This window comes from Stylophora pistillata, chromosome 3 (genome assembly GCF_964205215.1).
Source record: "Stylophora pistillata chromosome 3, jaStyPist1.2, whole genome shotgun sequence".
NCBI lineage: Eukaryota > Metazoa > Cnidaria > Anthozoa > Scleractinia > Pocilloporidae > Stylophora > Stylophora pistillata.
In genome coordinates this window covers 9,882,380-9,953,328 of record NC_142521.1, presented here as the reverse complement: position 1 = coordinate 9,953,328, position 70,949 = coordinate 9,882,380, and the positions used below count along the sequence as shown (strand labels likewise).

The window sequence follows — 70,949 nt, the reverse complement described above, 5'->3', positions numbered from 1 at the left end:
ACATGACCTCAGTTGAACGAGTTATCTCCTTCACCAAAATTGACCCTGAACCTGGATATAAGGTAGAGAGGCGTCCTCCGGAACACTGGCCGCATGAAGGGAGCATCACATTCAAAAATGTGTCATTGACCTACTACCCTGGCGGACCACAGGTACTGAAAAAGGTTAATTTTTGCATCAATGGAGGAGAAAAGATTGGTTTAGCTGGCCGCACGGGTGCAGGAAAGTCGTCTTTTGTGTCAGCTCTCATGCGCATGCCTGATGCTGTCGGTGAGATTATAATCGATAACATTCCAATAAAAGAGATAAACATTCAAGACGCCAGAAAATGTATTTCAGTTCTTGGTCAAAATCCTATTCTTTTTAGTGGATCATTGAGAAGAAATCTGGATGTGTTGAACCGCTATGAGGATGTGGATCTTTGGCGAGTTTTAGAGGAAGTGCAGCTGAAAGGTTTGGTAGAAAGCCTGGAAGGACAGTTGGGCTACGTGTTAATGGAAAATGGAACAAATATCAGTGTAGGAGAGCGGCAGTTAATTTGCTTGGCCCGTGTGTTGTTGCAGCGAAGCAAGATAATCGTATTGGACGAACCTACAGCGCACGTTGATCCAGACACAGAACAAACAATCTGGAATGTAGTGCGTGATAAACTGAAGGACAGTACAGCAATCACTATAGCTCACCGTTTGAATACTATCAAAGACTGCGACATAATTTTGGTGTTAAAAGATGGAGAGATCGATGAATTTGACAAATTTGACTCACTCATGAACAAGAAGGGAGGTATTTTCCAAGAAATGGCACGAGTTTCTAGCATGTGAACAACAAGATTTTATCCATAAATCGTACACGAACGAACACTCAACAATTTTTAGTCTAAAATTTGGGTTATCTCACATTGTCCAGAACGAGCATTTTAATTTGGTTTTGTTTTTAGTTGATTTTAGCGTTTTCATTATAATATCTTCACGACAAGAATCTCTAACGTACTCCGTAGAGCTCTTTCGGAATGAAGTATAGTTGACACAGAAGACATTTACAATCAAACTCCTCCATCGTACGACTTATAGCAGTCTAATATACAGCATTAGCACAGATATCTACTCATTTAATAAAGAGCTTTGGTGATAAAGGGAAACCCTCTCTGACATTTTTTTGTGTCGAAAAGTTTCCAGAGTATCAAGATTGACAAGCTGGAGATGTTTTACTTCTCTTCGTAGGTCAATAACGCTTGTCTGAGTAAGGTTAGGTCTAGTTGGCTACATGGACAATTTGTGCTCAGCTGAAGGCTCACGCCGGATCCCGTAACTGGAGGAGGCCATGCACTGGCTTTGCGTGCATGCCTCGTCCAGGTAAGAAGAAAGCACTCAAGGTTGATTTGGCGGCGATAGGTTGACGAACTAAGTCGAATCTCACATTGAAGACAAACACCACGACGTAGAGTTAAATGAGGTTATTCTTTAATGTGGTCCAACACGTAAAAACTGAAACAAGGATGCAATAACCAAGCTAAAAACCTAACTATAGCTTAATCGATTCAAGGCACGATAAGTGAAATCGTTAGCCGATCCGAATGATAAACATTATACAAGAAGAAATAAGTATATCGCGAAATTAGTGAATGTCGGTGACTGAACCGATGAATTAAGAAATAAAAGGAATTAAAATGACAAACAACGTTAGAGCGATTACAATAAGTAACTTTAAGGGCGTACCTCTATCCCGATCTTGGGGCGAAAACGTGCACGAAAAACCAAACAGAAACGATAAATCTACAAAAAATTTGGGTGCTATCGTTTTTTTATGGAGCACCATCGAAATATGAAAGCACGAGGTCCGCTTTACGCTTAATGCGCATGACTTGTGACGTGACCAAAAACTAAGTAATGCAAGGGTAACGCTACAGTTGAACTCACATTGAAAACCTCCATTAAAACAATCGATGCCTGATATTTTGAGACGCCTTGATTCTTCAAGAGAAGAGAGAACTATCGAAACGAGCAACAAATTATAGCTTACAATTATTAACTCATTGTGTGCTGTCATTCTAACTACACAAATTTTCGTGCGTCCATACATACATACATACATACATACATAAGCATACACACATACATAAGCTTTATTTATACACGGTATCAATTTCACATAAAATATGCTCTTCCATCGAGCCGTGTGCAAGTTAAATATACAAATAATAATTCATAAGCAATCTAGAACGAGCGCTATTTCTACTAATTAATACAACTCATGCTGATTCTAATATTCCAATACTATATACCAACAGTAGTGCTAAAACTAAATACTAATACTACAACTTTTCGTACAATAAGAGCTATTAAATCCTAAAATAAAAAGATCGTTAAAATTATAACAAAAAGCAATTGCTATGTCAGCAGGGATTCTTTGAAGACAGTAACAGTGGTCTGGGTTTTGCTAATAGTTGAGAGGCTATTCCATTGTGTAGCACCTCGATACTGCAGGCTACGTTTTCCGGCTTCAGAGAGTGGTCTGGGAGTAAAGAGATTATGAGCCGAGTCCCTCAAATTATAGGTATGGACCTGCGGCGTTGTTTGAAAAAGATTATGAAGGCGAGGTGGAAAGTGATTATTGACCACCTTATACATAGTAATTGCTAGCTGTTTCGTACGCCTTTTTTCAAGTGTATCCCAGCCAAAGTCATGTAATAAACTAGCAGATGGCGTCATATTATCAGAATTGGTTATTATACGAGCAGCTCTATTCTGCAGCTTCTGGAGTCTCTCAGATCGGCATTTTCTGATACAACCGCATACTGGGCTACAGTAGTCGAAAAATGGAACAACCAGGGAATTGTACATGTGAATTAAGGTGTCACGCGGCACTACGGCCCTGGCCCGCTTTATAATTGCCAGGCCGGCTGATACTTTTTAACAATCTGATCAATTTGAGAGTGCCACGTTAAAGTATCATCAATTTCGACTCCTAGATAGCTCTGGGTTCTCACTCTATCCACAGAATGTCCATTTATTCTTACATCAGGTTGATGATCTAGACGTGGGATCTTGTATTGAATAGAAATAATGGAATATTTAGTTTTCTTCACATTAAGACTAAGTTTATTTGCTTGGAGCCAAGACTGGATTTTTTTAGATCACTGTTCAGCTTTATTTGTAGATCAGTAGGATCATGAGCAATAAGGGTAAGACAAGTATCATCAGCATACAGTCTTGGTGTTGAGGATAGATTACTCGCGGGAAGATCATTTATATAAATCAAGAATAATAAAGGTCCCAGGATGGAACCTTTAGGGACACCACACACAGTTGAGCCATAATCAGAAAGAGAAGCATTAACATAAGTTATTTGCTTACGATCAGTCAGATACGATTGAAACCATTTTAAGCTTATAGAATCAACCCCATAGAAATTCAGCTTTTTAAGTAGTAATTCATGATCAACAGTATCGAAAGCTTTTTTAAGATGGAGAAAAAGAACTCCATTTAGTCAGCCATTATCCATATTAGAAAACCAATCATTGGTTATATCTAGAAGGGCAGTCAAAGTGGAATGACAAGGTCAAAAACCCAACTGAGCATCGGCAAGTAAATCATGCCTCATTAAAAGAACATACAACTGGTTGAAGACTACTCTCTCAATAAGTTTACTGACAATCAGCAAGACAGATATAGGTCTATAATTATTTGGATTAGTTTTGATATCATCCTTGTAAATAGGAGTGAGTCTGGCTACCTTCCAATCATCAGGAAAAATCATTTTTCCTGATGATTGTACCGGTAGTTAAAGATCTATTTGTGATGTAGGTCAAGGATGCAGAGACAATAGGTCCCGCCTCTCTTAATAGTTTAGCAGAAATACCATCAAGACCACTTGCCTTGTTCAGCGGTAACGATTGAATCAGTTTTAGTACGATATCGTTAGATGTTTTAGTTAGAGAAAAGACATGTGGCAGAGGAAGAAGATAGTCGGTAAACTTTGCGTCTGTGAGGGGAATCTCATTTGCTAAAACTGGCCCTACGCTACAGAAATGGTGGTTTAGCCCATTACTGATTCCATCAGGGGTAGTGTAGATGGTAGATGGTCCATGCCTTGTGTCACATTCTTTTGTGTTTATACAATTAGCATATTGTGTAAAATCATGAATTTAGCCAAATCCTATGCGTTAATTGAACTGAAGATTACAAAGGAACGAATACTGAGTAGTTCCGCTACAGTAGCATCCAGTTTAACCTTCAACCATGTGGTCAGGAACAAGCTGTTGTTATACCATTCTCTACGTAAATCAGTCTAGTATCAAACCATACTTTTTTGTGAATTTTGACAAGAGAACCTAATGACTTTTTCAAGAGCAAAAACTTGACCACAGTACTCAAAAGAAGTATGATTTGAAAATTATATAATCATCCGTAATGCCCTTCTATAGAGCTTACCTCAATCGGTTATTGATAGGCTCAGTATGTATAAAACTGCGCAGCTCGACTGGTTACTAGAACTCGAAGTTTAGAACATATGACACGAGTTCTTCGTAGACTATACTGGCTACCAGTCAGACAACGAATTACGTACAAAATACTGCTTCTTACTTACAAAGCACTAAATAGCATGGCGTCAATATATAATGCAGATCTCCTCTACTCCGACGAGGCAATACGATCTTCTTCAAATAATCTCCTTGTAACACCAAAGTCTAATCTCAAGTTTTACGGTGACAGATCTAGCTGATCTAGTTGCTGCGCCCAGGCTCTGGAACTCCCTAAACTGATGACATATGATCAATCCAATAACCTTGATGTTTTTAAAAATGAGATTAAAACACGACTTTTAAGAGAGGCTTTTATTTGTTAGTTGACTACCCTTTTTTTCTCTTTATTGTATATATTTACCTTAGTTGATCTTAGAGGGTCGATTGTATCTTGTTTTTGAAATTAAATTCTACGACTGTCATAGACGTTCTATAATAACTTAAATGTTCAAATTTTTTATTTTTAGAATTACGATTATTGTAAAGCGCCATTGAGCTCACAGAAATGGCGCTATATAAATTCTTGTATTATTTAGTATTATTATTATCTGAGAATGTGGATTTTGTAATTATCACCACTGCATAAATGATAAAAATGCTGTTAGCATAGAAACAATTCAGCAGAAAGTTTAGTCAAGTCTAAAAATTGGCGGAATGCTTTTTAACAGCAATCGATTTTCAAGTTGAAAACTTTTCAGTGAGTACAATTCAATCGTGACAAAAGTCAAGTTGAAAATACGATATTAAAAGATAACTCTCGGAAATGCTTTCAATTCCTTCCTTAGCCTAGATTCATACAAAAAGCATGTATAGAAAACATTGAAAAACGCATAATGAAATAAAAACTAGAAGTAATTTTAATTTTACCTCTTGCTGACGTTTTGCCATTTTTTCAAAGGTATTCGATAATGCTACATTTATCCGAGGAAAGGGCTCTTGCGTCGGGATCTGACACTTGAGAAATTCGCAGAGAGGTCCCCAGCCCTGCTTCACGTTGAAGATCAACAAGTTTTCCTTTCGAACGACAACTTTCACTCGTTCATTATGCTCGCGATACTTCTTCTTGAACAGAACAACTGATTTTGGGTTTAGGCTTCCAAAAGCTGCGGAATTCGTTGCATCCGCAAGTGCATAATATTTATGGTAGAGCCACTGCCTCTCCAGTATCCTTGTCGGAAACCAGCAGCCATTAAGGTTGTTCTCCACCTCTTGCTGTTTTGACCAACTCCTCACCCAAACATCTTCGTTGTCTCGAACTGTTAAAATGACTTTTGCATCTGGAAATACCTCAAGGATTTCTTGAAACCAAATCGCTGCTGGAAGGTCAGTCACTGCGTCAACATTGTTGTACATAGCGGAAAAGTCGGGTATCTTGCCCCTGTGAAGAATATTGAGCCACTCGTCTACATGAATGGTGCAGTGTTCCGACCAGTCGTACACGGCGAGGCCGAGAATCCGCAAAGCTGTCGCCATGGATGTGGTTCCTGTTTTACTCAGTCCTGCACAGATCACTTTCATGTTCATGAACGATTTTTACTTTGAAAAGACCGAAGTATAAGAAAAAACCACAACAGTCCTCCAAAAAATCTTTAACCACTGATCTTGGGGAGCTCGGATCAGTTTTAAAAAAGCTTTAAGTTATTAAAGATACTCCCCAACTAACAATAGATCAACATCTGGTGAAGTTTGGCATCCTATTACTACTTAGTCTCATAGACTAATTTCTACGACGTATTTGGCTTCGCCTCCATAAGAGGTAGCCGAAAAGAATAATGGCCACAAACACAAGTTCTGTCGCACTTCGCAATAAATTTGTTATAGATATATTGCTGAATGCTGATGACAATGATAGTGTTATTAGTAAGTGCAGTATTATTTATGTGTCCTTCAACGGAGACACTAGCTGCATTCTTCAGCTTCAAAATCTTCCCGGGAAATTGCAGTTATCAATTCAACTCATCTATGCAGAAAAGACTGCAAGATATGTTTTCAGTCAACTCTCGCCCCAAGGACACTAATATTTGCTATTATGGACGCTCTTTTGGTCTCGAGGTCGTCCGCGTAGGTGGAGTAGATAACTGTACTACCCCTTGTAGCCGCACCTGGTGTCTTCGTTGAGGGAAACACTGCTCTTACTGACAGTATGCTGAACATCACTATCATTATCATCACTTAAATAACCCATCATAGTCAACTTCACTATTGTTATTATTATCAATATCATTCCTATCGTTATTATCAACAGAAATGACGCTATTACTTAGTCTACTCGTCCTCCGAATATCTATGTCAAGTATTTTACGAAGTGCCTGCTACAAGCGTTGTTACGAAGTGCGACAGTTATTACAAACTGCGACAGAAGAAACCCGACAAATATGCAAATAAAATTGTAGGAAGATTTGAACACAACAAGATGAAATCCACAGGTACATCACTCGATCCTTAGTGATCTCGTTTCCTCCCAAGGCCTAAATTCCCAAACAAAGTGAGTATATGGTACAAACAAGAACGCAAAACGGCCGACCCGGCCGTTTTGCGTTCAAGTCTGAATCGGATTGAAATTTGCTGAAGGGCATACAAATAAAACATCAAGGAAAGAAAAGTTGTTAACTAAAAGGGTGATAATGAAAACGCAGGCAGAGGTTTCCACGGTATGAGTTTGGAAGGGAGTTAAGATATATTTTCAAGCTGTGTGTAGTCAAAAGGATCTTTAATCGGAATCCTCATTACACAGAAGTTGAAAAAGATACATAAGAAGCAGATGCTCCGTTGCTTCCCCACGCTCTCGTTGCTGTCGCTCTCTTAGTTTACCCGAAAAATTCGACCGCCAAGTATAAAAACTCCCCGCAGCACTGCGATGTCACCAACTGTTATATATAAGTTTATGGATTTGTTCGAGAATCTCGCTGTCAAAAAGATGTTCTCTCTTAACTCTCGAGCTCGTGAAACTCGTAGTCAGTCCATAAGACCGAAATGACTGACAAAAAAGAAGCTTACTTGTTCCGTCAAATCTTCTAAAAACAATAATAATAATAATAATGATTATAGTAGAAATTCTATTTTCCATAGGGTAAAATTTCATATCCTATGTCACAACTATTGTAGAAATATCGTGAAATAGCTACAAAAACAGGGTAAAAATCAGCTCGTAAACACTTAGACCAAATATATTTAAAAATAACTATGAAAAATACTTGGATTCATAATTCAGTTCACATTTTCAATGTTATCTTGTTTCTAGATTCTTTCTTATCGGTGGACATCTTGTACAAAAAAAGAACTTACTTACCTACCACTTGCACCTGAGGTAAATGTGTAAAATGCGTAGGAGAGCACTTATGCAGAATTCCAATGACAGATCCTATCTCTGCTGCTTCCTTTCCCCTTGATTTCCGAGAAGCAAAGACACGCTAAAAGCACCATCCTCATCGTGCTTATGTAAAAAGGGATCTTAGTATTCAAATGAACCATGTAACTCGATCGCGCGGTAAACGGGGGAAAGTATCAGTTCAAGACCTGTAGGATTATCGTTTATTATAAAACTGTAATACTCCGTAGAGTTCAAATAACGCCCAAGACGAGTACAAATATCACGCGGTATTTGTACTCCAGAGAACCGGTTAGATAAGTTTTCTCGCATCGTGTAATCGACGAATTGGATTGAAGTTACAAAAAAATTGGCAATCAATTTGACTTTTTTTCTGACGACGAAGAGTCGGAATGGCTAGTGAATACTGATCCCAGTTCATTAGATAAACCGAAGGAAAGTGGTTAAACGACAATGAAGTTTCATCATTTATTGAAGAAAATGGAAACAGCAACAAGATAACTCGCCAACTTCGTTCCCCTTCGCATATTTCTCTCACACACTCCCCGAACATAAAATCCGCGAAATTCGCCCGCGCTGAAATAAAAGTCTGGCGTATTGGATGATATATAACTTATTAGAATTAGACGTTCTGGTGTGTCGTATCGCATAGCATTTTTACTCGTTATTTTTACCCCCGTAGGGCTCGTCAAAATACGGCAGAACTCATAAAAATACCCGGCGACGATACTACACAACAAAACATCTAATAAGATATATTTATTCAGGTTCGCTCTATTTTCATTCAGCCAGTTTGCAAGGGTATATGTTACCAATCGGAAATTCCTTTGACGAGCGAGAAAATCAAAATCAAATCAATCCACATTTCCTAACAGCTGTCAAAGGACGATCAGTATTCAACTTTTCTAAGATAAAGAGGTGGTCAAATGAACTCAGAGCTCTTTGGTCGTCCATGTATGAACAGACTGCTACTAAACGAGTCAAAGTGTAAGACTATGCTGGTCACTGGGAACCGGCTGAAGGACAAAGTACCCTCTAATTCACTAAGCTTTTCTACTTCTAGTGGGAAAATACTCAAAGTTATTAGGAGCAGATATAGATACAGAACTTTCTTTTTCAAAGAAAGTTGATAGAATTTGTAAGAAATTAGCGCAAAGAACTGGTATATTGAACTCGATTAAGTCTTTTCTCCCTTTAACGCAAAGGATTCTCTATTACAATTCTTGTATAAGGCCACTTTTCATTTATGGCAGCGTTGTTTGGCAATCCAAAGAAACGAATGAATGTTTATTACGTCTTTTAGGTTTCCAAAAGGATTATACCACGCGCCTCTTCTGTTGTGCTTTTCAACAAAGTGAAATGGCAACCTTTTAGGCAGAAACTCGTATTAATAAATGTGCAATATTGTATGGGGGAATTGAACACGCAGTGCCAGAATAGCTTATGGAATCCTTGAAATTGAATAGCTCTCGGTATTCACGTAATACCAGGTTTGCAGTTTGAATTTTATTACGCCTACATACAAGAGAAAGACTGAAGGAGGAAGCTCGTTTGTAGTGTCTGCAATACAGGACTGGAACAATTTAAATTGTGAAATATGGAAGCAGCTGAGTGTAAAATGCTTTAAGCGCGCCTTGAGAAAGCAATTTCTACAAGATCAAGCTCACTTGCCTTACTTTTATCCACAATTTTTATTGAACTTTGTTATGTTTTTATTTATTTGTTCGATTTTTATTATAGAATTATCACCTGTCCATCGTTTATAGTTTTAATAATGTAATTCCATTCATATGTAGTAGAGGGCCACAAGTTTATTAGTTTTTAACTATTAAGTGCTACTCTCTTTAACTAAAGACTACTACTACTACTCCCAGCTACGTTAACTTGATTCCAGTTTGAATTTTATTACGCCTACATACAAGACAAAGACTGAAGGAGGAAGCTCGTTTGTAGTGTCTGCAATACAGGACTGGAACAATTTAAATTGTGAAATATGGAAGCAGCCGAGTGTAAAATGTTTTAAGCGCGCCTTGAGAAAGCAATTTCTACAAGATCAAGCTCACTTGCATTACTTTTATCCATAATTTTTATTGAACTTTATCATGTATCTATCTATTTGCTCGATTTTTATTATAGAATTATCACCTGTCCATCGTTTATAGTTTAATAATGTAATTTCCATTCATATGTAGTAGAGGGCCACAAGTTTACTAGTTTTTAATTATTAAGTACTACTCTCTTTAACTAAAGACTACTACTACTACTTCCAGTTACGTTAACTTGATTCCAAATCTGTAATCCGTCGATAACTTCGTGACCAGTTATGCTTTTTGCCCCTTTTTGACAAACCAGTGGCATACCGTCCATCGATCGCTAATAGGGACCTTAAGCAACCACGACGGCGACGGCAACGAGGACGTGGAAAAACAAGAGATCTAATTGGCAGAACAATAGCCCAGCACGTGCATTTCGGAACTTTGTACATTTCTTAGCCGTCCTATGCAAAACAACAACGTGAAATCGCCAAAATTCGCGTCGTCTGCGAACCGAAACCGCGACGGCAAATTGTTTTAGTTTCCATTTGGAACTCAACGCTGCTTTTATACGTCATGTTGAAGTTGAGCTGTGGCGTTGTATGAGACAGTAAGCTCATGCAGTCATTTTTAAAATTCTAACTAAGAGTAGAAATTCATTTTTTAATCGAAGTCTTCCTTGGCGTTGCCGTCCTGACTGCTTAAGATCCCTATTGATTTCATTCTTTATGAATAGGTCCACGATGCGTACATGTGCAATTTACGAGCTGTACGGGTCATTTATTGATTTGTTGCTAACTTCTAATGGCAGAACATTGTTGCGTTCAAATCCTGAAGAATCGATTAAAATTTTTACAAGAACGTGAACAACTTTTCAGGTTTGAAACTAAAACGATTTGATACTCTACTAAGTTTATGGCAGAAAGATGACAATCAGAACGGGAATCAACAAGTGACAACATATACCAGCCAGTAGCGTTCCTAAATATCTAGATTTGCTTCTAGAATCAATGAATTTTGTGAAGATATATGGAAGGACGCTGCCAGGTTACAGTGAACTCAGTCGTGTTATAATTGTTGGTGTATCCATCGGTTAAGACTTTTTGTTACTAACATCGAAATTTTTTCCAAGCTATTACTAACATCGGCAGTTTTTCCAATTTCTTAACTCGCATTGTGAATTTTCCAAACTTTTACTCAAGTCGGAATTGGTTTGTTTTCATTTTTTATTTAAGACCCATAGGATTATCTTTCATTCAGCTTCGCTCACGATTGTCCAGGTTCTTTACTTGATGTAAATTGATTTATGTATTTGTTTACGAAACCTTAATTCTCCAGAGAACGCGCTTATTAAGCCACATCTGAGGATATCTCTCTTCGCAGAACAATCATGAACTGCATACTTGAGAGGCTTGAGAAAGAAATATCGCGCCTACTCTTCCGTTTCGGACTCGTTCATTTTCAATCAATTTTATCATTCACATTTGTTGTATAATTACACCCACCTCTCCTTGTTTAAGTGCACATAGATAATTTCTACAGCATTCTTTGTTTTTCACCTGTTCTATCCTTTTAAGGAATGAGATCCGAACTTCTGGGCAAATATTAAAATATTTCCCCAGAAGTTCGGATCTTATTCCTTACAACGAAGACTTCGAAAGAGTGGAAAGACAGAACATATCTAATAATCTAAGGAAGTCTCGTTGGTGCCTGCTCGATATTCGACTTTGCTCGAGCCGACGCATTCCTTCTGGTTTCTCTGAGATGCGCTGAGCTAACTCATGATAAAATGGTTGTGGCTATTTTGCAAGCACCGGTTTGTTCTTTGATCCAAATCCCTCCGGAAGAGGCCTTAGTCGCTTTTCTAACGATATAGGTTGTGTGGATGAGGTGTTGCCCATATCATTTCTGTTTGCATTTCACGTGCATTTGCTGATTTTACCGTCATAGATGTGGTTCCTGTTTTACTTAGTCCTGCACAGATCACTTTCATGTTCATGAACGATTTTCACTTTGAAAAGAGGAAGTGTAAGAAAAAAAACCAATACAGTCCTCAGAATAATCTTGATCCACTTATGTTGGCGAGGTCAGGTCAGTCTTGAATAGGGTTATTTGCGCCCACGACGGCGTGTCAGAAGAGGGCGTTGATGATGCAATATAACGTGACATTAAGAATTTATTAAGGCAAGTGCTGCACTAAAGCTTGACTCAGGACAGTATAAACGAATTAATCTTGATCTTGTGAGATACGGTCGAATTCCGACTTGCAAACTGTGTGTTTTGATCGCTTTTGAGACATCTTATTGATCAAAATTTACTCGCAGCGTTCTCGCCTCATTTCCCACTGTTCTTACACGTAACAATAAACATTTTAGTCATTTTTGTATGTTCTTTTCCTTGAGGATTTATGTGTAATCCAGTCTTTAACATACTTTATCTTTTAAGAAGCATCTCGGCACTCCGCCCACTCACAATTCTAAACTGATTAAAACAAAAACTCTACGTATCTTAATTTTGGACTTGAAATGACCTATCAAGCATTAAACCTCGTATGTCAAAACAAACCGCTCAACCATTTCAAAGCATGCTCATTTTTAATATTCACAACAAATGGGGTTCCAAACGGAGCATTTTAGGATTGCGTCTACTCAAAGGAAAAACTGTTGCACGGAGATCTTTAAAAAATAGCTAGCTTTGGCACTTTATTTAGCAACGTTCACCTTACAAAGCCTCTCCAACACCATCTTTTTTATAATAATTAATCGCTCCTTAACAATTATTCGCTGTAGGCGAAGTGATTATTCAGTAATATTTATATCACTTTCGGCAAATAATTATTTCAGCATAATTGTTCAGGTGATTATCCGAGCTTTTAAACATTAATTTAATTTTTTTCTTTTGCTTCCGTAAATCGCTAATAATCTTTTGCTGAAAAGGAGCTAAATACTACACTGGCTCATTAGCCATATTTGGATAGCCGTCTGCAGAAATGCCACACCACTGTATTAGATTCGCTAGCAAACTCTCGTCCACGACTTGTCACTGTCTCTTACTAGATCCAAAGTTAATCTGTGCTGACAACACATTGATCTCGTAAAATGGTAACTCGTAGGGAAATCCAGCAAAAGGTACGGAACACCCAAAACATCACTCAAAGCTGAGAGGACTTCGCTAATTAAAGGGTCTCAGTGGGTTAACCGTTAACCGTAAAACTGTCAAAAAAAATTAGCCGTTAGGCGTAAAAATTGACAAATTCTAACCGTTAGTCCTTTTTTTTTAATTAAAAAAATTAACCAAAACAATTTTACTGATGACCACTGTGGAAAGATATTAACTATTAGCGGTAAATTTGGCCAACTTTTAACCGTTAGCCGTAAAAACCATCACCCAATTGAGACCCTCTAATTAGGAGTAAGGAAATTGTGGAAGGACATAGCAACAGACAGAGTTCATAAAATACACATGAAAAAATGGTTCTAAATTGCTAACTGCTTCCGACATTTTGTGGGAAAGACATTAATCTGAGTTATCAATTCAAATGTGTATAAAATATCATAAAACAAATGCTTGTAAAGGGAGAAGTTTAGTTAATCACAAATCTAGGTTTCCTTCTGGTGTTTTCCGCTGAAGTGTCAAGAGAATTTCCTTCTTTTCGCAGAGCTTCTTTGTGGAGTAATTCACCTGCAACGTTGCAAAATGTTTGGAATGTGAGACAGAGGGAAAGCTGCCCTCAGTCTTAAGTCCTAAGTGATCTGTTGAGTCATTTAACTCCCTTTAATTTAGCACAATGCAAATGGTTTAGTGTCGGAACATGAATACTCTAATGTTAAGGAGAGGCTGATCTGTTGTATTTTGTAATGACCGTTGCATTTTGTAACAACTGACCCACTTTGTAATTGAAGTGCCAAATTCTATGACAAACGTGGTAAAGGTAGTCGAGGGCGAGTAGACCCAATGAGAACCATTATCCGATTGTGCTTCGTAGAGTACAAACGAGGGGCGAGACGAGTCCAAATATGACGCGAAATTTGTACTCCAGAAATATCCGCGAAATTCGCCCGCGCTGAAATAACAGTCTGGCGTGTTAGATAATAAATCTCTTATTATATCACCAGAAATCGGGAACATTTGGAGCCCGTTACGAAATCTCAGCGGTATATCATATTACAGACAATTCGATATGGCGGCGGTGGAAGAGAAGTGAACACGTAACTTTCTATTTTCGTGAAACACACCAAAGAAAGGCCTGGTACATTATTATCCCAGAATGCCAAAGGAGACGTCAAAACAAGGAAAATGGCGGCCAAATTCTGAAGTTACAGGGACTTGTATCGTTCGTGTTCTTCCTTCCTAAAATTGGGGTATCTAAAAATGGCGTCTTGGACTTTTGAGCTCTGTGAAAGCACGAAGAGTCTCCCGGCTCAAGGAAAATTTGTGGGCCAACATATTCGACCGTGTACGAGCGATTTAGTTGAGCAAACGTCTGCAGAATGCATATCGAACCAAGCAGTTGCGAATCTTCACAAGGTTGTTCCCACGACAAAAGAATTGTAACACTTAGTCGAAGCAGATTTTAAGAGTTTGTATGGGAAAATTGAGTCAGAATTATGAGTTTCCTCTAATACCTAGGGAAATGGTAGGCTTGCATTTGAGCATTTTTTTTTACCCAGCGAAAGAATATCCCATTCTTAGGCAGCTATTCTAAAAAAAACAATATTTTCCCATACATTTTCTTATACTGTTTCGGCGCCATTTTGCTTATAACACGAGAACCGCTTCCGCCATATTGTCCCAAATTTCTGGCAATGGCACAGTCTCATTCACAAGGCATCAATCAACAAAATTGTCGGGCTTTTCCGATATTCTGATTGGTTGTCTAAATATTCGCATCTAAAGTTAGAGTAGCGAAAAATTTGCGTAGCGTGTTGCGTAAATGGACACCACGTAAAAAATATTTCAAATATCAAAATTTCCTGACATACTTTTGTTCGTCATCATTCCAAGAATGTTTTGGCGAAATTTCACGAAAATCGGTCAAATCTACATACCCTATAAATTCGCTCAAAGGGGGTGTATCCCTCTCAAAATCAAATGCGAGATTTTAGCTCCTAAAGGTTTGTAATCAACTAGCGCCACACCAGGAGATTATCTCGCCTCCTGAAATAGCAAACCAATGAGAAGACGAGGCCTCCTGGCGTCAATGACAGTGGATCAATATTTTGCTGGGAAAAGTATCGCGCAGCATTCACGTTTTTGTAGCTTACTGCCTCTAAAAGAGGCGTAAGCTACTATGCTGTCCTGTTGAGTGACTTTAACAATCGAATCTGAGTGAGGGTAACAATAGAATCTGAGCCCACAACGAACTCTGCCGATTTTGATCCGATTTTCCCCGATCTTAACTCCGTTTTGTATCTACAGACTTCTGTGAAGTTGTAGATACTACGCTATCCAGAGTGTAAGTCCGTCCGTATGTCTGTAACAATAGAAACCTTCTAGAATGCTTGGAACTCAGTGCGATCTTCTCCTATATATATCGTCCGATTTTCGTACTTCCCGTTGGCGATCGTGATCGCAGTTTTTTTGTCTCCTGCAGGTTTTGTGTCGCATTGCTATTTGCTCCGCAAATAAAATATTTGCCCCCTGAAGGAGTTTGTGTGTTGCATTGCGGCGATTATTTGCCCTGCGATTGATTTTTTACTAAAAAATCGAGATGAAAGATAAAGGTCGCTAAATATTTTCGAATGTGTGCAAATAGGCATGCGGATCAAACTTCAAAGTGAAGTATGCAAATTTCTCTTTGTGTGAAGAGATCACAGGTTTCATGGTTTCTCTTAAAAGGAAGCAAGACGAAAATGACCAAGAGAGAACAAGAGATATTTCGGGACGACAGTTTTATTCAAAACAGTTCCTGATTTACTGTTATAAACGAAAAACGTACGAATTTCTTACGTGTACAAAGCCCACGCGGTAAAATTCATCATGCGTAAATCGTTGTTTAGTTGACTTCAGGGCAAGAAATTATGTAGTGTTATGTTGAAAATTCTGAAAGTACTACGATTTGACGCAAAATCTTCAATTAACAATACTTTTTGAACACATAGTTAATCAAACGTAATATACCGGGCAATATAATCGTCAAATTGTCGGCGCTGGGCCCTGCTTGAAGTCGGGAAGTTCGGTTTCGGTTTACGGCCACCACAGGTGGCCCAAGCTCTGTTATAGGCTCTTTCACAGTGAATAATTAAAGAGTTTGTATAGTGGTTTAGTTGGACTTGCTTTTGAGCTCCGTAAATGTAAAGTTGTGTGAAATAATTAAAGAAATTAAGTCTACCTTCGTAGAGAGTAGTCTGTGTTGTTCTCCTCGCGATTTGAGGCCGTTTTGATGTGTTTCAGCTTGACGCCCTAAATTACCGTGCATAAAATACGGGAAGGTCGGAAACTTCTGTTGACACAGAAGAATTTCAAATTAATGGCCGTTCGGAATTCTCCTAATGCGTGGAAGGAACTTCTTGTGCAGCTGAGAGACCGTTAATGCGCAGTCAACCTGAAACCTAATCAAATCTCTCTCAACGGGTCCTCCCCATAGTCTTCTAATACCAACTCTTCACGCATACTAAGGTACCCTCGGTAAGAGGATATTTGTAAAACTCCATTGAAAACAGTGAAGATGTTTCTAGTCAAGTCGATGAGTTTACCCGTGGCACCCTAGTATGTGTGAAGAGTTGGTATTAGAAGACTAAGGGGAGGACCCGTTGACAGAGATTTGACTAGGTTCCAGGTTGCCCGCGCATTAACGGTGTCTCAGCTGCACAAGAAGTTCCTTCCACACATTCCAAACCAACTTTTGTGGGATTTTTTTCTGTGAACTTAAAGGGCAACTATTTGGCTTTCGTGCTGCCGAGTTTTGATTCGAGGGAAAGTATTTAAGTATAGTTTTCGAGCGATTTTGGCGAGCATGTGTCAACAGAAGTTTCCGACCTTCCCGTATTTTATGCACGGTAATTTAGGGCGTCAAGCTGAAACACATCAAAACGGCCTCAAATCGCGAGGAGAACAACACAGACTACTCTCTACGAAGGTAAGACTTTATTTCTTTGATTATTTCACACAACTTTATATTTACGGAGCTCAAAAGCAAGTCCAACTAAAGCACCTTACAAACTCTTTAATTATTCACTGTGAAAGAGCCTGTGACAGAGCTTGGGCTACCTGTGCGGCCACAGTTCGCATCGCTTTGGAGAATTGTGGTGTCGTTGACTCAAGAGCTTATTCTGTCACCTTTACGACCTTGGTATCCATTATTTTCCTGACGGAGTATTAGATAGCACTGCTACTTTATATAATGAGTTACACAAGGTCTAGCTTGATCGCAAAGGAACGAAAAATCCGACTTGAAAATTTTGAAGGTCGGCCGCGCGGACGCTCTCTTTTTTTCAAGTTTGATCATTTAGGGGCCGGCCATTTAATTTTTGAGGGGGGGGGTGGGTGATTTCTGGTCATCAAGAAATTTTTTTTCTAGCAATCTGCTATTTTTTCCGTTCTAAATGCCCTTTTTCTTCTGTTACATTTGGGCTGCATGCAATTTTTTTCTTCCAACAAACGCTTGCAGGAAGTTTTTTTCAAAATCTCCCATCCCCCCCTCAAGAGTTAAATGGTCGGTCAGTTAGTATGAACGCATAGAATGATGGCCTTCTAGTACCCCCTGACGCCATCAAAATATTTGTAAATGACGGATTCTTATTGGTTCGTTGAACTCCTAATCCTAACCATGAGGGAAGGTTGGGAAAGGGAGGTAGGGGCGGTTACGGGTGGTTCAGGTGTCAATGTGTTAGCATATTATAATAATATATTTGTATTCCGTTCATCGCGGAGCTCAAATTTGTGGTTGCACTATATCTTGAGTTGTGAGTAATTTCTAGTGTCTTTTCAGAGCGGTTAAATACGGTATTCTACGTAATAACAGGTGCAGTAAGCTACATGCAGTCATTGACTGCCTATTTTTTATCTCGTTCTGTTGCTCGTTTAGTAATGGACAAAGTCGGCGAGGGAAAACCCCGCGGCTGAAAGGGTAAATCTGTCGCATTCTTCTTTTTCTCCATCGGTTTCGTCAGATTCCGACGAAGAATCTTGTTTACAACCTTCTGTGGTGTTGACTTTAATTTTTAAGCTGCTCGCCCCAAGGATAATCGAATGCTGCCGATCTTCAGCAGATGCCGAGCTTGTCGAAGGCTCCTAGCCAAACTAAGAGCCTTTGTCGCTTTCAGCAAGGACTGTCTTTTTTTTTTTGCGACAAAATGCTGCCATTTCTCTCTTCTTTGGGGTGTTATTTTTTATTATTCTTTACCCAAGGACTCCTCTCTAAGGTCCTGATTCCATGAGCCGAGCTGGCCTAGTTAGCCGGGCTGATTTCTTTTGTTTTCGCGCTTTGGCGAACACCAAAACAAAAGAAATCAGCTCGGCTAACAGAGCCCGACTCATGTAATCAGGCCCTAATTTTGAGTTATGTTTTTTAACCACGAGAAAAGACTTTCCACGAGCAAATAACTTCCACGTGTGAATTTTGTCAAGTGCTCGATGTAAACAAAATATGTACGCGACATGAAATTGCCGCGAACATTCCCCCGAGGGCTTCGCCCATTTACGAGATTATAACACCTTCCTGATTAATTAACTTTTATTTGAAATACGTTTTTCAAAATAAGTCGGACGCTTTTTTAGATTTAATTTTTTTTTCTGTAAACGTTAGTTAAAATGTCTAACTTCAATCTAGTCCAAAAAAAAACGATATTTTCGGCCTCTGAAGGTAGGAAGTAACCTTAAACAGAAGTTGAAAAAAGGCACGTAAAAAGTGCTCCATGTATTAAATCGATTGGATGTTACTAAAACTGGTAACGGGGAACGGGGAACGGGTGTACAGCGGTAATCAACCTGAGAATTCAAAATGGCGGAGTAAACGATGTTTACAAACACTGATATTATCGCTAGGTCGCCGCTTGCAGCGAAATTAGACGACCCATTTTTATTTAACTATTGCCCAGGCGAATCCACGAAGCCTAGTATTCCGAGGCGAGAATTTGAAGTCAACGTTTCTGCAACGGCTGCCACCATTTGTTCTGACGTCTCTCTGTGTTTTTCCTTCCTGAAATCTGCATCTTTAGGCAGAGTTTGGGTATGTTGGTTGTTTGCATTGCCCAACAGCATTTTTTGCAGATAAGTAGCAAGGAGGTAATATCTTAGATTAACAGAAATGAGCTAGGAAACGTAATAACCAGCCTAGTTATTAAAATTACTACATGCAGATATCTGCTTACCTTACCGCAAAATAACATCAGGAACATATCTTTGTATCGACCCATAAACTTCCATGTAAACAATAGAGAAATCAAACATTGACAGAACTTTTCAATAACATTTAATTTAACAGGAAAACATGAGTTATGTCTTCAAGAATGTAGGTGTATAAATTCACATTCATGCTAATGCTTACAATAATATTTACACTGCTTTGATCATATTCAAGAGAAAGTGATTCCCATAATGGGCGTGAAAGTCATTCAGCTGTTTGCTTTACAACATTACTGATATTGCTAGGTTGTAACGGTGAATATATTGGAGGTAAACTTCATTACCTTGTAGTACAATTACTCTACGAATATAAGAGTAAATGCCGCGAGCTTGTAGTTCTGAGTTGATTGTTCAAATGTTGTGCATGAATTGTAAGATACTCACCTCTCCGAGGATTTGATTTCTATGCAACCTGCAATGTGTGCCAAACAAAAACTAGATTTATGAGGCACTCAACATTTCAAAGTAAAATCCTTCAATAAAACCTACACTTACCGTCCATGCATTTTGCTCCGACGATCGCGTTCGAAGAGCGTGCTCAAAACTAGTTGCCAGACCCTTTTAGTTCCCTTTATTCCGCCTTTTTGAATTCTCAGGCGGGTTACCGCTGTACACCCGTTTCCCGTTCCCCGTTCGCCGTTCCCCGTTTACCGTTCCCCGTTCGCCGTTCGCCGTTCCCCGTTTCCCGTTTCCCGTTCCCCGTTCCCCGTTCCCCGTTCCCCGTTCACCGTTCCCCGTTCCCCGTTCACCGTTCCCCGTTCCCCGTTCCTCGTTCCCCGTTCCCCGTTCCTCGTTCGCCGTTCCCCGTTCCTCGTTCCCTGTTCCCCGTTCCTCGTTCCCCGTTCCCCGTTCCCCGTTCCCTGTTCTCCGTTCTCCGTTCCCCGTTCGCCGTTCCCCGTTCCCCGTTCCCCGTTCCCCGTTCCTCGTTCCCCGTTCCCCGTTCACCGTTCCCCGTTCCCCGTTCACCGTTCCCCGTTCCCCGTTCACCGTTCCCCGTTCCCCGTTCCTCGTTCGCCGTTCCCCGTTCCTCGTTCCCTGTTCCCCGTTCCTCGTTCCCCGTTCCCCGTTCCCCGTTCCCTGTTCTTCGTTCTCCGTTCCCCGTTCCCCGTTCCCTGTTCTTCGTTCTCCGTTCCCCGTTCCCCGTTCCCCGTTCCCCGTTCCCCGTTCCCCGTTCCCCGTTCCCCGTTCCCCGTTCCCCGTTCCTCGTTCCCCGTTCCTCGTTCCCCGTTCCCCGTTACCAGTTTTAGTAACATCCAATTTGTAACGTACCTTAAGGTGGCTCAATAGGGTTTTTAGCCGGGCGAAGAATGGGTACGAAAATGGCGCGAGCTTTTAAATGGCATCGAATATGTAAACAAACATGGCGGCTGCACGCGAGTGCACAATTTTTGTCACATAATCGCGAAGTTTACTTGACGAGAGTGAAACGGCATCGATACTTTCCAGTAATGAGCACAATATTGACAGTGAAAGACCAGAAGTTTACACAACGCCTACACAACATCCGTAATGCGTCAGGTCGCTTTCGGAAAGTGGAAGCGATCGAAACCAGGAAAGAAACAAAAATAAAAAGGTTACACGGAGGGTTCAAAACGTGGAATGCCAAAAGGAAGCTCCAGTATGATAACATATCCGAGGAAAACGAACCCCCAGCAAAACGAATGACACGAGCACGTGAGGTCAGTACGTTTTTCTTTATTCGGAAGTCTTAATTTTTGGTAAGATTTTCCTGTCAAGCTTGTCCTAATTATCGGCCTACCTGTTCTGTTGACTCCAACCCTGATTCCCATCAGCAGAATAAAGCTAAGAAGAAGGCGAGCCTGCCACAAGGATCCAGACTGGTGGACTTAGAAACCCTTACAGATGGTCTGAAGGAATGCTTATTTTGTCATTACGGTAAATTCTCACAATTTTTAACTGCACTATAGCGTATTTTACATCATTATCATATAAATGAACATAACAAATATTGTGGAGTCTTTTTTCCCCTGTTAGTTTACAGTGTATTTTACAATATTTCTAGGCCCTTTGTCTCTTGGCAATGTTATTGAAGAACAGCACAGTGGCTTGGCAAGCACGTTTACTGTTATATGCAGCCAATGCAATGCGGAAAACACCATTAAAACATCAAAAGAGCACAGATCTGGTGCATGCGGTCCATTGACCTTTGATGTGAACACGAGAGCTGCCCTTAGCTGTTTACACACAGGAGTAGGCAACACTCATTTAAACAATTTACTTTCAATCCTCAATGTGCCTGCACTGAACTCATCAACTTTTAAAAATCGGGAAAGGGAAGCTGGAAAGGCAATAGATCTAGTAGCAAAAAATAGTTGCCAGCAATTCCTAAACCTTGAACGAGAGAAGGCAATTGAAAATGGTAACGAGCTTGACCAGAACAATTTGGTACCTATTGCCTGTTCTTACGACATGGGGTGGCAGAAACGGGGGCGAGGTTTCAACTCTAAGACCGGACATGCTGCAGTCATGGGCCTTTCAACTGGTAAGGTCTTTAACTACACAACAAAAAATAAAATGTGCCGCTCCTGTGATGAAGCTAAAAAGGCAGGAAAACAACCAAATAACGATGACTGTAGAAAAAATCATTCAGGCTCTTCAAAGTCAATGGAGCCTTTAGCTGCAGTTGAACTTTTCAATAAGGTAACTAAATAAAATGTCAAATTTTCAATTTACACCGAGGATGATGATTCAATGAATGAATCTCACCTAAAGCAAAAGGTACCCTATGGTGTGGAAAAATGGAGTGATACAGTTCACATAAAAAGATCCCTTACAACACGCCTATATAACTTGAGCCAACGAAGTAAGTTCCCCAACTGTTCAGTGTTGTCACAGAAAGTCATCAATTACCTTGTCAAATCCTTTACATACTGTGTTGCACAAAATAAGGGGGTTGCTACAAACATGAAATCTGCAATTCAAAGCATTGTGCCTCATGCATTTGGTGACCATACTGGTTGTAGAGAAACATCGTGTCGATACAAGAAAGACCCTTCTCATTATTGTCACAGAGATCTTCCCTATGGCAAAGACCTCCAAGGAGATAGCCTTCAATCAGCCCTGAAATCTCTCTTTGATGAATATAGCACAGACATTGTTATAAAAAAATTGCACCTGCAGCAAATTCTCAACGTAACGAGTCTCTGAACAGTGTGGTGGGCTCGAAGAACCCCAAAATTCGCTTTTACGGGGGAAGTGAAAGCAATGATTATCGAGTGTCCTGCAGTGTCTCTCAAGTAAATTTAGGTTACAGGTACATTCCTCAAACTCTAGCGTCACTTAACATAGAGCCAGGTCTTTTCTGTGTAGACCATAATACGAAAATGGACATGAAAAGTTCTAAGGACAAACAAAGGAAATGAACAGTTGCATTCAAGCGACGTCGATCACAATTACACAAACACCAGATTTCAGAAACCTCGAAAAACGAGGGCAAAGAAGGTACCATGTATGAAAGTGGCATTGGCCTGAACCTAAACTCTTCTGCTACAACATTGGAGTTGAACAATTCTGAACTTTCAATCACTGATCTTTATGATATAACCACTGCTGTCACGAAACAACAACAAGAACAGTACGAAAATGCAGTTCCGAAATACACTTCGAGACCCACAGTTCAAAAGGAAAAATTTGATGACAGTAAATTGTATCACTTTGTTTTATTTGACATCGAGACAAATTCAACGGGAAAATCAGCAGAAGTATGTCGGCTCGCTGCCGTGGATAGGTCAGGTAAACAATTCTCATGCTATATTCTACCAACCAGAGACATAGATTCTCACGCGTCAAAGGTCAACAAAGTTACAGTTAAAACTGTCAATGGAATCCGCCGACTTTTCAAAGATAATCGACTAGTAGAAGCCTTTGAGTTATCGCAAGTACTTAGGCAGTTATAACTTTTTTGAGGGCCAGCATAGATTCAGCTTCAACACGATCCACAAAGCCTGTTTGCACAATCTTGGCTGGACACAACGCCGCCACATTTGATATTCCAATACTTCTTCAAAACGGTGGCGAAAATTTTATCGCGGAGCTCAGTTCCATCAGTTCCATCCGGTTTGCAGACACTCTGACACTGATGAAATCACTCATCAAAAGCAAGCACTCTTCCATCCAAAACGCAGAAGGTAAATTTCCAAAGCCTGGGCAGAGTTCTGTTTACGAACATTTATTTCAAACCACCTTTGATGCCCACGACGCCTTAGAGGAAGTGATCGCTCTTCGAAGAATCTTGCTTTCGCCTAGGTTGGCTTTGTCTGACGAAATGCTGGTGAACAGAAGTTCTGTATTCTCTGTCAATGACGCCGCCGAAGACCTGAAATATCTTGACAACCGTCATCAGAGACTTTTGTCTTTTCAAGGAAAGCTGTACAACCCAGGTCATGCGGATAGCCCAATAAAGCAAAGCATTGCCGAAAAAATTGCTGGCAGTGGCCTAAGATATGAGGATTTAAATAATTTGTACCAACGATTTGGACGGAAAGGTCTTGTGTGTATTTTGACGAGACGGCCATTGTCCAGTCGCTCATCGCTTCCAAGGGTCACAAACACGACGAGAATAGTCTCCGCAATTTTGAAACACTTCGAAGAGATTCCAAGGATTCTGAGGCATAGTAAATTAAGGTATGTTCTCAACTGACTTTCAGGTCAAAAGCAGTTTGTACAAAACGTCAAAGATAATGACCGCCCGTATTTACACATTTGTCCTCGACAAAACCGCGTGGTTCCAAAGTTCACGCATGCTCAAATAGCGATCTTGGCGAGTTCCTATTCTGATGACGTGATTGTCATCGAGGCGAGAAAATAGAAAGTTCCCCCTCAGATTTCTCGTATTTCCTTCGGTGAAATTCCTTAAAATTTAGCAGAGATGTTATACCCTTTTAGCTTTCCTTGCTGTGAATTTATCAGAAAAATTTGTATGACAAGTTTTTCGCTCAGCCAAAAAACAACAAAAATGTTAAAAGCGAAAAAACTACCTTGACAACCCCTATTTTTTTCGATTTTAAAAGTTTCGTCTTGTCAGACTCTACCCGGTCGGAGAATAATAGAAAATTTTACCGAAGGAAATTGAAGAAAATTGAAATCAAAGTCAAACAGACGTCAAAAAATGGCGATATTTGAGTAGTTTTAATTTGGGACTAAAAGCCTTGACTTCAGAGGTGACTGTTGTACAGCAAATTTAGGTCCTTGTTTTTTATGTTTCAGTAGCTTTGATTTGAAAAATAGCAAAAACAACGAGAAAAATTAACTTTCGATTGATGTCACTGGCGCGCGCTTCGTGATCTTGCATAACCCTATTGAGCCACCTTAATATAAATTCAAATGTACAACCGTTAAATGCTCATTTGCAACTGAAGATGACATGAGAATGTCGAAACATGTCTTGTAAACTCAAAGTTGTTGTTTCTTTTTTGAGAGATATTTGAACTTCCGTTTACCTGTGGCTCGTGATGATTGCATCATCAATGCCCTCTTCTGACACGCCATCGCGGGTGCAAATAAGCATATTCAAGACTGACCCGACCTCGCCAAGATCAGTGGATAAAGATTATTCTGAGGATTGTTGTGGTTTTTTCCTTACACTTCCTCTTTTCAAAGTGAAAATCGTTCATGAACATAAAAGTGATCTGTGCAGGACTGAGTAAAACAGGAACCACATCCATGGCGGCAGGTTTGCGAATTCTCGGCTTCACTGTGTAGGACTGGCCGGAACACCGCACCATTAATGTAGACGAGTGGTTCGATATTCTTCGCAGGGGCAAGATACCCGACTTTTCCGCCATGTACAACAATGTGGACGCAGTGACTGACCTTCCAGCAAAGTTTTGGTTTCAAGAAATCCTCGAGGTATTTCCAGATGCAAAAGTCATTTAACAGTTCGAGACAACGAAGATGTTTGGGTGAGGAGTTGGTCAAAACAGCTAGATGTGGACAACAACCTTAATGGCTGCTGGTTTCCGACAAGGATACTGCAGAGGGAGTGGCTCTACCGTAAATATTATGCACTTTTGAATGCAGCGAATTCCGCAGCCTTTGGAAGCCTGAACCCAACTTCAGTTGTTCTGTTCAAGAAGAAGTATCGCAAGCACAATGAACGAGTGAAAGTTGTCGTTCGAAAAGAAAAATTATTGATCTTTAACGTGAAGAAGGGCTGGGGACCACTCTGCGAATTTCTGAAGTGTCAGACCCCAAAGCAAGAACCTTTTCCTCAGATGAATGTAGCTTTATCAGATACTTTAAAAAGTTTGGCAAAACGTCAGCAAGCATTGAAATTAAAGTTACTTCTTATTTTCATTTCATTGTGCGTTTTTCAATGTTTTCTCTACTTGCTTTTTGTATGAACCTAGGCTAGGGAAAGAACTGAAAGCATTTCCGAAAGTTTTCTTTGAGGTTAAGCTGGACTGCTAGTGTCGCGAAACCATTCAGTATTAGTCCCCTTGTAATCTTCAGTTCAATTAACGCATAAGGTTTGGTTAAATTCATGATTTTACATAGTATACTAATTTTATAAACACAAAAGAATGTGAGACAAGGCATGGACGCGCGAGAATTTGCAGAGTTAGAATAACAGTACAAAGTGAGTTAATTATTGTAAGCTATGATTTGTTGCTCGTTTCGATAGTTCTATCTTCTCTTGAAGAATCAATGCGTCTCAAAATATCAAGCATGGATTGTCTTATTGTGCAAGTCAAAAAGCTATTGAATTGTCACAAGTTACATTGAGTTGAAGATAAAGAGAGATAAAAATCATGAAAAAAACGAATAAATTCTTTAGGCCAAGATCAGTCATGAAAGGCTTTTTCTTGAAAAAAGTGCCATTTCTAGTTTAGAATTAAAGTGAATTTAACCATGGTCATCGTCGTAAGTGTCTTCATACCGCAGTTATTAAAATTTGTATTGAAATGGTGCCGGTCAGACTGTGCTACCAAAACCCCAAGAGAGCAAAGAAAGGGGTTTTCAATGTAAGTCCAATCGTGACTGCCATCTTACCTGAGGGTGGCATGCATGCAAAGCCAGTGCATAGCCTCTTTCAGTTTCGGGATTAAGAGTGAGCCTTCAACAGAGCACAACTTGAATTTTCATGTTACTGTGTCGAAACATTTTCGACACAGTAACATGACAGACAGGATTTCCCTTTATCACCAATGCTCTTTATTCAATGAGTAGAGAGGCGTGCTAATGCTATATATCAGACTGATATAAGTCGGAAGAGGTTAAGTTGTAAATGTCTTCTGTGTCAGCTATACTTCATTCCGAAAGAGCTCTATGGAGTGAGGTAGAGACTCTCGTCGTGAGACTGAAAAAGCTAAAATCAACTAAAAAAAAAAGATTAAAATGTTCGTTCAAATTTCTGGACAATCTGAAATAACACAAATTTTAGGACTAACAATTGTTGAGTGTCCGCTCGTGTACCATTCATGCATAAAATCTTATTGACATGGTTAAGCGATTTGTTTTGACATACGGGGTTTAATGTTGGTTGGGTCATTTCGAGTCAACTGATTAGGATACGCAGGGTTTTTTTTAATCGGTTCAGAATTGTGAGTGGATGGAATGCTGAGATATTTTATAAAAGATCAACTATGTTAAAGACTGGAATACTCAAAAGTATTCATAGCAAAAAACATACAAAAATTACCAAAATGTTAATTATTACTTGCCAAGGATAGTGGGAAATGAGGCGAGAACGCTGCGAGTAAATTTTGATCAATAAGATGTCGCAAAAGCTATCAAAACACACAGTTTGCAAGTCGGAATTTGACTGTATCTCACAAGATCAAGATGAATTAGTTTATACTGCTCCGAGTCTACCTTTCATGCAGCACTTGCCTTGTTAAATTCTTAATGTCACGTTAAAGTCACACACTCAGAATGTCAAGTTATATTGCATCATCAGCGCCCTTTCCTGACACCCCATCGTGGGCACTACTAAGCCTATGCAAGACTGACCCGAGCTTGCCAAGATCAATTGATAAAGATTATTTGGAGGACTGTTGTGGTTTTTTAATTATTCTTCCTCTTTTCAAAGTAAAATCAGTTGTTCATAAACATGAAAGTGACCTGCAGTTTGCTGTGCTTCAGAGAGAGCAGGTAAGCCGCATCCGAACATGATGCAAGTGAGGCAGATGGCTTAAGTTTATTTGGCGATCATATCGATGAAAGAGAGGATATCGTCCTCGAGCATACGGAAGATGGAGACTCTGACAACGCTGGTCTGAAATCAGCTCCTTTCTGAGTTGTTCAGAGGACACAGGTTCGCCCGAATTGCAACTGGCTTTGCTGACCGTTAGTAAATGGAAAATTCAATGCATAGTATTCTGTGGAAATTCTCCATAAATATAGGAAGCCAAGTAATTGTGTCAATGCGCTTGTTCCCAAAGTAAACGAAGAAATATGGAATTGACTGCCCACAAATGTCGGATATCAGAACTTGGGCATTACAAGACACAGTCGTAAAGTGCTATTATATTCACGACTGGTAAACTTCAGAAATTGAAGAAAACCATCCTCAGCTACGTATACAAAGCACTGATAAACCTTTTGTAGGATTCTGTGGCCTTGCTACGTCATGTTGGAACAGAACTATCTCACAAGAGAAGGGATGCCTTAAAACCCTTTTTACATTAGGATTTCATCCTCCTTTTCTGGCAAACATGTTAAAATTACGATTGAAAATACCTCAGTCTGTTGTTTCGGAAAAAAGCAGCATGGAGACATGTCAAAGTGAAGAATGTAATTAATATAATAATAATAATAATAATAAATAGATGCTTATAGGGTGCATTTCTAATCTCAATGCGCCTAACAACAGATTATTAAGACATAGAGAATAAGTAATTAATTAACAGTAATGTTTTTTAAACAAAACTCCTAAGCCTAGTTTTGAATGTTTCTGCTGTTTCCGCTCTTTTAATATATTCGGGAATTGAGTTCCATAGTCTCGGTGCAGATACTGAAAAAGCGCGTCCACCATAGGAACTGGATTTAATAGGTGGGATGCATAACTGTGAGCGAGTTGATGATCTAATTCGCTTGTAGTGCGGATCTGGGAATTCTGCATTTCACACAACATATGTTGGCTTACAGCAGCCCATATTCCTGGTTTCTCCAATCTAATTGCTGATGATGAATCCAGTCATTTCCATTCCCAAGATACTGAATGGATGCTCAACCCCTAACTGTTGACCGGGGCCCTCAAGACCCTAAATTTTAATCAAGAGATTTATTTCTTTGCTTCTCGATTGAATTAGCAATTCCCTATTATTTTCCCCATTCAGACCAGGCCCTGGGGCATTATTCATAAATGCTTTCACTATTGGGCCGATAAAAAAGCTCTCCTATTTTCCTCCTTTCAGCTGTATCCCAAAGGCGCTACAGAAAATCATTCAGAATCAGGTAACTTGTGTGGTAGTGGTTCCCGACTGGCCCACTTAAGCATAGTATCCACCGCTGACATCTCTCCTAATACTTCCTCCAGACCCAAGCTTCGCTCCTCAAAGAATCTACTTATGTCAAACTCCTTCAGGAAATTGTTAAGGACAAATATTCTTTTGAAGTTACCCTACCTTTTACACGGCACCTAAGTAAATAGATAAAAAATCCGTATTTTATTTCAAATTTAAATAGTCATTCTACTTTTTGGGAAAAATATAGGGAGACCTTGTTAAAAGTCTTTGGAATAAGTAAGTTTTATATTCCTTTTACAAGTACAAACGGGGCCTCCAAAAATGGGCTAAATTCGACTCTCGAATGATGCTAATCATGCGTGAAATGATTTTATCAATTTTCTCGAAAACAAAATAATTTTTTCAACAAACTATACACATGTCTTGGTTTGTTTTACCTATAGGAATACCTAATACTAGAATATGAGCCAATTCAATTTTTTGTACTGTTGCCGGTGAATGTTTGATTTTCCGTGACAACCTCTCTTAAAAATAATTAACCAAAGAAATTTTACTGGTGACCACAATGGAAAGATATTAACTATTAGCGGTAAATTAATTTTGCAAACTTTTAACCGTTAGCCGTAAAAGCCATCACCCAATTGACACCCTCTAATTAGGAGTAAGAAAATCGTGGTAGGAGGCAGCAACAGACAGAGTTCATAAATTACACATGAGAAAAATGGTTCTAATTTGCCAACTGCTTCCGGTAGGTACGTAGTCGAGGGCGAATACACCGAATAAGAACCATAATCCCTGCAAAGAACGATAGTAATAGCTTTGAGTATTGGCCACCATGAAGAGGTTCAAACGCTAAGGTTTCGACCGTTGGTCCCTCGTCAGACCGAATCCACACAGTTAACTCAGCTGATAAAACCGTACGATCTTGTAATACCTACTTTGACGGCTCTCTTCTACATCTTTGCAGTGTATTTTTAACAGCAAGGCGTATCTCTTTAATTCTCCAACAGTAGACTATTGGATTCAAACAGGAGTTCGCGAAAACAATACTTGTTGTGTAGTCATAGGTAATTTTCACCTTTAACGTGTATCCAAGATGTGTTTCCAAGAACATAGTCACTAAGAATGGAAAATAGAAAATAAGAAATAAACCATAGAAGCACAACACAGTTACAGCAGATTTTCTGCATTTCAGCATCTTCACCGCGGAAAGTTGGGTGCTCTGCTGTTGCTCTATTATCTGGCGCTTGTGTTTGCGAACGATATGAAATATTTTCAAGGAACTTATTGCTGTAACCAGAAAAGAAAGAAGTATCACAACCAAGGGAATAAAAATCCAGTCTTTCACCCAAAATCTCAAGATAACAACAGTTACGTTTCCAATCCATAGAAAAATAGCAATTCTCAGAACCCGAGAGCCAGTCACAATTGAACTGTATCGTAGATGTAGGATCAAAGCAAGAAGTCGATCGATGGAGACAGCGCTCAAAGTGAACAAAGACACTCCAACTGTGATCCAACCAGATATATTTTGGGTCATTCTCAAGATACAGTAAGCTCTGAAGTTATTTAAAAGTTCTGCAATCTGATAAGCCACGAACAATGGTTGACAAACCAGTCCGACCAGCAGATCTGAAGCAGCGAGACAAAACAAAAGCATGAAAGATGGCGAATGAAGCTCTTGAGTCTTCCAGATGACATTAAGAATGATAATATTTCCTGTAGATGTTATTGGGGAAAACACTGCATTGAAAATACAAGTAAGAATACTCGCAATAAAGGTTTCTCCAGTTTGTTCCAAGTTTAAGTCCAAAAAGGAACATCGCATATTGGTTCCGTTCATCTCGGAGATAAAAGACAGAACTCAATGATGAGTTCGGAAAGACGTTGGACGCAAACATCAAACCAAACGGATCGAATTTTCATGATTCATATGCACGTGCTTCAATCAATAGTAGAACACCTGAATAAATGCATTTGACATTAGGTTTGCTTAATTAAAAAAAATAAAAAATAGTCAAAATAATTAGATCGAGTCAGGGACATCCAATTAAGAAATTTACGAACCTTCCTCATAAATGAGATTATTAATTCATTCCCAATTTATTTTGAACTTTAAGAGATCAGAGCGATGGACACTCTCTTTTTAACAACATGAGCCGGAAACTGACGATTGCTCTCATTAACAATGAAGGAAACACCCTTTCAAAAAGCAGCCACTTAAAAATTTAATCTAAAAGCAGGAAATCTTGCCTTCATGATGTTACGTTTGCTGATAATGATGACTGATGAAAGCCCTAAGAAATATTTAAAAATTTTAAAATGTTTAAAAATACGTCAATAGCTGGTGTGCCTCTCTGCGACACGATATTGAGTGGTTTTTGTTCATAATCATTATGGTTGCTGCGCGTCACTTCGAACGTGAGCAGAACCTTTTCCGTGTGAGATGTTCCTATCAAAGTTTACTTACGTGAGCGAAACTCATGAGATGGCCACGACACGAGTCGCCTTTTAGAAATGATACAGCACCTAGCAACAAACACAGCGTTAAAATGTCGGGCATGCGTAAGTGGATCATTGTCGGCCAGCCGCGCGCGCCAACCTCCCGCGAAAATTAGTAAAGATGGAGAGTCATGGGGAACAACCGGTCCAAGAAATAGTTTGCTTGAAATTTTGAACTTTTCATAGGAATCAGTAAAAAGAAAACGTACACGACATTTCTATTGCTTCTTGAATTATCCTAAGGAAATTCTGATGATCTACCATTTTGCTTCCTTGGGCCTTACCCAAAAAGCTATACGCTTTTTAAACTCCGTGACTTATCAGTTTGTGTGGTCGTTTAAAACTCCTCTAACGAGCATTCGCTCCGACGAAAAGCTGACGCTCGAAACGTTAGCTTCTAGACTCTCTACGGTGGCCAAATTACATCATCAACACAGTTGATACAACCAAATTAACTTGTTATGATCCCCCACCGACGCAGCAACACAGTTCCTTTACAAACTTTCACACTTAACACAGCCCGTGTCCGTCAGCCTGAGAGCACAAAGACAGTCGACCTTAACTTCAGCGTATGCGCAGTCGTTTGACCGCTTAGTTCCCACAAAATATGCTCGATGCAATCTCGTGTTCCTTGCATTAATTACGGATGAAGGTGAGAAAAAGAACTCCTGAACTGGGTCGGAGTTCGAGCATATGTAACTATAACAGGGTACGGTCAAATTCCGATAATCATTTAAGTCAGTGTACGTGAGTTTGTGCTTAATCGAAATATCCGACAAGCACGGCTATTCAAAGTGAGTTTTAAGAAAATCACTCCGTTTTAAAGGTTAGAAAAGGCTAGGATATAAAGTTATCTTTTGTCAATTCCCGTCAGTACTTTCCCGAGTATCTCTTCAGATCAGTTTTAACAGCATGGCGTATCTCCTTAATTCTCCAGCAGTAAAGAAATGGATTCAGACTGGAGTTAATGAATACAGCAGTTGTCGTGTAGTCATAGGCAATCTTCACCTTCAAGGAGTACCCAATTAGTGCTTCTGCAAACATGGTCGAGCAAAAGGGAACATAGAAAAACAGGAACAACCCATATACATAGAGTACAGTCACGGCAGATTTTCTGCATTTGAGCACATTGACTGTGTTCATCTGGACGCTTCGTTGTTGCTGTTTTATTTGTCGCTGGTGCTTGCGAACGATTCGAAATATCTGGAACGTGCTTGCAGCTGTAACCAGAAATGAAATCAGTAACACCACTAAAGGAATAATGATCCAGTTTCTAATCCAAACCTTTAACAAAACCCCAGTTATACAACCTGTCCAGAGAAAACAAGCGACTAAAAGCACGCGGCAAATAGTTACAGTTGTCCTGTATCTTAGATGAAGGGTTAAAGCAAGAAGCCGATCAACGGAGATACAGCTCAAAATCAACACTGATACACCAGCCGTTGTCCAGCCAGAGATATTTTGAGCCATTCTCAAGATGCAGTAATACCTGAAGTTATCTGAAAGCTCTGCGATCTGATAAGCCACATAAAACGGCTGACAAATCAGTCCCACCAGAAGATCGGAGGCAGAAAGACAAAGTAGAAGCATAAAGGGTGGCAAATGAAGCTCTTGAGTTTTCCAGATGACACGAAGAATGATACAATTCCCTGTAGAGGTTATTAATGAAAACACTGCGTTGAAAACGCAAGTGAGAATACTTGCAATCAAGGTTTCTGTGTTTTTTTCCAAGTTAATGTCCAAAAAGAAGCAGTTTGAATAAGTTCTGTTCATGATGACAGCGAACCCGACACTAATTTAAGCTGGGACTTCTTAAGAAAAATTGTAGCTATCTCAGTATTGATAGCAATACATAATTCATATGCACGTCTTGCAATTAGCAAGCATACAACTCAAAAAGGAACGGTCATTATATTTGCTTTTTAAATAGTAAAAACATCACCGGAGATCATGCCTTTTTGAAAAATGTCAACGTTTCTTTGACAAGAGTAAGCATATTTCTGGCAGTTGAAAGTGCGGGACAGAGCCAGCGCTTCATCAAAAAGCAAACAAATGAGTATTTTTCATTGTATTTTCCTGGATGTAAATGTTCGCTTATACTGTGTAAAGCAGACAGTTTGTAGGTTAACTTTAAATTTCCTACCCCACGCTGCCTAGAAAAAACATCATTTACGACATATCAGCAATGCTTTTGACTCTTATTTCTCGTTTGTCAATTAACTACTTCTGACCATTAATTTTTAGACTGTTTTTGACTCGGGAATTAACTGTAGGTGCCTGTGTGTGTGACACTAGAGACATTTTTGATGAGTTTACTAATATACCTACGTGTAGTTGTAAAATGGCTGTCCTCCAGCGATAGATGTCCAAATGACAACAAGAGGAAACGGCAACCAGTATCAAACCAGTAAAACTGGTGAGGTCCTAACCTATAAAAGCTCGTGATTGACAAAGGCTAGATGCCGTTTATATGAAACATTCAAGACTGGTCTACTTTAAAGAAAAAGGGTGAATACAAACTATTGGTAGTCAGGAACATGCCAAATAACTTACGTAAGCTTTTTTTTTTCTTTTCGAAAACGAAAAGAGTATGGAAAGCCTTAATGATCGATTCAAAGATAATCTACTTATGTTTGAAACGCTGACAAACCTGTTCCTGACAAATGTTTTCAATAACAACTACAATTGATTTAGATGAAGCCTTCTCCAAACGTGATGGAGGCGAACTGATAAGGCCTGGGTAAGAGCGGCATTTATCAGTTTACTTTTTTTCTATATTTCTATATTTTAATTTCCATTAATTTTTTTCTTTTTATCATTTAATCGTCGACAAATTCTGTCCACTTGTAGACCTGAACGTGATCAAATTATCAGTCGAGTCTCTAAAGAGACTTTTAGGAGCGTTGAGTGTTGATCTTAACAAAGATATTTTTGTTTTATCTAGACTTTCTTAACTAATGGGATGGATTTTATTGGATGAAACCTTTCTTGTAAACAATATTTTAACGCGAAGTTTAATCTTTTCCATTATCCAGCAGTAGATAACGGGATTTATTGAAGAGTTAATGAAGACAACCAACGTGGCCCACTCGTAAGCGACCTTAACTGACTTTCTATCGCCTATGATCATTTCCACAGCTATAACGAGGAGGAAAGGAAGACAAAACATCAACATCAAGCTAAAGACACAAATTACTGTCCTGGCAGACTTTTTGCATTTACCTGCGTCAATATCCTTCGTGCGGTGTGGATAACTGATTATTGCATTATTTAGTCCATTAATTTCACGCTCGTGCCTTCGAGCGATACGATAAATTTTACCAGTGCAAAAGGCAGTAGTTACTATCGCCGATAACTGAATAACAACCGCGATAATGATCCACTTTTGTAACCACAGCTTTAGTATGGCCGCAACCGAGCAAACCAGACAAACTACTATCATTGCTGTTATCACTCGTCGAACCGTAACGATGCTTCTGTATCGCAAGTGAAGTGTTAGAGCGAGAAGCCTGTCGACAGAGATGCCATTAACGGTCAAAAAGGACACGCCAGAAGTTATCCATCCACAATAGAACTGAATTAGTTGCAAGTTACAATACGCGCTGAAAGATTCGAGGCTCTCTGCTATCTTGTATGCAACGAAGGATGGCTGACCAACCAATCCGACAAGAAGATCTGACATGGCCAAGCAAAACAACAAAACGAAAGATGGTGAATGAAGCTCTCGTGTTTCCCATATAATGAACATTACAATGCCATTTCCTAATATTGCAGTTATTGTAAACAGTGCGCATAAAACGCATAACACCACACTTGCTGTTTTTTCCACTTCGTCTTGTTGCCATTTAACTTCAAAGAAAAAACACGTTAAGTTGGCTGTAAAGCTGGCGATTCCGCTGTCGCAATCGACTCACTAACCACTTGCCAAGGCTTAGTTTCAAGTTAAATGCAAACATGTTCCTTTGGTTTGAACCTCCTGGCAGTTTTATCTTTTGTTACAGTCAAGTTACGTAACTTGTGTTGATCAAGATTTTAGAGCAATGTCATGTTCGCCGTCCTGCACCATTATGCGCCTGTAGGGACTCCTGGCGCCCGCAAATCAACAGCTTTTATCTGAAATCAAAGAACATCTGTATCTCCTCACATTAAAATTTAAAATATATGTTGTCGGAAGAGCTTCCTTTTCATTAGACTACGTATTCAATTATTAATTTACCACATATTCCACTGAAGTGCTCAATGGTACTGATATCTTTTTCAAGTCGTTTTCAAACATTTATTGGCATAAAAAAAAAAAAAAAATTGAACTTTCAGTTAACTGCAGTTATTTTTATTGAGTATCCGGGCATTCAGGCAGGTGTCTGAGGATATTTCAACAAAACTTGAACAAGTAGTCTTTTATTTTCTCCAAGTGCCTAACAGTAGTACAACTGAGCAAACAAACTTTGCTATAGGATGAAGCTGAATAAATCCAAGCCCGCCTCTCGTTTTGAGTTTATACACAAGGAAATATAAAAATATAAAGGTTTTCTCGCTTTAAGTTATAGACATTCTTCTAGAATCAAACCCTTCTTGATGATAAATTCTTTAAATCTCGTGAAATTCTGGGAGACCAGACTCCGAGAGTAACTACGAGAACATAAGTTATTGAGGTGTGAGTTTCCTTTATTTTTTTCTATTCAATACGCGTTCTCCTTTACATTTATTAATCATGCACTTTACTTAATTTCCATTGAAATAATAGTTTTTGTTTAATAAAAGAGAAATACATCTTTGGAAAACCTCATGAGTAAGGAAAAGAATTATTGCAGCCGGTAGCAAGCTAGGTATTCGCGCAATGATTAAAAAAAATACTCACACTTAAAATTGGATCGAGGCAGAAAAGTTTTACCAAAGCGTTGTCAAAGAATAAAAAGAATCACAAGGTTTCCCTGTTCTGAAAAGGTAAGGGGCTGACTATATAAAAAATCTTTCGCTGACAAATGTCCTTCGTGGAAAATTTTCAGAGCGCGAACGTCTCTTAAGAGTTGTTAAAGGTTTTGCAGAGAACTTTAGTATCTGGAAGGCTCCACAACCTTGTCAAGTGCTTAACAATTGGTGAACTCAGAAGTGCTTCGTCGTCCAGCAAAATGTGCATTTGAAGTTTGATAGGATTCAGTACTACTGAACCCTTCATTCACAGGAGTGATTGTTTCACTTAAGCCATATGCTACCATTCAGCAGCTACATTTTAAGCGATTCATTTTCTATTTTTTTATTCTTGTATGTCTTCAGAAACACATTCCCAAAATGAAATCGACTTTGGCGATTCTCTAGTAACAAGTATATATATATATATATATATATATATATATATATATATATATATATTAATCGAAGAACTTTCAATGTGTTCGTGGTTGAGACAGTGCTTTCTCTACTTTCATAAATTTTCATCAACGTGTGGACGTTGAAGCGCGCCTTGCGCATTATCTTTCCTTATGCAAGCTACAACAGCGCGCTCAAAGAGGCAGGCATCTCCTCTCTTTACGACAGAAGAGCATCTCTATCGTTTGATCTTTTTAATGACATTGTTCTTGACACTAATCACAAGCTCGCTGGTCTGCTCCCACCTAAAGCTGAGCACCACAGGCAGCTGCGCAGCAATAGGAAGTTTAACGTGCCAGTGTGCAAGACTGATCGTTTTAAAAAATCCTTTATTGTTAGCCATAGCCTAAGGATGTAAATATATATGTTTAAGTATGTATATTTTTTTTAACACAAGATCATCCTAAGTGAAACTTTTTTATTAGATTTGTATATTTTTATTATTAAGATTTTCAATCCATTTTAACTATGAATTTTGTTTCTTGTATTGTATATTATACACGTAATTCAGTCTTCGGACTGCGAGGTGTTTCTTTTTAATAAACGATTTATCTATCTTTATCTATCTATCCATTATTGTTTCTTTGAGACGCTACTTCGCTTTAGCATGGAAAATTCACATGTGAGGCAACAGAGGACTCAAAGGATACGGAATTCATTTCAAAATAATCTTATATTAGGAGTAAGATGTCGAGTCCTGGGGGTAAACAAAGAAAAGAGGAAACCTTCCATTTTAGGTATCAAAAAATAGAGAATTGAATGGCACAACCAATCAAGAACATAGACATTTAGAGCACAAAATCCGATCTCAAATCAAACAATGAACGAAACAAAAAAATGAAAAAACTCGGTGCTTCCCCCTCTCATAAATATAATCATACAATTCATTCAACAACTTCTGCAAAGACATTTACATATAAATTGACATTGGTCATTAGAACTTTCGTCTCCACTTTATGTTAAATTGTGTAATGGCGACAAGACCAGTCAAGTTAATTATCTGAATGTGTGAAAGCATCGTCCAACTCTAAAATGAAACACGGAGATGTTTTCTGTGGAGGCTTTCATCTTTTAGAAATGTATAAAATTTGACCAAAATGCACGTGTTCGTGTCCGCTTCCTACTAATAATGAATTTTTTTTATGGACTAAAGCTGAGGGAAAACTTCCTCTGTAAAGTGAACAAAGTCAATTGCTTTGAGTGTTGTTATCTAAGAAAAAGACTCTCCCTCTCCGAAGTGTGTTCTTTACGGCTTGTCGTATCTCCCTGATGCGCCAACAGTACGCAATTGGATTGAAAAATGAATTGAGGAAAGCTACAGTCCCCGCGTAGTCATATGCGATTTTTACTGTTATCGTGTACTCGTTGACTGAATCCATAAACATTGTTACGAGAAAAAAGACATAAAAAATTCAAAAGAGACCGTAAACGTAAAGCACAGTCACTGCAGATTTGCCACACTTGACTTGGACTGTGTGAGTGTGAGAAGCGGTTAGGTTTCGCTGAAGCTCAATGATCTGGCGAAGATGTTTGCGCGCAGCCATGAATATTTTTAAGGTACTCAGCGCAGTGACGAGAAATGTTGTCAGTAACGTGATCAAAGGGAGAATAATCCAGTTTGTCAAAGTGAACCTCAATATCACAAATGTGATGGCAAAGATCCAGAGAAAGACGCAAGCAACAAACACACGAGGAACTGTTACCATCACGTTGTATCGTAAATGAAGAGACAAAGCCAATAAACGGTCCAATGAAACTGCACATAAAGTCAACAGAGATGTCCCAGAAGTTGTCCATCCAGACATACTCTGAATCATTCTCGAGATGTAATAGCAATTGAAGTCATGTCTTAGTTCAGCGACCTTCAACGCGACGAAAGATGGCTGGCAAATGAGTCCAACGAGAAGATCCGAAAAAGCGAGAAAAAACGAAAGGACGAACGACGGCGAGTGCAGTTCTTGGTTTTTCCAAATTGAAATCAGAATAATAGTATTTCCCGCGACTGTCATCAAGGAAAACATTGAATTTAGGACACATGTAGCGACGTTGGCTATTTGCGTTTCTAGCGTTTGATCCAAATTGATGTCCAAAAAGTAGCATGTTAGTGTTTCGTTCATGTTATGAGATCCTCAGCTGCTCCCAGAAAAAATGATTTTACACACTGTTTAAATGTTAGTTCACTACCAAAGTGTACAAAGAAACTAATCGACGTTTGTTTCCATTTGGTGTGTCATAGGTGATGGAAATTAAATGCACTTGTACTTGTAAAGAAATAGGTCCTGCACGTTTGTTGAAAACATCAGCCAGATATTGACTGTTTCCTGACTGTTTCCTAACTCACAAAATAATTGGGCTCTTTTCCAATTTTAATCTTTACAGGAAATTAAGAACGCCGATGAGACGCAATCTTCACCTAAGGTTGCGAGTCTCACTTATGTTAACAAATAATGTCGATGTGTCGTTTCAACAACATTTATCTTCGACTCATATCGAGTGCACAATAAAGTTCGGGAAGAAATCTATATCAACCATTTTTCGTGATTCCAACAGTTCCTTTAGCTAGTTTATATTTAACAACAGTATGACTGGGGTGAGTATTACCTACGAACTGGATAAGTTGCTATTCACAACTGAGGGGACGACATCTTTGTGATTTTGCAGTTACCTGAAATTTGCTTTGCTAAAGTGTCAGTTTTGCCCTTGAAAAGCGACGTTATTACTTTTAAGTTAAATTGGAATATCTAATGTGCGATTCTCAATTAATGTAAATAGATAAGATTTAGCCAACAATATTCACATTGAGGGCAATTCACGTTTCAAGAATAATGTATAAGGGCAAGAGCATTAATTATTTTCTTTGGATCAGAACCATGCTAGCTGCAATACTTGTTCATTACGAATCGAGGCTTGTGAAAAACTCGTTTAGTCGATGAAAGTTGATCGAACAACACTGTTGCTGATATAAACTATGTACATTACGTACTAATCAAACTCATAAAAAAGGTTCGTAGCATTCATGGAGTCTCAGTTAAAAGCAAGACTTCGCCTTTGAGTTGGCGCCGACTGTTGTTACGGGGGTCAGTTTGATGATACCCTTTAACAGGTGATTTGGAAGTGACGGCGGATTTATAATGACTACATCCAATTCAATTTTTTTTTTCACCCATTTTTAGATGTGATTTCACGGCGCCGCGGCCCATATTCGATTCCTAGCTTGGGAGTTCTTTTTCTTTTTTTTTTTTTTCACATGCGATTTGTTCTTTGTCTTGTCTCTGTTTTAAAGACATCAGAGCACGGGATCAGTCAGTAAAGTTTCTTCGCATTCAAACATCAATGTGCAAAATGTACTTGTTTGCCTCATTTTGTTTGTCCTTTTTCATGAGAGACAACCACATAAGCACCCGAACTCAAGACACTATTTGTATTGATATTGACCCTTTCTAAGACCACAGACGCCAAACACCTTCTGTTGGTGGAACATATCCATACCTATTGCTGATATCAATATTGTCATTGAGAAGAAAAAAAGTAAAATGTGACAGAACAAAGATGTTGGTCAGTCAAAAACCATACAGTCTACCAAGGTTATTGATCAGACTCTGCAGCTGCTACTTCGAGTTGTTTTCATGAGTTATCTTTCTTAAATACTTTATTATTGCACGACGTACTTGTTTATTTCTCCAACAATAAATAACAGGATTCACCGACGAATTTATGAAACCAATCGTGGTCGTGTAATCCCAACCGATCATTAATGACGTCGTATGGCCGTGAAACGCGTCCGCTGCACTAACTGTGATGAATGGTAGATAGAGCACCAGCATTAAGCCATACACATAAAGAACCGTAATAGCTGACCTTTTGCATTTAAATGCATCACCTTGTTCGTTTTCTAAGTCAACCATTGATCGGTTTTGTACTCTTATTTGGCGTTGATGTCTATTTGCAATTTGAAATATCCTAACAGTGCAAATTGCAGTCACCACAATGGCCAACACAGCTGTAGAAACAGGCAAAATCAGCCAGTTCCGAAACCAAAACCTGACGATGGCAACAATGATGCAAAACAGCCAAACTACAGTCATTGCTACCAAAACACGTCGCACGGTGATCGTGTTTCTATATCGCAAGTGTAGAGTTAAAGCGAGAAGTCGGTCGACAGAAACTCCGCTTAGGGTTAGGAGAGACACGCCAGAAGTTATCCAACCAGAAAAAAACTGAATCATTCGCACCTTACAATATCCGTTGAAATTTCCCAAAAGCTCCCCTATCTTGAATGCGACGAACGAGGGCTGGCCAACCAAACCAACAAGGAAATCAGAGATTGCCAAGCAAAATAACAAAGCGAAGGATGGCGTATGAAGCTCTCGTGTTTTCCAAATTACAAGCATGACAATGAAATTTCCGAGTAGCGCACACAGAGCAAATAGAGAGCTAACCGCGCACGATATAATACTTGCCGTAACCTCCTGATCAGTCAACGTGCGATATCCTTCGAAGAAAAAGCATTTCATAGCGTCGGTTGAATTCATAACGGATACATTCGAGAAAACTGAAACGGAATGGTTAACCATCTTAACATATAAATAAATATGGCCGAAAATAGAAATTTTACTTTCGAAAGAACACGTTGTGTTTCAATTTCAACTATATGTTAAAAGGAGGAAAAACACCGAATGTTAAATGACCATTTTGAGCGGGCAAGTTATACGGCACAGAGTGTCTCAAATACACTTACTCCAACAACTAGTACAGACCTGCTGCTTTGAAAATTGAAAAAACCGAATTTAAGGAAGTTCTCTGGGCTTTCAGAATTCATATTTTTCCTTGTTGAGTCAACGCCAATTGTTTTTATATTTTAGAAGAATGATTAACTTTCATAAATATCATTTTGGGAGAGCGATATTGAAGGCAGAGATTTCTGTTACTCTAAGAGAACTTACTCCAATCAATTAACATCTGCCGACGTTAAAATTGAAAAAAAAAAAAAAAAGGAAGGCAGTTATCAAAGCTATCAAAATTCTTTTATATGCTTTTGATAAGTCAACGTCAATTCTTTACTTTCGAAAACAAGCGATTGACTTTCAGAAAGGAAAATATATCGCAACCTTTATATGACGATTGGTGAGAGAGGTTCGAAATGAATGGAAACGCGGCATTACAAATCAGTCGATCAGGGCAAACCCATCATGTAAATTAACTGACACAGTTTATATGCAGTGCTAGGAGCTCATTAGCACTCCTAACGGCGCTCAGGTCTCTTCAAGGAACTAGCTCTAAGTTTGCATTGCCTGCATTAACGAGAAATGTTATTGTCATACTTGTTATTTGGAAAAGGCATTAACTAAGTCGACATTATTCGTTTCGTGATTTTTCACGGCAATTATTCATAATTCAAAATAGATGAAAAAGAGTAATGCGCAAACTCATTCCCAGGCCGGGAATCGAACCCGGGCCGCGGCGGTGAGAGCGCCAAATCCTAGCCACTAGACCACGTGGGAATAGTTACCATACTTAACGACAACAACAACAACAACAAAATTTATTTAAACACGATAAAAATTACAGCAGAGCTGATGTGGTCGTGTATTTAATAATCAACCTGATTATCCTGATTAACCTAATATGGTCGTGTTTTTAAAAATTAACCATTACTAAATGAACCTTGATTTAAAATGAACTTAATTGATCTAATTAACCTAATACGGTCAAATATTTGAAAATTAACCCAATTAACTAAAAATTAATTAAAATATTATTCATCAATAAATTTAACTAAGCGTATGAGGTTTTGTGTTTTAGAACTTTTTTAAATAAGCTTTTGCTTGATATTGCACGCGTATGATTCTCAAGAGAATTCCATAGAGATTTGGCCTTGTAACAGGTGGACTTACGAAGAACTTCAGTGTTTGGTTTTGGTGATAAAAAGGTCAATTTCCAACGCAAGTTATAGTTGCACTCATATTCCGTAAACAGCTTCATAATGGGAGCGGGTAAAAAATTATAGAAACAGTCCTGTGCCAAGATAAGTAATCTATGTTCGTATTTTTTACCAGTGTGCTCAATTGCATTTGGCTGAGACCAAATTACTAGGTGTGTACAGTGGTGTGTACCAATCGAAGCCATAAATGATCTTTGCAGCACGTACATGTATCCTCTCCAGCTTATCAGAGAGCGATTTGCCGCAGGAACCCCATACAATCAACCCATAGGTAATTGACAGATGGAAGAATTACTTTAAAATAAAAATCAGCTCTCGTTGTAGTAGGTAAGAAATACAAGGACTTGAGAAAGTTCAACTTTTGTGAAAAGGACTTAATCAACTCTTTTACATGAGCGTTTCAATTAAGGTCACTATCAACTTCTACTCCTAAACACCTAGAGGATTTAACTTGAGTGACCAAACTGTTCTCCAACAACACTGGTTGCAGCGGCCCAACAAACCGGCCACGCATTAAAATCATATACTCTGTTTTACCAGGGTGGGGTATGAGGCGGTTAAGGCAGCACCAGTCATACAACTTCTGAAGGATAACGTTCAAGATAACAGCGACCATATCAGGAGAAGACGCAGCCGCGTAAATCGTAGTGTCATCAGCATACGTGTGAATATCACCATTGCAATCCCCAACTATATCAGGCAAATCGTTGCAAAACAACGAAAACAAGGTAGGACCCAAAACGGATCCCTGTGGCACGCCAAACTTCACAGTCATGTAGAATCTCTTTCTGTGGCTGGACTACGGCCGTTGCGTCTTATTTCAACATATATGCAATTAGCATCTATCGACTCCTCGCTTTGACTATTCATCTACGATACAATTCGCAGAGTGTTACTGACAATTTTTCTCGTTAATTATACTTGCAAGCGCATTAAGATCGTTCGACGACACCGGCGTCAGATACATGAGCAACAGAGAAGTGTCCAAATCAACACAAATGTGCTTAAGCGCAGAAAACATGCTCCAACTATACCTTTATTGCATACTGGTGACAGGAATTACGTATCAATCGCAAGGATATGCTACAGAAATTACAGTTACATACGACTTCGCAAATACTGTTGGTTTTGTCAATTCCTTCCTGAATCCATTTGTGTATTGCTGGAGATTCGTCGAGTTTTCATGAACATGTTGCGGAAAAACTGAAACTCACAGCAAAAAGAAAGCGTCGTGTTAAGGCAAGCAGTTTATCATCATCATCATCATCATCATCATCATAGTTTATTTAATAAAGCAGGGTGAGGGATAGGCAAGACATTACGTCCTGATGTGGACCTGCATCACTTAAACTATCAATTAATAAATACCTAATTAGCGAATAAACCGAAAATGGGTATGTAAATAATGACAATTGAAAGAAATAAATATTAATAACAATACGGACTAAATGTTAAAAGTATTTAAAGTCAACAGATTTGTTGGAAACGCTGCAGGAAGCTTTGGCAAAACTGATAGATTTCAGAATTCTTTTATTTTCCCTGAGTTTTCTTTTGAAAGAAGTTAAGATTGAACAGTTCTTCATGTCTTCGGGAAGGAGGTTCCAGGATAGTGCAGCTCTGTGCTTAAACGAAGATCTTCGCATTTCTGTTCTTGGTCTATGAACCTTAACTTTTAAGGATTTTCTTAAGTCATAAGGAGTCTCGGATTTCACTATTAAGTCATTTAGAGGCTCGATGCTATTTCCATGATAGATATTGTACGTAGTAACTAGAAGTCTCCTAATGTGAAATGAAACAATAGAGTTCAAGTGTGGAGCGTTCATGATGTCATCACTGTGGATGCTATGGGGTAGGTTGTAAATAATTCTGGTAGCTCTTAAATGAATTCGATCAATATTCATCCGTCAAGGCTGAAGAACAAGACCCCCAGACTACAATGCCATACAAAACGCAAGGGATAATAGTTTTATAATAAATGTTTTCTAAGGTTGGTATCGGTAAAAACTTTATCCGATTCAGTACTGCGACTTTGTTGCTGAATGACTTACAAACGTTCTTTATGTGCTCCTGCCATGATAGCTTGCTGTCAATTGTCACCCCAAGACATTTAGATGATGAGTTGTACTCAATAAAGCTATTACCAAAGGCCAAACGTGGCAGGGGGCCAATAAAGTTCTTGGCTAGAAATTATCAGCGCTTCAGATTTCGATTCGTTGGCGATTAATCTGTTTGATTGACACCAGGTGTACAGCTGGTCTAGTACAGACTGGAGTGTTAAGATGATATCGTCGATGTTGTTTCCAATTGTAAAAATAGTGATATCATCGGCACACATAAATAATTCACCACTAGTTATTGATTCTAGAAGATCGTTTACAAATATTGAAAATAATTTGTGCCCTAGTATTGAGCCTTGGGGAACTCCATGTGTGATGGTTTTGGGCTCGGACTGATATCCTGATATTTGGACAAATTGCTTACGTGCAGACATGTAATCGGTAAGCCATGAAAGCAAATCGCCAGATATCCCAATGGCCTTTAGCTTCTCTAGAAGGATGGTATGGTTCACTGTGTCGAATGCTCTTCGAAAATCAATAAAAAGCACGCCCACTTTCAGGCCCTCTTCTAGCGCATTTTTCCAGGTCTCTGTTAGGTGAAGTAAGAGGCTTTCAGTTGAAAAATTTTTCCGAAAACCCCCTCTGTCTATGAGATAACAAGCCTTGTGTGTCCAAATGGTTGTTCAAGGTATCACTGACAGCATTTTCTAAGATTCTCCCAGGGATACAGAGGAGGAAGATAGGTCTGTAGTTGTTCACTTCTGTTTGTAAGCCTTTCTTAAATATGGGGTTAACGCGTGATAATTTCCAGCTTGAAGGGAAAGATGCATCACATATACTCTACCTAAAGATTGGTAAAAGACTGTGGATAACAGGGTCACCAATCATGGAGAGGACCCTGGGGGATACTTGGTCTGGACCAGTAGCCTTCTTGGGGTTAGCAGCTTTAATCAGTTTGTTTTTTACCAGTTCCCAGCTCATGTCAGTTTTGTCCCTGGTGGGAGTGACTCTAGTGATAAAGGTGTTTATAGATGACAAGTTCAAAGGGTCAAGTTGCTTAGTGAGGTCTTTGCTGACATTCACAAAAAGTCATTAAAATACTCTGTCTTCTCTAAATCATGGGTTATTATCTCCTCCTTGTGATCACAGATTGGACCGATGTTTTTAACTTTGTGTTTCCTCAAGACTTGGTTGGTCAATTTCCAAAATTCATTACAATCAGTAGTTTCACTGAATAATTTTTGCCAATAATCAGCTTCAGCACTCCTTCGTAGCTTCTTAATCTCATATCGCTTCTGTTTGTAGAGACTCCATAATTCGGGGTCGCCTAATGACTTTGCCTTTTTAAGGAGCTTGTATCTTTTGTTCATTTCTTTCCTGATGGAGGTATTGATCCAAGGAAGAGACTTATCTCTTATTTTAGCATCTCGTGGGGGTAGGTGGTGATGTAGGATTTCATTGTATAGATATTGCCAAGCGTCTACACTGTCATCGATGTCGTCGAATAAACTAGTTATATGCCGGGGAGCCCGGTCGAAGTCACTTCTAAGTTGCCTTGTGTCTAGCGGTTTATAATTCCTGGTTGGGATAACTTTGGGTTTTGCATTACCTCTTGCAACTTTGAAGACCGCGAATATTAGGTGGTGGTCAGAGATACCCAGGTCGATGGAGCCAGAGGTTTGGATTTTTGGGGGTTGACTAGTGATCACGAGGTCAATAAGTGACTTGGAGTTGACAGTAATACGGGTTGGGCTGTTGATAATGCTTTTTAGTCCACAGCTACATAGAATCCCTCGTAGGCGTTTTCCATATTCGGATTCCCTATTGTTAGGTTTGTGCAACATATCAGAGTTGAAGTCGCCAACAAGGATCACATTTTTTCTTTTTAGCCAGATATTAGCAATTAGGTCTCTGGAAGAGTCGAAAAAGGAGGAGTCATCGGGTGGTCTGTAGACACAGCCAACAAGGAAGGATTGGGATCTCATGATGATGTTCAGCCATGATTCTTCTAAATTTGGTCTTTCCCAAGAAACAGAAGGGTATACAGTAAGATCTTCTTTGAAATATATCAGAACACCACTTCCACAGGAACCACGATTCCTCTTTACGAATTTATATCCAGAAATTATGATCCAATCGTCTGACACACTTGAGTTAAGGTGGGTCTCAGTAATACCAAGAAGGTCAAACTTGATCTCGTACAAGAGGTGCTGGACCTCACACAGCTTGTTTATAAGGCCATTGACGTTGAGATGACCAATCTTAAGATTCTTATCGCCAACTGTTTGTTTAAGCATGAGAAAAGGATCTTCCTGGGATTCTGTAAGCTTGATGTCATTTACATTCGAGGTAGCAGTTGTATATGGGAATTCATTTCGGGAGATATTTGCAGTAATCTCAGTGGATTGTTGGCAGCGAGGACAAGACCACTCGAAGGTTGTCAGGCGTTGCAAGTTTTTGTAATCGTTGGGCTTCATGTTACCGCATCGGATATGGCACCATTTCTCACATTGCTCACAAATCACGGCTCTGTGGTTGCAAGCGACGGTCTTCAAACATGGAGGAGCTCGGACCAGGATTAAGGGAAACATCGCCGCTTCTAAGGAGACGACTTTGTCGAAAACTTGTGTCTGAGTTGGCATAGTAGTATGTCCTTGAGCCAAGATATCTTCCACTACGTGGAGCAGAAACAAAATGGCAGACGTGCTCACACGTTGGGAAAGGCTGCAATTTCGGTGCAAAAATTTCTCTAAGAGACGCAAAAATTCTCAGCTGGAAAGCCGAGTCGCTTAGAAAGCGGTTCCAACCTGAGTTTTGACCAGGGTTGGACAGAAAGCAGAATAAATTAAGCAGAAGTACGGGGACGCCAAATACACGTCCGACTGCCATTACACCGCTGACCATGTGAAGACACTTGCTTTTATTTGAGGATAGTTGGTTGAGGTTCAAATTTGCTTATTCAACATGAGTCTAAATAGCTGCTTCTAAATCTGACCGAATTCTAGCTGGTCTGAGCAAAATTCCTTTTGTCTATGAAATTTAATCGAGCAACACTAATGACGATATAAACTATGTACATTACGAACCTATCAAACTGAAAAGGGGTTCGTAGTTGGTCATGGATACTCAGTGCAAAGCAAGATAGATCATTTGAGTAGCCGACTGTTAATGAGGTCAGTTCAATGATACCCTTTAACAGGTGATTTGCCGGAAAGTTTAAAGTGGCGGGGGATTTAAAATGGCATCCAGTTTAAGATTTTTTTCCTCCGTAGTTAGATGTGATATCACGGCACCGCGGCCCATGTTGGATTCCAAGCCTGCGAGTCCTTTTATTTTTTTCCTTTTGCAATAACCAATTCATTTTCATGAGAGACAGCCACATTAGCACCCGCATTCAATTAAGGCACTAAATTATGTTAATCTTAAGACTACAGACGCCAAACACCATCTGTTGGTGGAACATAATCGTACTGATTGCTAATATCAGCATTATCATTGAGAAGAAAAACAGTTTTTGGGGGGTCTTACCACTTCATATATCATTCATACCACTTTTAGAACAAAATGCGACAGAACAAATGCAAAGATGTTGGTCTCTCAGAACCATACAGTCTACCAAAATTATTGACCAGATTCTGCAACTGATACTGCATGAGTTGTTCCCATAAGTAATCCTTCTTAAAAACTCTATTATTGCACGACGTACTTGTTTAGTTCTCCAACAATAAATGACAGGATTCACCGACGAAGTTATGAAATCAATCGTGGTCGCGTAATCCCAACCGATTTTTAATGACGTTGTATAGCCGTGAAATGCTTCCGATGCACTAACTGCGATGAATGGTAGATAGAGCACCAACGTTAAGCCATACACATAAAGAACCGTAATAGCTGACTTTTTACGTTTAAATGCATCACCTTGTTCGTTTTCTAAGTCAACCATTGATCGGTTTTGTTCTCTTATTTGGCGTTGATGTCTATTTGCAAATTTGAAATATCCTAACAGTGAAAATTGCAGTCACCACAATGGCCAACACAGCTGTAGAAACAGGCAAAATCAGCCAGTTTTGAAACCAAAACCTGACGATGGCAATAATGATACAAAACAGCCAAACCACAGTCATTGCCGTGACCACAACACGTCGCACGGTGATCGTGTTTCTATATCGCAAGTGTAGAGTCAAGCGAGAAGTCGGTCGACAGAACCTCCGCTTAGGGTTAGGAAAGACACGCCAGACGTTATCCAACCAGAAAAAAACTGAATCATTCGCACCTTACAATATGCGTTAAAATCTTTCAAAAGCTCCTCTACCTTGTATGCAACAAACGAGGGCTGGCTAACCGAACCAACAAGGAAATCAGAGATTGCCAAGCCAAATAACAAAGCGAAAGATGGCGTATAAAGCTCTCGTGTTTTCCAAATTACAAGCATGACGATGAAATTTCCAAAGTAAGGCAGTCAGAGCAAATAGAGAACTAACTACGCACGATACAACACTTGCTGTAACCTCATGATCAGTTTGTGTGCGATATCCCTCTAAGAAGAAGCATTTTACAGCGTCGGTTGAATTTACGAGGGATAAGTTCGAGAGAACGGAAACGCAGTGATTCACTATCTTTACACCTGATTAAATATGGCCACAAATAGAAATTTCATCTTCAATTTCAACTGTATATTGAAAGGAGCAAAAACACCGAATAATAAATTACCATTTTGAGCGGGCGATTTATGGGGCATAGATAGTGCCTCAAAAATACTTACTCAATTATCACTGACCTGCCGAATTGAAAATTGATAAAACTGAATTTAGGGAAGTTCTTTAGGCTATCAGAGTTCATTGTTTTCTTGTTGAGTCAACGCCAATTTTTTTTTTTTAAGGAACGATTAACATTCAGAAATACTATTTTGAGAGAGTGATATCAAAAGTACAGATATCTGCTGCTTCAAGAAAACTCATTCCGTCAATTAACACCTGCCGAAGTTAAAATTAACAAAAACGAAAATTAGTGAGTTACCAAAGCAATCTTTTTTCTTTGCTTTTCATAATTCAAGGTCAATTTTTTCATTTCGGAAGCAAGATATTGACTTTTACAACCGCCTCCCGGTTAACTCAATTGGTTAGAGCGCTGGACTGTTGTGCGGGAGGTCGAGGTCGATGGTTCGAGCCCCGGCCGGACCAACTCTCAAAGTCTTAAAATAACTGAGGAGAATGCGCTACCTTTCTTTAATAATAAATGGATAGACATTCTAGTCTTCTCGGATAAGGAGGAATAAACCGTAGGTCCCGTCTCCTGCATCTATTAATTAGATAATTTGGTTAGGCAGGGACGTTAAAGAACCCACTCACGAGATTACTGTGACGTGGTCTGGCCTGTTTACTGGGAATCGGGGGGAGGGGGCATCTTCAAATAAGTTTCCTTCGATTGTTTGTAAACTGCTGATGCAGGCTGGCCAAAGTCCCCCGAACAGTGTTGTGATGCGCATTTGATCATATCGACATGTTAATTTGCGCAATCTAAATATTAAATTATTATTATTATTATTACAAATGAAAATATTTGCAATATCGCAACCATTATGTGACGATTATTGAGAGAGGTTCAAAATGAATGGAGACGCCTTTTTATAAGCCAGTCGACAAGGGCAAACACATCATGTTAATTAAACAAGTTCAAACAGTGCAAAGTGCTTAGCAAATTGGATGATAAACAACTTCCATGCACTTTAGCTTTTATGTCAATACAATATCAGTTAATAGACAGCAACAGACAGCCCGTTACGCTTTTAGCCCTGGGGTCAACCGTGAAGTCCAGTGTTATTGAATTCTTCCGTGAACAAAATTTAATAGAAGTTTTTTCTGTGGTAACTAATCAGCATGCCAAGATGTTCCTATCAAAGGTGTGAGATGTTCCTATCAAAGTTTACTTACGTGAGGGAAACTCATGAGATGGCCACGACACGAGTCGCCTTTTAGAAATGACACAGCACCTTGCAACAAACACAGCATTAAAATGTCGGGCATGCGTGAGTGGATCATTGTCGGCCAGCCGCGCGCCAACCTCCCGCGCAAATTAGTAAAGATGGAGAGTAATGGGGAACAACCGGTCCAAGAAATAGTTTACTTGAAATTTTGAACTTTTTATAGGAATCAGTAAAAAGAAAACGTACACGACATTTCTATTGCTTCTTGAATTATCTTAAGGGAATTCTGATGATCTACCATTGTGCTTCGTTGGGCCTTAACTAAAAGAGTTATACGCTTTTTAAACTCCGTGACTTATCAGTTTGTGTGGTCGTTTAGAACTCCTCTAACGAACATTTGCTCTGACGAAAGGCTAATGCTCGAAACGTCAGCCTCTAGACTCTCTACGGTGGCCAAATTACATCATCAACACGGTTGATAAAACCAAATTAACTTGTTATGATCCCCCACCGACGCAGCAACTCAGTTTCTTAACAAACTTGCACACTTAAAACAGCCTGTCTCCGTCAGCCTGAGGGCACAATGGCAGTCGGCCTTAACTTCAGCGTATGCGCAGTCGTTTGGCCGCTTAGTTCCCACAATATATACTCGATGCAATCTCCCGTTCTTTGCTTTACGGATGAAGCTAAGGTGACAAAAAGAACTCCTAAAACGTTCTCGCTTATGTAGCTATAACAGGATAAAGTCAAATCCCAATAATCATTTAAGTCAGTGTAGGTGAGTTTGTGTCACATCGAAATATCTGCCAACCACGGCTACTCACTGAAGTGGGTTCTAAAAAATCATTCCGTTTTAACTGGTTAAGAAAGGATAGGACATAAAGTTATCTTTTGTCAATTCCCGTTGCTGCTTTCCCGAGTCTCTCTCCAGAGCAGCTTTAACAGCATGGCGTATCTCCTTTTCCCCAGCAGTAAAGAAATGGATTCAGACTGGAGTTAATGAATACAGCAGTTGTCCTGTATTCTGTATCATTGTATTTTCGTGGATGTAAATGTTTGCTTATAGCGTGTAAAGCAGACAGTTTTTTTTTATTAACTTTAACTTTCCTTCTCCACGCTGCCTAGAAAAAAGACAATTTACAACCTTTCGACTATGGTTTTGACTCTTAATCTGGTCGTTTGTAAGTTCTTTATTTGAGAGGTTTTCTATGCGCGTTTTGTTCGCCTCGAGTTTGATAGTTGAACGTGTTTCGTAAGATCGCGGTTTCGATCCTAATATTGTGGATCTCGTCAGTTGCCGATTCACTGAATAGACTGTTGCACCCGTACGCAATACAATGTCTAACAATGACGAGAACACGCTTTATCCTTGAGAAAATGAATAAAATTGCCTCCAAACGTAGCCGTTTGCTTCGATTTTGCTTGAAAGTTTTACCTGTGTCACACAATAGCCTCCTTTGGAAACTTCAAAGTCCGCTCAGCTCTCGTACAGTGGGCGTAAATGCGATAAGGGCTATTAATTATTCCTGACTATTAATTTTCAGACTATTTTTGACTCGGGAATTAAATATACGTGTCTGTGTGGGTGACACTAGCAGAGACATTTTTGATGAGTTTACTAATATACCTACATGTAGTTGTAAAATGGCTGTCCTTCAGCGATAGATGTCCAAATGACAACAAGAGGAAACGGCAACCAGTATCAAACCAGTAAAACTGGTGAGATCCTAACCTATAAAAGCTCGTGACTCACAAAGGCTGGATACTTTATATGAAACAGGCAAGACTTGTCTATTTTAAAGAAAAAAGGTGAATACAAACTGTTAGTAATTGTTACGTGTTCGAATGTTTTGAGGAAAGTTTGTTCGGCACTAAACTGAACGCAGGGTTGTCGGAACAACAACAAGAAGATTTATTCGAAAATGAACGTAATTTCCACAAGTTAGAACTCTAAGCAACTCGTACTCGACAAACTTACACGGCCTCCGCCAACTTGAATAAATACAGCTTTTGTCACGCTTGACTAAACACGGCTAACTCCAACTCTGTTCGCTTGTGAAAGATTAGTTAAAAACTTCGCTAGGACTCGTCTACTTATATACTCTTACAATAGGCTTCTAGAATTCTCTAAATTAGTAATAGTTCTAATTATAGAAGGATTACAAAATACACCGATTTAGAAACGCTCACGTACGAACCTAAAAATAAACAAACAACGAACTCTCGCGAAGCCTCTAGAATGTAGTGCTAGTCACGCAATACTATTTTTCGTAACATAACCCCCTTCTAGAAGAAATTTCCTAAATTTATCCTAAGTAAGAAAAATTGCGAAATAAGGTGCAGTTCAATGTTAGCAAACTTAATCCTCTACACGACTCAAGTAATCTGCTCCAACGTTCTCTGAGCCTTTAATGGCTTCAACTCTGAATGAATAGCTTTGCAGAAACATAGCCCAACGCATAAGGCGTCCGTTGTTAAACTTAGCACTGTTCATATACTTTAAGGGTTCATGGTCCGTCTGAAGAACAAAAGAAACTCCGTACAGATAGAGATGAAATCTCTTGATACTCCATACAATTGCTAGACATTCCTTCTCAATTGTAGAATAGTTCCTTTCTGCACCTGTCAATTTCTTGCTTGCGTAGCAAACAGGGAATAACTTCTCATTATGTTTCTGCATTAATACTGCACCGATTCCACTGTTGGAGGCGTCCGTCCTTAAGAAATAGGTTTTAGCTGGATCGGGGAGCCGTAGAATAGGCTCGCTTGTTAGGTAAGACTTGGTTGTTCGGTAGACTTTCTCTTGGGCTTCACTCCACTCAACTTTATTAGGTTGGCCTTTCCGCGTAAGGTCAGATAGGGGCGCTGCAATCGCTGCAAAGTTGGGAATAAAATCTCTGTAGTATCCTGCTAGACCCATAAATGATCGCACCTGTTTCTTTGTGCTTGGTCTTGGGGCATCTTTAATTTTCTCCACATTATCCTGATGTAGACCAATCATTCCTTGCTCTAGTCGGTGGCCTAGGAAATCCACACTGTTTACACCGAATAGGCACTTAGTAGGTCTAATAGTGAACCCCGCTTGTACAAGGCGTAAAAATAGCTCTCTTAGGGCTCCAATATGTTCTTCCCACGTACGGGTGTGAACCAATATATCATCCCAGTAGAAATCAACGTTGGCTAAATCTTTTAGCAGCTTCTTCATTGCACGCTTCAGTGTTGCTGCAGAGTTGATCATTCCGAACGGCATCTTCAGGAACTCGTACGATCCGTCAGGGGTTACGAACGCCGTTTTCTGTATGTCCTCTTCCGGTATTTTTATCTGCCAATATCCCTTGCTTAGGTCAATTTTTGAGTAGAACTTGTCTCCACTAAGCTTCTGAAACAAATGTTCGGCGGTTGGCATAGGTTCGGGGTCAAATACAGTTAGTTTGTTTAGTTTCCGATAATCAACGCACACACGGTTTGTGTTGTCTTTTTTCTTCACTACTACCACAGGTGATGCATACGGAGAACTGGACTCTCTAATAACTCCCATTTTGATCATGTCGACAATATCTCTTCTCAGCGATTCTCTGATGCTGTAAGGCACTGGGTAAGGTCTTGATCTAACCGGTTCGTCTGAGATGAGTTTGATATGATGCTGAACGAGATCTGTAGCACCTGGTGCTTCAGTGAACAAATTCGCGAACTGTTTAGCCACATCCGTAAATTCATTGCGTTGCTCATTCGTCAGATTTGGTCCGGTTTTAACATCCTCGATCGATTCTTTTGCTACATATCCACCAAGCTCTAAGAAATCAATGTTTTCTTCTTCTGCTTCATCTGCTTTAACTGCACAGTTGACAGCATCGTCTACACACGAAGCGCCTACCCCACCAGCTAATGCTCTTTCGGCTGTGGTCTCCTCTCGCTCGAAATACTTTTTAAGTAGATTAGCGTGGTAAACTTTCTCCTTGCCTTTTACTTTCACCTTGTAGTCATTGAGACCTACCACAGAACTAACTTCAAAGGGGCCCTTCCACTGCATAAGTAGCTTGTTGTGGTCGGTAGGTAGCAGTATAAGCACTTTTTCACCTGACTGGAACTTCCTAACTTTGGCCTTTCGGTCGTAATAGTGCTTTCCTTTCTGCTGGGCTTTCTCCAGTTCACTATGGGCGAGTTTAAGAGTATCTTCTAACTTCTCTCGTAATTCGAAAACGTATTGGTAACTGTTCTTTACCTCAGGCTCGTCAACTTCTTTCGTCCACAGCTGTTTGAGTATAGCCATTGGTCCTCTGACAGCTCTTCCATATAACAACTCAAACGGTGAAAAACCGGTGGACTCTTGGGGAACTTCCCGATAAGCGAACAACAGCGGATTTATATAGCGATGCCACTGCCTTGGCTGCTCACTACACAGTCTCTTCAACATAGACTTCATTGTTCCATTGAACTTCTCCGTTAAGCCGTTACACATCGGGTGATAGGGTGTTGTTGTAAGCTGTTTAATGCTTAGTAGACGGTTGACTTCTCTCATGCAGTCCGAAACGAACTGCCTACCCAGATCACTCAAGATCTCTTCGGGTACTCCTAAACGACTGAAGATATCTACCAATGCCTCTGCTACAGTCTCTGTGTCAATTTTCTTAAGTGGCACAGCCTCGGGGTAGCGAGTCGAAAAATCTACCATTGTCAATATATATCTGTGTCCTTCTTCACTCGGGGGACTTATAGGGCCAACAAGATCTATTGCTACTCTCTTAAAGGGTTTATCAATCAATGGCATCTTCTCTAACGGTACTTTTGGTACTGATCCTTTACTTACGGTTTTCTGACAAACGTCACAGGACTTGCAAAATCGAGTCACGTCACCTTGAATTCCAGGCCAGTAAAACGCACTCTGGATCTTGTCCGTTGTTTTCTTTATACCCATGTGTCCGCCCATGATCGATCCGTGAGCTACTTGCATTATGGAGCGTCTCAACTTTCCAGGTACCATAACTTGTTTAAGTGGCTTACCACCATTTACATAGGGATGCTGGTACAAGCGGTACAGTACTCCGGATTTTTCTTCAAAGGAAATCTCCGCCTGACCCTTCACTAGTACACCGTCTCGATCCCAATACTTACGTAGGCTCTCATCTTCTCGCTGCATCTGTTTGAGCTTCTCTTTATCCACAATAGGGTTTTCACGGGTACTAGGCACTCTCAAAGTGGTGCGTTCATCCTTTTTCTTAGCTTGACTTCGGGTCGTTACTGCACAAGCCTCTTGCCAACTGGGATCTGGATTTTTTGCGTCCCTTGCATCACGTACATTACCAATAATTAGGTCGTAGATAGGATCTGAAAGGCACTGCGCTTCTACATGACCCTTGAGATAAGGCGTATCAACATAAATTCTTGCTATAGGCACTTTCCTCGCTGTGTTGTCTATAAGCAGCATGACGTTAAAATCTCCGGTGAACTGATCCTCGCTAACAAGGTTCTTCCTAACTACAACTCCACTGCAACCGGTATCTCTTAAAACGTCAACAGTCTTCTCTCCTACTCTGCCTTTTACAACTGGTATCTTACTTCTTACTCCAGATAAGGGTTCAACACAGGCATTACTTAGCAACGGGACTTTCTTGCCACAGGCCAACAGAAGCTGATCATTTTGAATACACGACTTAACTTCCTCAGGGGTAGCGTTAAGATCTGGTGACTTAACCAAACAGCCAGCACTAACTTGACCACGTTGCACAAGATTACTATCTTTACCTTGATTTCCTGACTTCCGTCCACTCGATCGACAGTTCCTCGCCTCATGACCTCGCCTGCCACATAGGAAACACTTTCTTACTAGAGCTGGACAGTTAATCGCTTTGTGTCCGTGGGCATTACATTTGTAACACTGGGGAGCTGTTGTCTCGCTCTGTGAATTCTTTGTTTCCTCCGTTTTGGATGGCCTCTTGGACGCGGAACTAAACAACTGCTTTCCATGTGCTTCCAAGTATTGATCGGCGATTTTCGCTATCTGGTCAAGCGTTTCCGGGGCTCTTTCACGAAGGTGAATAGCTAACTCCTTTGGGCAGGAGTCAATAAACTGTTCTTCCACAATTAAGTCTTTCAGGCCTTCAAAGGACTGTTCAGTGTGTGACAGTTGCAACCACCGCAACAAGTATCTCTCCAGCCGCACTATAAACTGTTCTGGACTCTCATCGACTTCCGGCTTCGATGTTCTAAATTTACGGCGATATCCGTCCTCCGTAAGGTCATATCTCTTCATCAAAGCTAGCTTCACCCGGTCATAATCTTGGGCTGCCTCCTCAGATAACCGCGAATAAACTTCTAGTGCACGTCCAGACAAAAGGGCACTGAGTTTCGAAGCCCATCCTGTTTTCTCCCACTTAGCTGTCGCTGCAAATCTCTCAAATCTCTGTAAATAAGCATCCAAGTCGTCCTTGCCATCGATGAATGAGGGAAGCTTGGGTGCCTTGGCCCTATCCTCTCTTACTTCAGGACGCCCGTCAGCATTCTGCACGGCCAAACGTGCAATCTCCAACTCGTGTTCTCTTTTTGCCGCTTCAATACTCTCTCTCTGTTTCAACAGCTCGGCTTCCATCTCCAATTTTCTTAGTTCGCGTTCTTGTCGCCTAGTTTCTCTCTCTTCGTCTTCTTTTCTGCGTCTTTCCTCCTTCTCTTCCTCTTCCTTTCTTTTATTCTCTTCAAGCATTCGACGTCTCTCTTCCTTTTCTTCTTCTCTCTCTTCCCGTTCCCTTCTTCGTTCTTCTTCAAGCAGTCTACGTTTCTCTTCTTTTTCTTCCTCGTCTCTCACAAACTCAAGGAGCTTTTCTCCTTCCAAACCAAATTCTTTTCCCATCTGCAAAAGCTTTTCCATTTCCAAAGCGGTGTTTCACAGGAAAACCACAATACACTCTCTTGTACGGTTCTTCTTACTTTTTCTGTAACTCCTTCTTGAATTGTCCTTTCCTGGTTTCTGTAGTCGGTAAACAAATGAATTCCTCTCCCGGACAGGCCCCCAATGTTACGTGTTCGAATGTTTTGAGGAAAGTTTGTTCGGCACTAAACTGAACGCAGGGTTGTCGGAACAACAACAAGAAGATTTATTCGAAAATGAACGTAATTTCCACAAGTTAGAACTCTAAGCAACTCGTACTCGACAAACTTACACGGCCTCCGCCAACTTGAATAAATACAGCTTTTGTCACGCTTGACTAAACACGGCTAACTCCAACTCTGTTCGCTTGTGAAAGATTAGTTAAAAACTTCGCTAGGACTCGTCTACTTATATACTCTTACAATAGGCTTCTAGAATTCTCTAAATTAGTAATAGTTCTAATTATAGAAGGATTACAAAATACACCGATTTAGAAACGCTCACGTACGAACCTAAAAATAAACAAACAACGAACTCTCGCGAAGACTCTAGAATGTAGTGCTAGTTACGCAATACTATTTTTCGTAACAGTAATCAGGAGCATCGGGGCATACCTAATAACTTACGTAAGCTTTTTTTTTCTTTTCGAAAACGAAAAGAGTATGGAAAGCCTTAATAATCAATTCAAAGATAATTTAGTTATGTTTAAAACACTGACAAGCCTGTTCCTCACAAACTTTTTGACCAAGAACGACAAATGATTTTAATGAAGCCTTCTCCAAACGTGATGGACGCGAATTGGTAAGGCCGGGGTGAGAGCAGCGTTTATCAGTTTATTTTTTCTATATTTAGATACTTTGACCTTTATTAATGTTTTTCTTTTTATCTTGTAATCCTCTACCAATTCTTTTCACTTCTAGACCTGAACATGATCAAATTATCAGTCCAGTCTCTAAAAAGATTTTTAGGAGGCGTATAGTGTTGATCCTCACGAAGAGATGTTTTTGTTTTCTCTAGACTGTCTTAACTAATGGAATGGATTTTATTGGATGAAACGAGTTTCCTAACATCTGGAAATGCGCTTAAGTCACAGCACTTTTCAAAGCCGGGAACCGTACTAGTCCGTCTGATTATCGCCCTATTTCTATTTCACCAACTTACACTAAATTCCCAGAGAGGGGTGTGCATTATCAATTTTATCAATATCTTAACCAACGTAACCTAATCAATGAAAAGCAATTCGGATTTTGGCCTAAACATTCAACAGTTAACGCTGTTTCTAGTTTTGCTGATGAAATTTTATTTATTTTGGGAGGGGGTAAACTGTGTGGAGCCGTATTCTTGGACCTATCCAAGGCCTTTGATACAGTCGACCACACAATCTTGCTACGAAAACTGTCGTCTTTTGAGGTGACATCTGACACGGCTAAATGGATTGAGTCATATCTTAATGAAGGAATGCAATGTACATCTTGCGGTCCGGAATTGTCGGCTTTGTTACCTGTTTCGCATGGCGTGCCTCAGGGCAGCCGCGATTGGGCCCTTTGTTGTTTCTTATTTATATAAATGATTTGCCCACTGTCATCAAGCATCCAGAGATAGCCCTATATGCTGATGACACAGTGCTTTATTGCTATGGCTCAAACCCAGCTGGTCTGGAGTGCGCCCTAAATGCCGAGTTGCGTACTATTCCTAACTGGTTAAATGATAACAAACTTACTTTTAATGTACCAATAAGCGATGCTTATTGGTAGTGATTCCAAGCTTCGCAAGTTAAACAGTCTCTCGGTTTTTGTTCTTGATAAGAGATTCGATAGTGTTAGAAGTTTTAGGGGGAGTTGCATTATCCTCTAACTTTACGTGGACTGAACATTTATTTTATTAATTAATTTATTTATTTATTTAAGGATTTGTACCAAGTACAGGAGCAGAAACAATAGGACATGGGTCCCCAACGAGGTTTAAGCTCCAAAAAACCCACCCATGCCACCCCAGGGAAGGACATCCATCACACAGAAATCTCGTGCGTGGGAAATTAACGTCTCCTACCCCTAACTCAGCAGGAGACGGGACCTCCATTTAATCGTCCCTATCCGAGAAGACTAGAATATCTAACCATTTCTTGATGTTATAGAAAGGTAGCATATTCTTCTCAATTGTTTTGAGACCTTGAGTGTTGGTCCGGCCGGGGCTCGAACCCTCGACCTCCCGCACAACAGTCCAGCGCTCTATCTATTCAGCTAACCGGGAGGCGGTTAGCTCAACATGGAACATGTGATATCTAAAGTAAACCAGAGATCAGGGCTTTCGGCGTAGGACCAAGCATTTGTTGCCGTATAATGCACGCCTTCTTTATTACAAAAGCCTTGTCCTTCCCATCCTTGATTATGCTGATATGGTATGGGGTGATAACGATAACGCTGTCTTAATGAACAATATGCAGGCGTTCCAAAATAAGGCGGCAAAACTTGTTCTAAATAAACCATTGTACTCTTCTGCAACCGATCCTCTCGATCAGCTCGGCTGGTTAAATTTAAAACAACACAGGCACTTCTATCGCTGCTTGTATGTTTATAAATGCATGAATGGAATTACATCTCACAAATTGGAATTATCTAGAAACAGCGATGTACATAGACACAACACTCGTTGCAAAGATCATCTTAGACTTCCATCAGTAACACGGAACTGGGGTAAACAAAGAACCTGTTATCATGCCTTTAAAGACTGGAATGCCCTGGACAGTGACTTGGAGAACTCTGGCACTATATGTCAGTTTAGAAATAATTTTTTTAAATCTTTTAATCCATAGCTTAGTTTTTTACCGCTTTTTATATCTGCAATTTGTGTTCTTACTTTTAACAATTTAATGTTATTTTGGATCAGAACCTCTCTGTAGATCACCTACGGGTGAGAGAGCTTCCTGTTTAAATATCATTATTATTAAACATTTCTTGTAAACAATGTTTTAATTCGACGTTGAATCTGTTCCATTCTCCAGCAGTAGATAATGGGATTTACTGAAGACGTTAAGAAGACAACCAACGTGGCCCACTCGTAAGCGACCTTAACTGACTTTCTTTCGCCTATGATCATTTCTACAGCCATAACGACGAGGAAAGGAAGATAAAACGTGAACATCACGCTTAAGACACAAATTACTGTTATGGCATACTTTTTGCATTTAACTACGTTAATATCTTTCGTGCGGCATGGATAACTGATTATTGCATTATTTAGTCCATCAATTTGACGCTCGTGCCTTCGAACGATACGAAAAATTTTACCAGTGCAAAAGGCAGTAGTTGCTATCGCCGATAACTGAATGATAACCGCGATAATGATCCACTTTTGTAACCACAGCTTTAGTATGGTCGCGACCGAGCAAACTAGACAAACTGCTATCATTGCTGTTATCACTCGTCGAACCGTAACGATGCTTCTGTATCGCAAGTGAAGTGTTAAAGCGAGAAGTCTGTCCACAGAGATGCTACTAACGGTCAAAAACGACACGCCAGAAGTTATCCACCCACAAAAGAACTGAATCAGTCGCAAGTTACAATACGCGCTGAAAGATTTGAGGCTCTATGCTAATAATATATAATATAGATCAATTTCTATAGCGCATTTCCATGTAAATGCTCTAATGCGCTTTACAACACTGTGCGGGGGACTTTTCCAGACTGCCGGCGGCAGTTTACAATTAATAAAGGAGAAATTTTTACAGATGCCCCCTCCCCTCCTTCCCAGTAAACAGGCCAGACCACATCACAGTAATCTCGTGATGTGGGTTCTTTAACGTCCCTTGCCGAAATTAACTAATTGATAGGTGCAGGAGACGGGACCTCCGGCTTTACGTCCTATCCGAGAAGACGAAGCAATGTGAGTGAAGTGTCTTGCTTAAGGACACAACGTCAAGCCCCAGCCAGGACTTGAACCCGGGCCATCTGACCTAGAGTCCAGCGCACTGACCACTGGACTACTCACGCCTCACACTGCTACCTTGTATGCAACGAAGGATGGCTGACCAACCAATTCGACAAGAAGATCTGACATGGCCAAGCAAAACAACAAAACGAAAGATGGTGAATGAAGCTCTCGTGTTTCCCATATAATGAACATTACAATGCCATTCCCTGATATTGCAGTTATTGTAAACAGTGCGCATAAAACGCATAACACCACACTTGCTGTTTTTTCTACTTCGTCTTGTTCCCATTTAACTTCAAAGAAAAAACGCGTTGAGTTGGCTGTAATCCTGGCGATTCCGCTGTCGCAATCGACTCACTGATCACTTGCCAAGGCTTAGTTCCTAGTTAAGTACAAATATGCTCCTTTGGTTTGAACCTCCTAGCAGTTTTATCTTTTGTGACAGTCAAGTTACGTAACTTGTGTTGATCAAGATTTTAGAGCGATGTCATGTTCGCCGTCCTGCACCATTATGCGCCTGCATGGACTCCTGGGACCCGCAAATCAACAGCTTTTATCTGAAACCAAAGAACATCTGTATCTTCCCACATTAAAATTTAAAATATATGTTGTCTGAAGAGCTTCCTTTTCATTAGATTACGTATTCAATTATTAATTTACTCCATGCTCCACTGACGTGCTGAATGGTACTGATATCTTTTTCAATTCGTTTTTAAACATTTATTGGCAAAAAAAAAATTGAACTTTCAGTTAACTGCTGCTATTTTTATTGAGTATCCGGGCATTCAGTCAGGTGTCTGAGGACATTTCAACAAAACTTGAACAAGTAGTCTTTTATTTTCTCCACGTACCTAACAGTAGTACAACTGAGCATACAAACTTTGCAATAGGATGAAGCTGAATAAATCCAAGCCCGCCTCTCGTTTTGAGTTCATACACAAGAAAATATAAATAGGGTTTTTTCGCTTTAAGCTATAGACATTCTTCTAGAATCAAACCCTTCTCGATGATAAATTCTTTAAATCTCGTGCAATTCTAGGAGACCAGACTCCGAGAGTAACTTCGAGAACATGAGATATTGAGGTGTGAGCGGCTTCATTTTTTCCTATTCAATGCGCGTTTTCTTTTACATTTATTATTCATGCACTTTACTTAATTTAAATTGCAATAATAGTTATTATTTATAAAGGGAGAAATACATCATTGGAAAACCTCGTGAGTAAGGAAAAGAATTATTGCAGCCGGTAGAAGGCTAGGTATTCGCGCAATGAATAAAAAAAATACTCATACTTATATTGGATCAAGGAAGAAAGTTTTACCAAAGTGTTATCAAACAATAAAAAGAATCACGAGGTTTCCCTATTCAGAAAAGGTAAGGGGCTGACTATATAACAAATCTTTCGATGACAAATGTACTTCGTGGAAAATTTTCAGAGCACGAACGTCTCTTAAGAGTTGTTAAAGGTTTTGCAGAGAACTTTAGCTGTCGGGATGGACTTATTACTCCACCTCTGATGGAAGCTTATTATGTTATGGACTGAACGTAATAAGAGATTTCCTTTCTTGCTGGCCTGCATCCGTATAAAGAGCCACTAAAATTTAGTGGCTCTTTATATGGACGTCATAAAGTTATTAACAAGTTCATCCAATGGATGTGCCACTAACAGTTGATGTGCTGGCAGTTACTGTACATGTTGACATCACATTACATGCAAGTGTAGTTTTACACTTGAAATATTTTGCAAAATGCTTAAAGAAAAATTCCTCTAGTTTTATTAGCATGTCTGCAAAAAGGTCTGTGTCAAATTAAATGCGCTCAATAACCATCCCTTTAAATGTGTATGTTATGAAGTCACACCACTTTGCTCCAGATATTCCCATCTGGCCTTGAACTTGTTTATAGTATTTGTGAGTTTCCTTGAGCACTGGAAAGTCATCTATCATTTCGAGATGGAACTGACGATCACCAGAGCATACTGTTTGAGGGGTAACATTTCTGTGTTTGTAGGGGCATTTGATTTCAAGTATCCCATATGGGCTGTCCTCAGTTTCATCAATCACCTTGCCATCTGGAGAGCAACCAAGGAATGGGTATGAAGGGTTTACAATGAAACCTGAGGTAAAAGTCTTGACAGGATGGCCATTGTGCTTCATATAGTTAGTATACTGTTGCAAGGCTGCACTTTAATGTTCAATACCATGTTTTAATGGCTCTAGTGTTAGTACTGTCCAGGTTGCAGTCATTCACAAGTCGTTCTAGAAAAGGCGTTGTAATTGATTTTCGAACCAAAATATCGCGAAATTGAGATGCAGTAATCCTTGGTCTCCTTTCTTTCCACCATCGATTGCTACTGCGCTGTGAGACAGTGTCCTTTTCAAGTGAGGTGGCATCACTTTCGTTAAGTTGCAATGATTCGAGAAATTGTTGATGCTCTCTTGGGCACTGAGTGATTGTGAAAAGAGGGAGAACCAAAGACAGTGGAAAATGTGGGTAAGTTGTCAATGGTAAATCATTATCATTGCACCCTCTTGAGAAATGAACATTACATGTGACTTCAAATTTACCCTCAGTAGGTGCCAGTTGATAGCTGAGGTAGCCCCCTAAGGGTGCAGGTCCAACTTTGGTGGGTACCATTTTCATACCTGCAGTCATGTAGATACTAAGACCAAGCTTCCCATGGATTTCTTGCAAGTTACTTTTAAAGTTTTCTATCTCTTTGCTGCTTGGGATTACCTTGAGTGCAGGGTATAATGAACAAGAAATTCCAGAAGGACGGGAATTCCAATTTCCAACCTGTGCATTGTCTTGGTCTAATTTGGGTTTTTTAAAAATCATATCCATCAGTGGTTCTGGAGATCTAGTTTTCCCTCTTGGCTTGTGCCATTGTTTTATATACTTATATATACTTGTATACTTATATATACTTATATATATATGTTAATCAAAGAACTTTCAATGTGTTCGTGGTTGAGACAGTGCTTTCTCTACTTTCATCAATTTTCATCAACGTGTGGACGTTACATTATTGTTTCTTTGAGACGCTACTTCGCTTTAGCATGGAAACTTCACATGTAAGGCAACAGAGGACTCAAAGGATACGGAATTCATTTCAAAATAATCTTATATTAGGAGTAAGATGTCGAGTCCTGGGGGTAAACAAAGAAAAGAGGAAACCTTCCATTTTAGGTATCAAAAAATAGAGAATCGAATGGCACAACCAATCAAGAACATAGACATTTAGAGCACAAAATCCGATCTCAAACCAAACAATAAACGAAAAAAAAAAAACTGAAAAACTCAGTGCTTTCCCCTTTCATAAATACAATCATACAATTCATTCAACAACTTCTGCAATGACATTTACATATAAATTAACATTGGTCATTAGAACTTTCGTCTCCACTTTATATTAAATTGTGTAATGGCGATAAGCCCAGTCAAGTTAATTATCTGAATGTGTGAAAGCATCGTCCAACTCCAAAATGAAACATGGAGATGTTTTCTGTGGAGGCTTTCATCTTTTAGAAATGTATAAAATTTGACCAAAATTCACGTGTTCGTGTCCGCTTCCTACTAATAATGCATTATTTTGATGGATTAAAGCTGAGGGAAAACTTCCTCTGTAAAGTGAACAAAGTCAATTGCTTTGAGTGTTGTTATCTAAGAAAAAGACTCTGCCTCTCCGAAGTGTGTTCTTTACGGCCTGTCGTATCTCCCTGATGCGCCAACAGTACAAAATTGGATTAAAAAATGAATTCAGAAAAGCTACAGTCCCCGCGTAGTCATATGCAATTTTTACTGTTATCGTGTACCCGTTGACTGAATCCATAAACATTGTTACAAGAAAAGGAACATAAAAAATCCAAAAGAGACCGTAAACGTAAAGCACAGTCACTGCAGATTTGCGACACTTGAGTATTTGGACTGTGTGAGTGTGAGAAGCGGTTAGGTTTCGCTGAAGCTCAATGATCTGGCGAAGATGTTTGCGCACAATCATGAATATTTTTAAGGTACTCAGCGCAGTGACGAGAAATGTTGTCAGTAACATGATCAAAGGGAGAATAATCCAGTTTGTCAAAGTGAACCTCAATATCACAAATGTGATGGCAAAGATCCAGAGAAAGACGCAAGCAACAAACACACGAGGAACTGTTACCATCACGTTGTATCGTAAATGAAGAGACAAAGCCAATAATCGGTCCAGTGAAACTGCACATAAAGTCAACAGAGATGTCCCAGAAGTTGTCCATCCAGACATACTCTGAATCATTCTCGAGATGCAATAGCAACTGAAGTCATGTCTTAGTTCGGCGACCTTGAACGCAACGAAAGATGGCTGGCAAATGAGTCCAACGAGAAGATCCGAAAAAGCGAGAAAAAACAAAAGGACGAACGACGGCGAGTGCAGTTCTTGGTTTTTCCAAATTGCAATCAGAATAATGGTATTTCCCGCGACTGTTATCAAGGAAAACATTGAATTTACGACACATGTAGCGACGTTGGCTATTTGCGTTTCTAGCGTTTGATCCAAACTGATGTCCAAAAATGAGCATGTTAGTGTTTCGTTCATGTTATGAGATCCTCAGCTGCTCCCAGAAAAAACGATTTCACACACTGTTTAAGTGTTAGTTCACTATCAAAGTGTAAAAAGAAACTAATCGACGTTTGTTTCCATTTGGTGTGTCATAGGTATGGAAATTAAATGCACTTGTACTTGTAAAGAAATAGGTCCTGCACGTTTGTTGAAAACATCAGCCAGATGTTGACTGTTTCCTGACTGTTTCCTAACTCATAAAATAATTCGGCTCTTTTGCAATTTAAATCTTTACAGAAAATTAAGAACGCCGATGAGACACAATCTTCCCCTAAGCTTGCGAGTCTTACTTATGCTAACAAATAATGTCCATGTGTCGTTTCAACAACATTTATTATCGACTCATATCGAGTGCACAAAAAATTCGGGAAGAAATCTATATCAACCATTATTCGTGATTCCAACGCTTCCTTTAGTTAGTTTATATTAAACAAAAGTAGGACTGGGGTGAGTGGTACCTTCGAACTGCATAAGTTGCTATTCACAACTGAGGGGACGACAACAATATTCACATTGAGGGCAATTAACTAAAACTCGTTTAGTCGATGAAAGTTGATCGAACAACACTGTTGGTAATATAAACTATGTACATTACGCACTAATCAAACTGAAAAAAAAGGTTCGTAGCATTCATGGCGTCTCAATTAAAAGCAAGACTTCGCCTTTGAGTTGGCGCCGACTGTTACGGGGGTCAGTTTGATGATACCCTTTAACAGGTGATTTGAAAGTGACGGCGGATTTATAATGACTACATCCAATTTAATTTTTTTTTTTTTTTCACCCGTTTTTAGATGTGATTTCACGGCGCCGTGGCCCATATTCGATTCCTAGCTTGGGAGTTCTTTTTTTTTCTTTTTTCCACAAGCCATTTGTTCTTTTTTCTTTGCTTTTGATAACTCAAGGTCAATATTTTAATTTCGGAAGCAAGAGATTGACTTTTACAAATGAAAATATTTGCAATATCGCAACCATTATATGACGATTTTTGAGAGAGGTTCAAAATGAATGGAGACGCCTTTTTATAAACCAATCAAGGCTGATAGTTTCAAAAGAAACTGTTTGGGGCTGCGTCGGTGGGAGTAACGAAATAATTTGGATAAATCAACAAAGTTGAAATGGTAAATTGGCCACCGTAACGATTACAAAAGCTGACGTTTCGAGCGTTAGCCCTTCGTCGAGCGTTAGCCCTTCGCTCCGACGAAGGGCTAACGCTCGAAACGTCAGCTTTTGTAATCGTTACGGTGGCCAATTTACCATTTCAACTTTATTCATATATCCAAATTATTTTTATAAACCAGTCGACAAGGGCAAACACATCATGTTAATTAAACAAGTTCAAAAAGTGAAAAGTGCTAAGCAAATCGGATGATGAAGAACTTCCATGCACTTTAGCTTTTATGTCAATACAATATCAGTTAATAGACAGCAACAGACAGCCCGTTACGCTTTTAGCCCTGGGGTCAACCGTGAAGTCCAGTGTTATTGAATTCTTCCGTGAACAAAATTTAATAGAAGTTTTTTCTGTAGTAGCTAATCAGCATGCCAAGATAAATCGCATTCATGCGATTTCCCTTACGTGGGTCTACATATAGAGGAAGGTTATATCGGGAGAAAAACTATTTGGTATCACTGCATGATAATGATTAGGAAAGAGAACTTTTCATTATGACACGAGCAGATGATGTTCTCAGAAGAATTCAAAAAAGGCCTGCTGCCGTTTACTGAGCACCTTTATCTGATCTTATTTCACTCCACTGTTTTGAACTAAAAGTAATGACTTCACTTGAACTTTTTCTTTCAAGTTTCTAAGTTTATGCAAAAGTTGAACGCTCAGTTTCAGCATTCAAAGACCCGAAACAGTGTATGTGTCGTTTAAATGATCGCCTTCTTAGAAAATTTCATTACTTCTATTTCTTTCATAGAAATTGAGATTTAATCATGATATATTCCTTGGAAATAAATTTTAGCTCGCATGGGTCTCCGATGGTCTCTATGGTCCATATGGATTTCTGAGTTAAAATTGTGAATCACTTATCTCGTAGTCTGAATTTAACAGGCGTGGCTACCTGTCTTATCTTGAGAGAATATAAGCCAACAGAAGCTCATGACCACTCCTGACGGCGCTCAAGTCTCGTACGTATTGTGTGTCAGGGAGCTAGCTCAATGTTTGCATCGCCTACATTAATGAGATAACTGAATCAACATTATTCGCTTTGTGATTTTTCTTGGCAGTTATTCAAAAGGGATGGAAAGATCATATTGCGTTATCATTCCCACGCCGGGAATCGAACCCGGGCCGCGGCGGTGAGAGCGCCGTATCCTAACCACTAGACCACGTGGGAACCGCTACCTATAAAGGTAATGATAAAGATCTTGGAGTAAAAGCTGTGCACCCCACTAAATGATTCTAATTTCAACAAACATGCCGTAGTTAAAGCCTAAAAAGGAAACAGACCGAAGGGTTGCTAAAACTTTTTTAATTATATCATGGTTACTACCGTGTGAAGTGTCATATAGTGCTCTCCGCCCTGTGAGACGTCTAACAACGGAGTGTAAAAAATAAGAATAATAATAATAAGGGCCATCGATGAAAAAATGTAATCTTGCGATCTCCTAAGAGTCTCCGAAGGTTGTGTATCGCAGCAAATGCTATTGATATACAAAGTATTATTAAAATTTTGCAAATTTAATTTCATCACCCAGATTTCACTGGTTAACCTTTATAGGTTTGTTTGTGTCAGCGTTGCATGACCATTTTAATGACAAATGCAAACGCTTCAGTTAAGTTCGTGCACTTATTGATTTTCTGTCCAACCCTGTCATGGAGGCAAGGTTATTAAAAATCGAAAAAGAAGGGTAAGAGAAAATGGCGAAATCATTCCCACGCCGGGAATCGAACCCGGGCAGCGGCGGTGAGAGCGCCGAATCCTAACCACTAGACCACGTGGGAAATACGACTTCAATCCATATTGTTAAAGTCAAGTATGAGCCTACTGTAGTTAAAGACCTGAAAAGAAAGCCTCTTTCTAAAGTATTGGCACATAAAAATCGACCAAAATGATGCTAAAACTACGTAATATCTCTCAATTTCCTGATAGGTTTGAGCGTATTTTAGCAAGTACTAATGATATCAAAGGTTAAGCAAAGAATTCTTCTAATTTTGTTAAAATAAAATTATTTCAGGTCGTGTTGGTTCTACCACAGGTAACGTTTATCTAATTAACGACAGTCTATTGCACGGTGCTTGACACTTTTAAAATCCCCACCCCAGCCAGGAAAGGTTCTAATTCTCCACCCCCTCTAGTGGAACTGCGTTTTGTGACTGAACGCAAAAAATAACAAAAAAAAAAGAATGAAGCCGAATTTATACCTCGGGCGTTTCCTTCTTAAAGCCCGGGTAACAAAAGAATATTAATCCGGTAGCCATCTATTCTCAGTATACCCAGGAAGATCCTTGAATCAGCGGTCTCTCAAAGAATCGTCAACCATGCATTCCACGAGCACAAATTGAAAAGTATTTATCAGATCTTAAATGGAATAAAGCTACCGGTCCCGACCAGATTTCTTCCAGAACTCTGAAAACTGCCGGGAATGCGTTGGTCCATCCATTATACCATATTTATTGTGAAAGTCTAAGATCTGGCTACGTGTTTGAACAATGGAAAGTGGCTAGGCTGAGCCCTATCCACAAAAAGGACGATGAGAGCGACATGGGCAACTATCGGCCAATTTCTATTCTCAGTATACCCAACAAGATCCTTAAATCAGCGGTCTCTCAAAGAATCGTCAACCATACATTCCACGAGCACAGTTTAGTCACTGTAAACCAATGGGCTTATAGGAAAGACTTTTCTACTGAATTAATGCTTATAAAATTGACAGAACAATGGAGACAAGCGGTTGATAACAGTAAAGTTGTCGGCGTGGTTTTTGTTGATTTTCAAAAGGCCTTTGACTGTGTATCGCATAAAATATTGCTGAATAAACTCGAGATCGACTTTGGGATCAAGGGCAACCTAGCTGCTTGGCTTCACAGCTACCTAAAGGGGAGGCGACAGTTCACAGTCATTGACGACGCAGCCTCTGATTTTGCTCGCGTTAATACAGGCGTTCCTCAGGGATCAGTCCTCGGTCCAACCTTGTTCGCACTTTACACAAATGATCTACCTGATAATATAACAAATGCAACTGTTTTTATGTACGCAGATGATACCACCCTGTTCTGTATCGGAGACACCGTAGACATTGTTATTGCCGAACTGAATGCTGCTCTCAAGGAACCGGAGCTATGGTGCTTAAGAAATCAACTATTGCCTCACCCCAAGAAATGCGAAGGTATGCTAATTCATCGAGGAAACTTCACCGGTCCACGACAGTCATTAATACTGATGAATCATTGTATAAGATAGGTTAAACACACCAGGCTGCTTGGAGTCTATATTGATAATAGACTTAACTGGGACTACCATGTCAAAGCATTAAAGATCAGCTTTGCAAATAAGCTTAACATGCTGAAGCGCAGCTTGTTTTTACCAAGACCCATGCTACTGGACTTATACTTCAAAGTAATCTACCCATTAATTATATATGGTATCACTGTCTGGGGCGGCCTTAATTAATTGGAGGACCTAATTGCATTAGAGTCTTTACACTGTAGAACGGAAAAATTAATTTTTAACTGGCCATGGGATATGCCCAAGTCTGAAGTACTTAGCAAAGCACGATGGTCTTCAATTGAAACCACATATAAAGTTAATTTGGCTAAACTGATGTTCAAAATAGATAAGAAGACTTTACCTATATCCATCTAAGATAACACCGAACAAGTTGACGTGAATACTAAGAAAAATCTAAGAAGTAATGCCAACATAAAAGTACCAAAATTCAACACATATTACATGAAAAACAGTTTTTCCAGAAGAGGACCTATCGTTCTTAACACACTTCTCCAAGAATCAAATTTAAGAAATATAACCATTAAGCAGCTCTTCTCGTTAGCCTACAAATCAAAGGTACTTTTAAATTTGAACTTTAATTCTATTTCTCCACAGACAGTGAACTTTAAGGATCCCAATTTTAAATATTTTTAGATCTTCTAATTTTGATAGGCTACTTT

The 70,949-nt window shown here is 39.5% G+C and overlaps 8 protein-coding genes, 3 non-coding genes and 4 pseudogenes across 12 annotated transcripts in view; 3 read left to right on the top strand and 12 right to left on the bottom strand.

The window, feature by feature from the left end:
- LOC111322196 (ATP-binding cassette sub-family C member 4) overlaps positions 1-1,950 on the top strand; it is an 8,657-nt gene extending 6,707 nt beyond the window's left edge. For both annotated transcript variants that reach the window (XM_088754837.1, XM_088754836.1), the window contains exon 7: positions 1-1,950. This exon is cut by the window's left edge and continues 87 nt beyond it. In XM_088754837.1, the coding sequence (XP_088610963.1) occupies positions 1-821 (821 nt within the window). In that variant the 3' untranslated portion in view covers positions 822-1,950.
- Positions 1,951-4,742: 2,792 nt separating this feature from the next.
- Positions 4,743-6,641, bottom strand: LOC111322195 (uncharacterized). Its single transcript, XM_088754453.1, has one exon. It carries the CDS (start codon positions 6,044-6,046, stop codon positions 5,315-5,317), a length of 732 nt encoding a protein of 243 aa, XP_088610579.1. The 5' UTR covers positions 6,047-6,641; the 3' UTR covers positions 4,743-5,314.
- A 15,017-nt stretch (positions 6,642-21,658) lies between these two features.
- On the top strand, positions 21,659-23,964 carry LOC148734470 (uncharacterized; annotated as a pseudogene).
- Positions 23,965-24,753: 789 nt separating this feature from the next.
- LOC111322194 (uncharacterized) lies at positions 24,754-26,047 on the top strand (annotated as a pseudogene).
- A 2,791-nt stretch (positions 26,048-28,838) lies between these two features.
- LOC148734469 (melanocyte-stimulating hormone receptor-like) lies at positions 28,839-30,846 on the bottom strand. Its single transcript, XM_088755680.1, has one exon. The coding sequence runs from the start codon at positions 30,497-30,499 to the stop codon at positions 29,591-29,593; it is 909 nt and encodes a 302-aa protein (XP_088611806.1). The 5' UTR covers positions 30,500-30,846; the 3' UTR covers positions 28,839-29,590.
- A 458-nt stretch (positions 30,847-31,304) lies between these two features.
- LOC148734468 (histamine H2 receptor-like) lies at positions 31,305-32,999 on the bottom strand. Its single transcript, XM_088754831.1, has one exon. It carries the CDS (start codon positions 32,929-32,931, stop codon positions 32,029-32,031), a length of 903 nt encoding a protein of 300 aa, XP_088610957.1. The 5' UTR covers positions 32,932-32,999; the 3' UTR covers positions 31,305-32,028.
- A 4,498-nt stretch (positions 33,000-37,497) lies between these two features.
- LOC148734467 (histamine H2 receptor-like) lies at positions 37,498-39,604 on the bottom strand (annotated as a pseudogene).
- A 323-nt stretch (positions 39,605-39,927) lies between these two features.
- On the bottom strand, positions 39,928-41,404 carry LOC148734466 (adenosine receptor A3-like). The gene has a single exon (XM_088754830.1). The coding sequence runs from the start codon at positions 41,097-41,099 to the stop codon at positions 40,134-40,136; it is 966 nt and encodes a 321-aa protein (XP_088610956.1). The 5' UTR covers positions 41,100-41,404; the 3' UTR covers positions 39,928-40,133.
- Positions 41,405-41,954: 550 nt separating this feature from the next.
- On the bottom strand, positions 41,955-42,026 carry Trnae-cuc (transfer RNA glutamic acid (anticodon CUC)). Its single transcript has one exon. It is a non-coding gene; the product is annotated as a tRNA-Glu (tRNA).
- Positions 42,027-52,334: 10,308 nt separating this feature from the next.
- LOC148734464 (uncharacterized) lies at positions 52,335-57,847 on the bottom strand. The gene has a single exon (XM_088754697.1). It carries the CDS (start codon positions 57,306-57,308, stop codon positions 52,806-52,808), a length of 4,503 nt encoding a protein of 1,500 aa, XP_088610823.1. The 5' UTR covers positions 57,309-57,847; the 3' UTR covers positions 52,335-52,805.
- Positions 57,848-60,251: 2,404 nt separating this feature from the next.
- On the bottom strand, positions 60,252-61,903 carry LOC148734463 (melanocyte-stimulating hormone receptor-like). Its single transcript, XM_088752779.1, has 3 exons — positions 61,899-61,903; positions 61,303-61,578; positions 60,252-60,891 (listed from the first exon to the last, which is right to left on the bottom strand). Exons 1-3 carry the CDS (start codon positions 61,901-61,903, stop codon positions 60,252-60,254), a joined length of 921 nt encoding a protein of 306 aa, XP_088608905.1.
- Positions 61,904-62,879: 976 nt separating this feature from the next.
- LOC148734462 (uncharacterized) lies at positions 62,880-64,599 on the bottom strand (annotated as a pseudogene).
- Positions 64,573-65,815, bottom strand: LOC148734461 (histamine H2 receptor-like). Its single transcript, XM_088754415.1, has one exon. The coding sequence runs from the start codon at positions 65,807-65,809 to the stop codon at positions 64,877-64,879; it is 933 nt and encodes a 310-aa protein (XP_088610541.1). The 5' UTR covers positions 65,810-65,815; the 3' UTR covers positions 64,573-64,876.
- A 2,288-nt stretch (positions 65,816-68,103) lies between these two features.
- Positions 68,104-68,175, bottom strand: Trnae-cuc (transfer RNA glutamic acid (anticodon CUC)). Its single transcript has one exon. It is a non-coding gene; the product is annotated as a tRNA-Glu (tRNA).
- Positions 68,176-68,711: 536 nt separating this feature from the next.
- Positions 68,712-68,783, bottom strand: Trnae-cuc (transfer RNA glutamic acid (anticodon CUC)). The gene has a single exon. It is a non-coding gene; the product is annotated as a tRNA-Glu (tRNA).
- Positions 68,784-70,949: the final 2,166 nt, after the last annotated feature.

Bases quoted from the DNA above. Each gene is read 5' to 3' on its own strand.
- LOC111322195 (XM_088754453.1), bottom strand. From the start codon at position 6,046: ATGAACATGAAAGTGATCTGTGCAGGACTGAGTAAAACAGGAACCACA.
- LOC148734469 (XM_088755680.1), bottom strand. From the start codon at position 30,499: ATGAACGGAACCAATATGCGATGTTCCTTTTTGGACTTAAACTTGGAA.
- LOC148734468 (XM_088754831.1), bottom strand. From the start codon at position 32,931: ATGAACAGAACTTATTCAAACTGCTTCTTTTTGGACATTAACTTGGAA.
- LOC148734466 (XM_088754830.1), bottom strand. From the start codon at position 41,099: ATGGTTAACCATTCCGTTTCAGTTTTCTCGAATGTATCCGTTATGAAT.
- LOC148734464 (XM_088754697.1), bottom strand. From the start codon at position 57,308: ATGGAAAAGCTTTTGCAGATGGGAAAAGAATTTGGTTTGGAAGGAGAA.
- LOC148734463 (XM_088752779.1), bottom strand. The intron at 60,892-61,302 runs GTGAGGCGTGAG...ATTAGCATAGAG, and splicing joins GTTGCATACAAGGTAGCAGT to CCTCAAATCTTTCAGCGCGT.
- LOC148734461 (XM_088754415.1), bottom strand. From the start codon at position 65,809: ATGAACGAAACACTAACATGCTCATTTTTGGACATCAGTTTGGATCAA.